At 46.2% G+C, this 72,089-nt stretch overlaps 1 protein-coding gene and 1 pseudogene across 1 annotated transcript; both read right to left on the reverse strand.

Annotated features, from left to right (window-relative positions):
* Positions 1-8,494: 8,494 nt before the first annotated feature.
* LOC117885415 (olfactory receptor 6C4-like) lies at positions 8,495-9,457 on the reverse strand. The gene has a single exon (XM_034786723.1). It carries the CDS (start codon positions 9,452-9,454, stop codon positions 8,495-8,497), a length of 960 nt encoding a protein of 319 aa, XP_034642614.1. The 5' UTR covers positions 9,455-9,457.
* Positions 9,458-15,031: 5,574 nt separating this feature from the next.
* Positions 15,032-40,548, reverse strand: LOC117885416 (annotated as a pseudogene).
* Positions 40,549-72,089: the final 31,541 nt, after the last annotated feature.

The following is a 72,089-nucleotide window of genomic DNA, read 5'->3' on the forward strand; positions in this document are numbered from 1 at the left end:
AATTTCTAATAAAGGCTGGAAGGGAGCTAGGGGAAGAGACAACTTCAGGAGGCTGAAGGGAAACTTTAGATAGTGAATGAGGGAAAACCCTGAGACCTGGGGAATTGTTCCAGCTGTGAAGAGCTGAGAGTAGCCTGCTAAGGTGGGAAGGACTCAGACCAGATGGGGGAGTTTGGGGTGTAGGCACCTGGAGGGAAGATGTCTGTGTTTAGTTTTGAAAGTTAATATATGAAACCTGTATGGGGACTGTTGTTATTGGGCTGGAAAAAAACTGTGCAGAGTTTATTTGGGGAACAAAGAAGGGAAACTGAGGTAAGGGGCTATGTTCTGACCTGCTTTAAAACCTCCAGGGAGTGCCATGAGGTGGCCACCCATCTACTCTGACTGGATACAATTATACTGATGTAAAGCTGCTGATATTAGCATAGTTGATTCCCCTACGGGAAGGGGAATAAGTTATACCAGTATAAGGGACCTCAATATTGGTAAACTGTGTGCGCACTAGAAATTGTACATCTAGAATGATTTCCATAAGAAAGTCACACCACAAACCAGTATAGTTATACTGGTGCAAAATCTGCATGGAGATCTAACTTAAGTGAGTCCCTGTGAAAATTCATCAGTGCATTTATGGCTTTGCAAAGGACATCAATAATCCAAGCAAACTGGTGTTTGCATTAAAATGGAAATCTGATAATCTATGCTGATTTGCCAAGTCAAAAGTGATGAGTGATGGATAGAGACCTGAGTGAATAATGCATAGCTAGGCACTTGAGATGCATCTACACTGCAGCTGGGGATGTGAATTTCCAGTAGAAATCGTTGCTGTAGTTCTACTCTAGCTAGCTTGATAAAAATAGAAGTGAGGAAACACGGTACTGGCTTCTGTGCCAGCTGCACAAGCAAGAATGTACCCTGGGTAACCAATGTGCTTGACAGCCAGGGATGAAATCTGCTTTGGGGGCAGCAGAAGGTAAGGGAGAGGAAAGGAGCAGCCTTATTCGATAATGGATACTCAGGATAGCAGAGGGTGAAGGCTGGGAAAGGGGTGGCTATGCTGTATAATGAACACTATGGGGAAGCCAAGGTTAATATGGCCAATGTTCTATGTATCCTTTCTAATGCTTATTAGATGGCAGGAGTTCATGGGGAATGACAAATGGACAGCAATAAATATAAAACTCAAGAGTTCAGTAAAAATTATGGTGTAAGTTATTAAGAGTCAAACTTGGAATTAAAAAAAATTAAGTCACAGTGTGAGAAGATTAAGGTCTATCTGTGTATTATAGCCAATTTTTAGATTAGAGCTGTATCTTTCAAAGAGTTAGGCAATGGGATTTCATCCCTATTTGCGATATTTTTCCCAGAAATTAATTTAAAAGAAAACAAAAAAAAAACCTGTTTTTCTTTTATGCACTTATGTAAGCCACAGATATTCAGCATTAGGCATTATGAAAACAAAGCTTTGGAAACACAAAATTATTCACACAGGTAAACTGGTCTGAGACCTTATTGCATGGTTAGGGAGCATATTATGTTAGAAGACAACTGCAAATAACAATCTTCTAGTTTGTTTTGCATTCAGAAATAAGTGGATATTTATATTCTTTCAAAAAGTCTGGAATAAATCTTTCCTTTGGGGGAAGAGTGGCAGTATGTCAAAAACATCATGCTGTGAAAGCCCAATTTTTTAATCAAATTGCAGAATATGCCATAATACACACAGATGAAATGATCCTATTCACTGTACCCAAGTAGGACCATGAACTCTCTGGTGGGAATAGACAGCCAATCCTGTAGAGGAGAGTAATCAATAATGTTCTGATCTTTATCATACACTCCCGTAAACCAACAAGAGGCCTATAGTTTTGGTACAAAATTCTCTAATTTCTATAATAGCCATGACACTGAAGATACCTGAAACTTTTTAGGGATATGTGAAGAAACCATTTGCACATTATAATCTCAGGTGACTAGCAATTCAGTGGGAGCAGGGTGTTTACTGTATATATTACCCCTCTCCCTTTGAAAATCCCAACCAAAATGTGTAAAGCACCTTGTTGCACTGGCATTTTATCTGAGCAACAATCGTGATTTGCTCTTTTCATCAATGCCTGACCAGGAAGCCTTGAACTAAGGTAACATTTTGAAAAACACTTGAGTGAATTTCAAAAGGGATTTAGGAACCCAAGACCCATTGACTTTCAGTGAGATTTGGCTGCTAAGCCTTAGTAACTAAGGGCTTGCCTACACTTACCGGAGGAGCTACACTGTGGTGATCGATGCATTGGCCGTCGATTTAGCAGGTCTCATGAAGACCCACTAAATCAAATGCCGATCACTCTCCCATCGACTCCTGTACTCCACCGGATAGACAATAGTAAAGGGAGTCGACAGAAAAGCATCTCCTGTCGACATAGTGTAGTGTAAGTACGTAAGTAAGTAAATCAAAGCTACATCGACTTGAATTACGCTATTCACATAACTCAAACTGCATAGTTTAGATTGACTTTTATTCATAGTGTAGACAAGGCCTCAGATACTGTTGGACATTCTACTTAGTTTTAGGGGCTGAGACATTGGCTCTAAGTGTTGGAGAAGTCCAAAGGTGTTCGTGATGGGTCCCCCCGGGGAACAACTGGGAACTGGGGTAAAATCTAGGTTCCCTTTTGCACTGTGATGTTGTGTCAAGCTTCAAAGCCCTCCAAGCTTGACTTACACCAACATCCACAGGCAGGAACCACACACAGCTCTGTTCATGAATGCTCTGCCAGCCACTGCATGAACCAACAATAGAGAGGCTTCAGCCAAAATACCCAGAGCTCCCCAGCCTAGGACCCCAGAGCAGTACTGTCCTGTCCTGATCAAAAACCTGACCAGTATATATGAGTTATTACCTAGTCCTCCACTCCCTCGATGTGGAGCGGAATATGCACAAAACCTTTTTTAACTGAGCTGAGATTTTTCCCAAACACTTCAAACAAACCACACTGTTTTAGGTAAAAAATATAAAATAGGTCCATTAACTACAGAAAGATAGATTTCAAGTGATTATAAGTAATAGCAAACAGATCAAAGATGGTTACCTAAGAAATAAACAAGATCACAGTCTAAGTCTTATACATTAGATAGGATTTGAATCAAGCAGTGTCGCATCCTGTTAGATAGTACAAAACAGTCCATTAAGCTTCCATATACCTTTATCCTGGGACCAGCACTTCCCCCAGTTCAGTCTTTGTTCCTCAGGTGCTTCCAGGTGTTTTCTTGTTTGAGGAGTGGGCCGTGTGGTGATGTCCCTTCCCCGTTATATAGTTTCTTCCATATGTCAGGAACCCTTTTGTTCCAAGCCAAGTTCTTAGCCCAGTTTGTGGAAAAATACTGGTACCAAAATGGAGTTCAGTATCATCTGATCTGGTCACAAGCCCTTCCATTCTTCGATGAGTCATGGCAGCCATTGTTCATAGGCTGACTGAAGCATCCACAGGTGAGGATAAGCTCTTCTATGGTCCACTGTCTTTCTTTCTGGGCTATTAGCATTGTCTGGTTTCTTCATTGTTGTACCTGAAAGGCTAGTTGTGGGTGTTTCCAACTTCACATTATCTTTCAGTAACACACACATAGCAAAACTTCATAACTTCACATACAGTGACAGCACCTAGGATCCAACAGGATATTAATGTTCAACAGATTAAGACTTTTAGAATGATACTTTACATGGCATACTTTGTAAAAAAAATCATAATTATATGACAGTGGTGAATGTGGGAGTACAAGGGAATTGCTTTGGGGCACAGAGTGTCACAGTGTTAGCTGTCCAAATCCCATTGAAATCAAAGGGTCCAATTCTTTAAGTTAGTGGGAATTTTATCACTGACCTCACTGAAAGAAGGCTAAGATTCAACACAATTATTCCCAGGTGTAAAATTAACGTTGCATAACTGTATGCGGGATCAGATCCTTACTTAACACTTAAGAAGGATGAGTAATGAATTCCAGACAGACAGGACGTGTTGGCAGACAGGACATCTACAAACAAAAAGAGAGAGAGAATCAATATTTTTAACCAAAGAAAAAGAAGAAAAGATAGAGCTGATTACTAATTTTCTACTGGGATGTTTGTTTGTTTTTTCCATCCGAAAATGCCAAATTCTCCAGATCAAAATGTTCCATAGAAATTTTCTTCAAAATTTTGTTTAGGGGGAAATAATTACTGTGTATCATTTTGTAAAATAATACAAAATGAAATATAATATACAAATAAAAAGTAGAATAGAAATTACCATTAAAAGTAACAAAAATGAAATAAAATAATCTCAAAATAAATATATTTTTGAAAAGTCAGACTAGAAATGAAAACAAAAATTTGAACTAATGGAATTTCACATGAAATGAAAATTCTGGTTCCTGAATATCTCTAATAATGAGAAAATCACCACATTTCTGACAAATATCATACAGATTTTATTCATGCAAAAGCAGGCAAATTTCCAGCTCAAATAAAATGTGCGGCTTTTCTCTGTGTGTGTGTGTGTGTGTGTGTGTGTGTGTGTGTGTGTGTGTGTGTTTTATTGACTAGATATTAGGTGGCAGCAGCTTGGAAGAAATGAGAAAGGGTTAGGAATATTGACCTATTTACCTGATTTTACAACAATATACAGTAATATGGAAAGGTCAGTGGTGTTGCAAGATGTCCTCTAGAAGGCAGCATATTCTAAGAAGGAGACATGGGCAGCTATTTTCTGAAATGCCTAGTGGATGGTAGCAGATATACGGTTATATTAGTATGAGGAGAACACTGGATAGTGTCAGCAGAGGGGCAGAGCATGTTCTAAGACAGATCACTGCAGCTGCTCGTCCATTCAGGTAATTGCAGGTCTCTTTAGTGAGAAAATCCGGTTTCTACTGAATGATGAGACCCAAGAACTTCAGTTGTGGGAACCAAGACCTGGCCACCAAACCCTGAGAAATAAGAGCTCATTGCTTGATGCTCGAGCCGTCCTATAGTCACAGGTGAGCACACACTTCCTGGCTGTGTTTCTATACGACCTTCCAAGCAGGGTGTCAAGGCTGCTTCCCCACTGTGAACTTTAGGGTTTAGACGAGGGGGCCTGCATGAAAACTTCTAAACTTAACTACCAGCATAGATCTGGTCGGCTGCCACCACTCCCAATGTGCTAATTCCCTTCCCTGGGTAGCCTTGAGAGACTCTTCACCAATTCCCTGGTGAATACAGATCTAAACCCCTTGGATCTTAAAACAAGGAGAAATTAACTATCCCCCCTCCTTCCTCCCAACAACTCCTGGTGGATCAAGATCCAAACCCCTTGGATCTAAAAACAAGGAAAATCAATCAGGTTCTTAAAAAGAAGGCTTTTAATTAAAGAAAAAGGTAAAAATCATCTCTGTAAAATCCAGATGGAAAATAACTTTACAGGGTAATCAAACTTAAAGAGTCCAGAGGAATCCCCTGTAGCCTTAGGTTCAAAGTTACAGCAAACAGAGATAAACACTCTAGCAAAAAGGAACATTTACAAGTTGAGAAAACAAAGATAAAACTAACACGCCTTGCCTGGCTGTTTACTTACAAGTTTGAAATATGAGAGACTTGTTCAGAAAGATTTGGAGAACCTGGATTGATGTCTGGTCCCTCTCAGTCCCAAGAGCGAACAACTCCCAAAACCAAGAGCATAAACAAAAGCCTTCCCCCCCCCCAAGATTTGAAAGTATCTTGTCCCCTTATTGGTCCTTTGGGTCAGGTGTCAGCCAGGTTACCTGACCTTCTTAACCCTTTACAGGTAAAAGGATTTTGGAGTCTCTGGCCAGGAGGTATTTTATAGTACTGTACACAGGAGGGCTGTTACCCTTCCTTTTATAGTTATGACAGCTCTTAAGTGTATGTTCTTTCAATTCTATTGCACAGCTTCGATTGTCCTGGCATCGGCAGCGGCAGGTGGCACAGGGGCCGGGGGAACTCCTACAGAGGCCTCCTCAGGGAGGGACTTGATAAGAAGGGCAGGATCACCTCCGTCCACTTCCATGGCTTCCATAGTCAGTGCCTCCTGCTGGGCTCCATGTGGGGGTGCGACAGAAGATTTAGCAACATCAGCCTCCTGCAGCATCTTTCGGGGTGGGAAGGGCAGGACAGAGTGGGGAAGGGAAACCTCCCCCTGGGGTGGGCCCTCTCCCTTGGCCGGCAAGTGTCTCACTGCCCTCTCCTCCACGGGCCCCGCTGAACTGCAACTGATGGAGGCGAGGCCTACCCACTCATCTGGGGATGATGGGGGGGCTGGCCCCGCAGCACAAGCGAGAGGTATGGCAGTAGGAGGAAGGGCGACGGCAGAGGAAGCACCGGGACTTCCCCGTCGTATAGTGGACCCGGTAGTGGCCCCCTGGTAGGACACCAGGAAGGACCCCTCAAAAGCCACCTCGTCATGCGCCGCCAGAAGTAGTTGGATCTGAACCTGCCGGTGGAAGGACAGGAAGTGACAGAGGGTGGGGTCCTTACAGCCCAGCGGGAGAGGGCTGATGACCGAAATGGGCTTCCCCAGGGTGGAGAGGGCAGGTAGCAGGGCACCGTTGGGAAGGAAGGGCGGGACGGAGGTCAACATCACCTGTACGCCCAGGTCTTCCATGCGTTCTAGGGGGAACTAACATGCCCCCCCCACCAGGTCCTTTTCCACCACCTCCTGAGCGGAGACCTCCGATGCCAGGAAGATTATGACTTTTCCATACATTTTGGAGGCCGCCACAATGGCCATGGGCCCCACCACCTTTCCCAACGCCCGCACATATGTTTCAACATGGGATGAGGCGGGCACCAGGAGGCAGTGTATGTCATGCCTCCTCATTCAGCAGCAGCAGTCCAGAGAGGGAACTTCAGTCAGCAGCAGCAGCCCAGGGAGGGAGAGCTCCAGCCAGCAGGGCAGCCAGAGCGGTCTGACCAGTCCCTGTAGTGAGGCGAGGGGCCTGCGTCCCCATGGGAGAGTGCAGGACCATTACACTCCCCTTGGAGGGAGGAGCCTAGATTGCCCCGCACCCTCACCGGAAGTACTGAGGCATGGCTGGAAGTATAAAAGGCAGGCCCTGCAGCACAGTTGGGGCAGAACCTGTGGAGGAGAAGGAGGCTCCGCCTGTTTCACAGTGTCCTAGAAGGGAACCTATGCCTGGCTGATCCTGAGCCCTAGACACCAATGAGGCCTGGCCTGGAATGCCTGCCGCAGTGTACCCCAAGGAGCCAGAAGAGGCCTGGAGGCCACAGGTATCAACCCCCCGGGAGGCAGGAAGTATCCCGAAGCAGCCCCAGTGCAGCCAGCTGTGGCTGGATCCCGGGTGGCCAACTCCCTACTCTTCCCTGAGAAGCTCCTGCTCTGCAGAACGAGCCTGCCTTACCAGTCACCTGTAGACTGTTTGTTTGCTGGCTGCCTGAGCTCCGCCCAGGCTAAAGCCAGCCCTGAGACTGTTTGTTGCTGTCTGCCTGAGCCTCCTCAAGCCCAGGCCCCAGCTCAGTTATAGACTCTGTTTACGGGCTGGCAGCTTGAGCTGCCCAAACCCAGGCAAAAGCCTGACTGTGACTATTGGTCAGCCAGCCCTATTGTGGGCTCTTGACTGTCCTGTGGACTCTGTTCCTGGCCAGACGGGACCTGACTGAGTGGCCTCCCTCCCGACAGGAGAGCAAGGGACTATTACAGGATCACATCCTGAAAGAAATCTTTCCTGAACCCTCACTTCTGGTTTTCAAACAACCCCCCAGCCTTTCCAAGATCATCATCAGAAGCAAATTTCCCACAGATCAGGACACACCAACTCAAAGCAGCATCAGACCCTGCCAGAACAGCAGATGCAAAACCTGCAGACATATCTCCACTGTCACAATGAGCAACACTCCCCTCAACACACCTTTCAAGACCCATGGGTCCTACATGTGCCTATCACAATGTATGGTGTACCTCATGCAGTGAATCAAATGCCCAGACAACAGCTATGTGGACAAAACCAGACAATCACTATGCTCTCAAATGAACTGACTCTGAAAAATGATAAAAGGCAAAGTGATCACTTCATATCAGTCCCTTGAAATATGTGCTAACTACTTATGCTAAACAAGCTGTTCCAACTTGTATTTAGCTGTGACACGCTGAGTAAATTTCCCAGATCTGAAGAAGAATTATTCTGTAAAAGCTTGTGTCTCTCACCAGCAGAAAGAATAAAATATGTTACCTTAAACCCCTTGTTTTTGTAATATCCTGGGACCAACACAGCCACAACAACAGTGCATGACTCTTTTTTTGACACTTTCCATCTGTAGATCTTCAGATGTCAGTTGCCAAAAATCAAAACTTTTTTCATTTTGTCAGGTTTCAGTTGTTTTGATGAAAAGTAAAAATCTTGTGCACACACACTTATCTTTTGTATGCTGTATTTCTGTATCAGGGCCCACTTAGACCCTCCTTCTTTCATAACTGAAACCAGATTGATTGATCCTTGTTTCATTCAACTAATCTGAATTCTTTATGAGGGTCATACATTTCCTGACAGCATTTCTCAGGGCCTCCTTGACCTCTCTGTTTCTCAGGCTGTAGATGAGCGGATTAGCCAGAGGAGTCAGAACAGTGTAGATGACTGAGAACACTTTGTTCAGGGCTCTCAGTGTGTTGGATTTTGGTAGCATGTAGACAATCATGATGGTCCCATAGAAAAGTGCTACAATGATGAGGTGGGAGGAGCAGGTGGAAAAGGCCTTTTGCCTCCCGGTGGTGGAAGGGATTCTCAGGATGGTGCTGATGATACAAACATAGGATGTCAAGGTTAATAGAAATGGGGAAACTGCATCTAGGAAGGAAAATATATAAAGAACCAATGTGATGAGGCTGGTATCGCTGCAGGAGAGCTTTAGCATTGGAGTGAAATCACAAAAAAAGTGGTCCATTTCATTGGGGCCACAGAAAATTAATTGTGACATAAAAAACATCATTATTGTACACGGTAGAAATCCACTTATCCAACACCCAGCTGCTAGCTGGAGGCACAGCCTGCTGTTCATATGGGTTCCATAGTGCAGTGGTTTGCATATGGCTAAATATCGATCATAAGACATTGCTGCCAGGAGATAACACTCTGTAGTTGCTAGAAAACAAAAGAAAAAAAACTGTGTCATGCAGCCCCCCACATAAATGGTTCTGTCCCCAGTCAGGAAACTGGTCAACATCCTAGGCAGGATGGTGGAGGTGTAACAGGTCTCCAAAAAGGACAAGTTCCCCAGGAAGAAGTACATGGGAGTGTGAAGGTGTTGATCAATCACAACTAGAGCAATGATGAGGAGGTTGCCAGCCATAGTCACAATGTAGATCACTAGGAAGACCAGGAAGAGAAGGGTCGGCAGTTCAGGGAGATCCCCAAACCCTAGGAGGATGAATTCCATGATGGCTGTTTGGTTTTTTCCTTCTCCTTTCTCCATGAGCTGTATTGCGTAACTGTGAAAAAGTAATGAGCATCGAAAGATTTGCCTGTACCATGAAATTAGGCAGATTTCCATAATTTGATTCCATAAGGGTTCCGACTGCAAACTGAGAGCTGGTTTTATATTCTCTTATACCAGAGAGACTTCTTCACTTTGAGACTTTTGGAATAAAATTCCCCACCCAACCAACGCTCTGTCACCCATTTAATTTGCCACTCTTCTGCCTCATACCCCAACTTTTTTCATTAATCTATTCTTAGATTTAAGATCAAAAGGGACCATTATGGGCTGGAGTTTGGCACAACTGATTAAAAGAGCTTTAAGCCAGGAACTTAGAGGAGATGGTTGGGAGATGCTCATGTAATCTCCACACCTGATTTTAACCTTGAGATGGAGGAAAATCAAGTGAGAAAGGATACAGAAATGGAGAAAGGAACAGCAGTGGGTAGGAGAATGGACTTTAAGAGGAAGGATTGTGCTGATATCAGTCAGACAGGTGATACTGGCAGTAGAATGACTGGTTTCAGAGTAGCAGCCGTGTTAGTCTGTATCCGCAAAAAGAAGAACAGGAGTACTTGTGACACCTTAGAGACTAACAAATTTATTAGAGCATAAGCTTTCGTGGACTACAGCCCACTTCTTCGGATGCATATAGAATGGAACATATATTGAGGATATATATCTCCTCAATATATGTTCCATTCTATATGCATCCGAAGAAGTGGGCTGTAGTCCACGAAAGCTTATGCTCTAATAAATTTGTTAGTCTCTAAGGTGCCACAAGTACTCCTGTTCTTCTTTTTTTAGTAGAATGACTGTATCCAATCGGGCAAAGCCAAGCAGCAATAACTACAATGTCTGTACACCAGTGCAAGGAGCCTGGGTAACAAAATGGAGGAACTAGAACTACTGGTTCATGAAGTGAAGCCAGATATTATAGGGATAGCAGAAACATGGTGGAATAGAAGTCATGATTGGAGTAGAGGTATTGAAGGGCATGTGCTGTTCAGGAAAGACAGAAATAAAGGCAAAGGTGGTGAAGTAGCATAGCATATGAATGATGAGGTAGACTGTAAAGGAATTAGAAGTGATGGAGTTGATAAGATAGAATTTGTTTGGATCAAAATCACTTTGGGGAAGACAGCTACTAGAGGTATCCCTGGGATAGTGCTTGGGGTGTGCTGCAGACCTCAAGGATATGATTTGAATATGGACAGAGCCCTCTTTAATGCTTTTAATGAAAAAATACTACTAGGAATTCTGTGGTTATGGGGAAAAATGGTTACTCACCTTCTCGTAACTGTTGTTCTTCGTGATGTGGTGCCCATTCCAACCAGGTGTGTGCGTGCCACATGCATGCCAGCCGGAAGATTTTCTCTTAGCAGCATCTGTAGGGTCAGCCTGGGCACCACCTGGAGTCACGCCTTCATGACGCCCAGTATAGTGTCTCGCCGATCCCTCACCCCCCTCAGTTCCTTCTTGCTGGCTACTCCGACAGAGAGGTTGAAGGGTGGGTATTGGAATGGACATGAACAACACATCTCAAAGAACAACAGTTACGAGAAGATGTGTAACTGATTTTCTTCTTTGAGTGCTTGTTCATGTCCATTCCAACCAGGTGACACAAGCCAAAGTTCAGGAGGTGGGGTCGGAGTCATCCACTGATTAGAGCACAGCTCGTCCAAAGGCCACATCATCTCTGACCTGTTGTGTGATTGCATAGTGCATCGTAAATGTGTGTATCGAGGACTATGTTGCTGTTCTGCAGATCTCCTGGATGGGAACCTGCACCAGGAATGCAGTTGAGGAGGCCTGAGCCCTGGTGGAGTGAGCGGTGATCGGTGGAGTCGGCACCTTCGCCAGGCCGTAACACTCCAGAATGCATGATGTGATCCACAACGAGATGTGTTGGGATAAGACGGGGAAACCCTTCATCCTGTCCGCCACCGCTACAAATAGCTGTATGGACTTTCATAATGGATTAGTTCTCTCTATATAGAAGGCCAGCGCTCTGCGGACATCCAATGAGTGAAGCCTATGCTCCCTGTTACAGGAATAAAACTCTGGGAGGAAGATGTCCTGGCTCATGTGAAACTGGGAGACAACTTTAGGGAGAAAAGCCATGTGTAGTCTGAGCTGAACCTTGTCCTTATGACATACTGTGTAATGGGGCTCAGATGTAAGTGTCCTGAGCTCCGACACTCTCCTAGCTGAGGTTATCGCCACTAGGAATGCCACCTTGTAAAAGAGAGAAAGCAGGGAGTATGTCACCAATGGCTCAAATGGAGGACCCATAAGTCTGGCGAGGGCTTAAGGTCCCAAGCTGGGACAGACTGATGAGCCTGTCAAGGTCTTTGAGGAAATGGTTAACCATAGGGTTCACAAAGACCGAGAAGCCATCTGCACCCACATGGAAGGCGGAAATGGCGGCCAAGTGGACCCTTATTGATGACAAGGACAGAGGCTGTTGTTTAAGATGGAGGAGGTAGTCCAGCTGAAAGGGACCAGGGCGAGTGTCGGCAACTGATGGTGTTGCTCCGACTAGAGAGAGAACCTCCTCCACTTGGCAAGGTACGTTGCCCTTGTAGAGGGCTTCCTACTGCCAAGGAGAACTTGTCTGACTTCATCAGAACAGGACAGTTCCATGGCATTTAACCATGGAGCATAGAAGCTGTGAGGTGGAGCGACTCTACGTTTGGGTGCTGGAGGTGGCTGTGATCCTACGTGATCAGGTCCAGGACCAGTGGTAAGGTGAGCATGGTTGCCACGGACATTTCCAGGAGCGATGTGAGCCACTGCTGGTGTGGCCATGCTAGAGCTATCAGTAAGTCCTAGTCCCGGTCCCTGTGGACCTTTAGGAGCGTCTTGTGGACCAGCGGTATTGGAGGGAACACGTAGAGCAGATCATCCCCCCACAGGAGAAGAAAGGCATCTGTGATGGAACCCGGGCTGTGATTCATGAAGGAGCAAAATAGTTGCCACTTCCTGTTGCCATGTGTGGCAAACAGGTCTATCTGGGGAAAACCCCAGAAATGGAAAATTGAGTTCACCATGTCTGGCTGGAGGGACCACTCGTGGCCGTGAAAACTTCAGCTGAGACTGTCCGCCAGCTCATTCTGTATGCCGGGGAGGTATGAAGGCTGCAGATGTATCGAGTGCTCTACACAGAAGTCCCACAGTATGATGGCTTCCCGGCACAGGAGAGAGGAGCGTGCACCACCCTGTTTGTTGATATAAAACATCGCTGTGGTGTTGTCCATGAGGACTGATACGCATCTGCCTGATATGTGGGCTCTGAAAACCTGGCACACCAGACACACCTCTCTCAGCTCTCTGACATTGATATGCTGAGCGAGATCCGCCTGAGATCAGAGACCCTGAGCCCTGAGGTCTCCCAAATGAGCCCCCCAGCACAGATCTGAGGCATCTGTAACTAATGAAAGGGATGGCTGGGGGCTCGTGAAAAGTACTCCTGCACAAACCATCTGTGGGTCAAGCCACCACAGGAGGGAGACCTGTACAGGGTGGGGAAGGGTTACGATGGTGTCCAGAGCATCCCGGGCCGGTTGATAAACTGATGCCAGCCATGACTGAAGTGGGTGAAGTCTGAGTCTGGCATGCTGTACTATTTAGGTGCATGCAGCCATGTGCCCCATCAGTTTCAGGCAATTCCTTGCTGTAGTCGTCAGGAACTGTCTGAGGCCCCATATGATGTCTCCTAGAGACTGAAACCTGGTTTTTGGGAGATATGACCTGGCCTGGGTCGAGTCCAGTACTGTGCCTATAAACTCTATCCTCTGCACTGGGGACAGAGTGGATTTGGCCTCGTTGAGAAGGAGACCTAATTGTTGAGGTATGGGAAAACCTGAATCCGGCGCTTGCATAGTAACGTAGTAAGTGTTACTACGCAAGCGCTGGATTCAGGTTTTCCCATGCATTTGGTGAAAACACAAGGTGCTGCTGACAGGCTAAAAGGGAGTACGGTAAATGGATAGTGGCTGCTGTTCACCACAAATCTGAGATAACATCTGAGAGGAGGAATTATTGCTATGTGGAAATGTGTGTCCTTCAAGTCGAGGGCGGTGTACTTGTCTCCTGTATACAATGAGGGGATAATGGAGGTCAGTGAGACCCTGAGGAACTTGAGTTTCTTTACGAACTTGTTGAGCTGCCACAGGTCCAGGATGGGTCTGAGACCACCCTTGGCTTTCGGTATGAGGAAATACCGGGAGTAGAACCCCTTGCCTCTTTGCCCCTGAGGAACATCTTCCACTGCCCCTACCGAGAAGAGGGATTGCACTTCCTGAATTAGAAGTTGCTCATGAGAGGGGTCCCTGAAGGGGGGTGTAGGGGCAGGAGGGCACAGAATTGGATGGAATATCCCCTCTCTACCGTGCAGAGCACCCAACAGTCTGAGGTGATACGGGACCAAGCACGGTAGAAAGGGGATAAATGGGATGAGAAGGTAAGAGGGGATGGATCCATAGTCTGAACTGGTGAGCTATCCTTGACTGCACCTTCAAAAGGGGGGTCTGGGAACGGCCAAAGGCCTGGGCTGACTGGAGTTCTGCCCCAAGGAGGGCTGCTGCCTCCTCCTACCACTCCCATTCCTCCTACGAGGAGCATCCTGGTGGTTCTGAGCCTGATAGAACCTCGGGGCATGCTGAGGTCTGAAATGCCTATGCTGAGTAGCTGGTGTGTGAAACCCCAGAGATCTTAGAGTGGCCTAGAGTCCTTCAGACTATGAAGTCTCTTGTCCGTTTTCTCAGAAAACAGGGTTATGTCCTTGAAGGAGAGGTCCTGCATCATTTGTTGGACCTCATGGGGTAGTCCAGAGACCTGCAACCAGGAGCCCCGCCTCATTACCACCCCCGTGGCCAGTGTGCGTGAGGCTGCGTCTGCCACATCCAAAGCCACCTGTAGGAAGGCCTGGGAGACCAGCTTCCCCTCTTCCACTAGTCTGGAGAACTGAGTGTGAAAGTCTTGCAGCAGGAGCTCTTCAAACATGGCCATCGCAGCGCAGGTGTTGTGTGCATGTCTGCTCACGATTGCCTGCTGGTTTGTGATGCGGAGCTTTAGCCCCCCCCCCCCCATCGAATAGACCTTCCTGCCAAACAGGTCGAATCTCTTTGCCTCCCTATTTTTTGGGATGGAACCTTGGAAGCCCTGACATTCCTTCTGATTGGCTTCATCAACCACCAACAGGTTGGGGGGTGGGTGGGTATATAAGTGTTCATACCCATTGGATGGTACAAAATACCCATTGGATGGTTTCAGCTCTCTTGGCCATAGGGGCCAGAGAAGCAGGGGTCTGCCACAGATTTAGTTGTATCTATTACTAACTTTATCAGTGGCTGGGCTACCCACGATGGGCCCAAGGGTGTGAGGATGTCCACAACTGGGTCTGACTCCACCACCTCCTCTGCCTATATGCCCAGACTTTGGGCAGCCCGGTGCAGGAGCTGCTGGAGAACCTGGTTATCCTCCAGAGGTGGAGCCACCAATGCCCCCGCAACCATTTTACCTGGTGAGGATGATGAGAAGAGAACTGGCAGTGGACCTTGCTCACTGCCTTCAGTACCCCTTGGGTCTCTCGGCACGTGGTATTCGATGGGATACGGTGCTGAGACCACTGGAGGTGGGAGCCTCCGTGCCACGGTCTATGTGGGAGCCTCTAGATCCGGCAGTGCTGACCTCGTCAATGCCGGTGGAGTCAGAGCTGCAGCCGTCGGCGGTGCCGTTGATGGAAAGGTCGGTGCTGGAGCAGTTGTTTATAACAGTCGGGCTGGCACTTCGGTAGGCAGTGGAACAAAGGATGCCGAAGACAGCGATGCCAACCGGGACCTTGGACCTGACCCTGGCTCTGGTGGTACGCCCAAGGTGTCCAAAAAGGCCATTGGGATGATGGCTGCCTCTGCTGTGGCCACGATGGCTGATGACTCCGGCGCGATCTGGACCTCCTGCTCCTGGACCTGCTGGAGTGATAGGAGTCCACCTCCGACTCCGAGGTCTCTGAGTAGGAGGACCACAGAGGAGCTGTGCCCTGGACTGCTGGCGAGCAGTGCCGAGAGGCCGGGGATCTGTGTGGCTCCCCTATGTGTACTGGCCATGACAGGCAGAGGTGCACGGGGATGGAGATCGGCATACCATCAGTGCTTGTTTGCCCCTGGATTGGAAGTGGGACCACGCAGTCACTGGTGACTTGTCCCTCCTCTGTGAGAGGTTGGCATCAGGTCCTTGGCCGCCTCAAATGCCTCCGGTGTCGATGGGAGCTGGAGGTGGTTGCCTTGGTGGTCTGGGGACCGTGGGGGGTTTGGACTCAACTGGACCCCAGACGGGGCAGGAATCGATCAGACCCTGGAGGGCTGTAGGGACAAGGCACTGAGGCACTCGTGGACGCCACCAACCCTTTAGGCTTCGGCGGGGGGGACTGACCCCTCTCCGGCCTCTTCTTCTTTAACGGCACTGGGGATTGAGAATGATGCCGCACTGAGGATGGCTTCTTATGGCCCGAGCCATGATGGTGCCGAGGGTCCTTAGGGTCCTTAATCGGCACCAGTTCACACACCGCCAGCGCCAGAGCATTGTGCACCGACGAACAGGTACTCGGCGCAGGTTCGGCAAATCTGGAATCAGAGTGTGGTCGTAGCACTGCCTCCATTAGCAGGATTTTAAATCTCTGCTCCTGGTCTTTAAGGGTTCTGGGTCGGAAACCCTTATAGATCCTGCACCTTTCTTTCTGGTGACTCTCTCTGAGGCACCGCAGACAGGAAAAGTGAGGGTCACTCTTGGACATCAATTTGCCACAGTCCTCACAAAGCTTAAACCCTGGAGACCCTACATAGCCCAGAGGTGGATAAACGTTGTGGGGGAGACCCCCCAAACAAAACTAAACTATTACAACTGTATCTAACTAAAGAACTATTTATATTGTATGTACAAGAAACTACAGAAGTCACTGCCAAAGCACTTGCCACAAGAGCGAGCGAAGTTCCAGCTAGCCGTCACTGGCGGTAAGAAGGAACTACGGGGGTAGGGGGTCGGCATGGGACTATATTGGGCACCATGAAGGTGTGACTCCAGGGGGTGCCCAGGCTGACCCTAGGGACGCTGCTAAGAGAAAATCTTCCAGCTGGCGTGCACACACCTGGTTGGAATGGACATGAACAAGTACTCAGAGAAGAACTTTAATTTCCCAGATATAGATCGGAGGACAAGTGCTACTAATAATAGGAGGGCCCAGATTTTCTTGGCTGTCACAAATGACAGATTTATTCATCAAATAGTTGCCTAACCAACAAGAGGTGATGCCATTTTAGATTTGGGATTAGTGAGTAATGAGGACTGTATAGAAGAACTGGTTGTTGGGGACAATCTTGGCTTGAATGATCATGAGTTAATTCATAGTTTATACTAAATGGGAGGATAAACAAAAATAGATCTGCAACTAGCGTCCTTGATTTCAAAAGGAGAAACTTTCAAAAAGTAACGGAATTAGTTAGGGAAGGGGACTAGACTGAAGAACTCAAGGATCTGAATGTGGAGGAGGCTTGGAGTTACTTTATGTCAAAGTTGAAGAACCCATCCTAAGCAAGGGGAAAAAAATTGTAGGGAGAGCTGAAGATCAGTTGGATGAGGAAGCATCTCAAACATGTGATTAAGAGAAAGCAGAAAGCCAACAAGGAATGGAAGATAGGAGGAATCAGCGAGGAAGGCTACCTCTTGTAGGTCAGAAAATGTAGGTATAAAGTGAGAACTGCCAAAAGCCAAGCAGAGTTGGACTCTGCAAAGGAAATTAAAGCCAATAGTAAAAGGTTCTGTAGCCATATAAAGAAGAAGAAAATAAGGGAAGAAGTGGGACCACTAAGCACTAAGGATGGGGTGGAGATCAAAGATAATCTAGGCATGGCCCAACACGTAAACAAATACTTTGCCTCAATCTTTAAATCCAAAGAAGAGCTTAGGGGTCATGGCAGGGTGGCTAATGGGTATGAAGATAGGGAGATAAAAATTACCACAACCAAAGTGGAAGCCAAACTCAGCCAAACTGGGGGCCCGGATAACCTCCACCCAAGAATATTAAAGGAACTGGCACATGAAATTGCAAGCCCAATAACAAGGATTTTTAATGAATCTGTAAACTTGGGGGGTCGCACCCTATGACTGGAGAATTGCTAATATAGTTCCTATTTTTAAAAAGGGGGGGGGGGGGGAGTGATCCAGGAAACTACTGGCTTCTTAGTTTGATCTCAATTGTATGCAAGGTCTTGGAACAAATTTTGAACAGAAAGTAGCTAAGGACATAGAGGTGAACAACAATTGGGATAAAATACAACATGGTTTTACAAAAGGTAGATCATACCAGACCAACATGATCTCCTTCTTTGAGAAGCTAACTGATTTTTTTAGACAAAGGAAATGCAGTAGATTTAGCATTTGATACAGTTCCACATGGGAAATTATTAGTCAAATTGGAGAAGAAGGAGATTAATATGAGAATTGAAAGGTTGATAAGGAACTGGTTAAAAGGGAGACAACGGGTTGTACTGAAAGGTGAACTGTTAGGCTGGAGGGTGGTTACTAGTGAAGTTCCTCAGGGATCAGTCTTGGGACCAATTTTATTTAACATTTTTGTTACTGATCTTGGCACAAAAAGCAGGAATGTGCTAATACAATTTATGGATGGCACAAAGTTGGGAGGGATTGCCAATATGGAGGAGGACTGGAATATCACACAAGAAGAGTGAGATTACCTTGTAAACTGGAGTAATAGAAATGGGATGAAATTTATTAGTGCAAAGTGCAAGGTCATGCATTTAGGGACTAACAACAATAATTTTTGCTATAAGCTGGGGATGTATTAGTTGGAACTGACAGAGGGAGAGAAAGACCTGGGTGTATTGGTTGATCACAGGATGACTATGAGCCACCAATGTGATGTGGCTGTGAAAAAGGCTACTACAGTCCTAGGATGCGTCAGGTGAAGTATTTCCAGTAGAGACAGGGAAGTGTTAGTGCCATTATACACGGCACTCGTGAGACCTCATCTGGAGTATTGTGTGCAGTTCTGGTCTCCCGTGCTTAAGAAAGATGAATTCAAACTGAAACAGGTGTAGAGAAAGGCTACTAGGATGATCAAATGAATGGAAAACCTATTTTATAAGAGGAGACTCAAACAGTTTTGCTTGTTTAGCCTAGCCCAAAGAAGGCTGGGGGGAGATATGATTGCTCTCTATAAATATAACAGAGGGATAAATACCAGGCAGGGAGAGAAGTTATTTAAGTACAAATGTTGACACAAAAACAAATGGAGATAAACTGTCCAACTAGGGACCGAGTGGCTAGGCAGCAGTTCTGCAGAAAAGGACCTAGGGGTTACAGTGGACAAGATGCTGAATATGGGTCAAGAGTGTGCCCTTGTTGCCAAGAAGGCTAACATTTTGGGCTGTATAAATAGGGGCATTGCCAGCAGATCGAGGAACATGATCATTCACCTCTATTCGATATGGCAAGGCCTCATCTGGAGTACTGTGTCCAGCTTTGGGCCCCACACTACAAGAAGGATGTGGAAAAATTGGAAAGAGTCCAACAGAGGGAAACAAAAATGATTAGGGGTCTGGAGCTCATGACTTATGAGGAGAGGCTGAGGGAACTGGGATTGTTTAGTCTGCAAAAGAGAAGAATGAGGGGGGATTTGATAGATGCTTTCAACTACTTGAAAGGGGGTTCCAAAGAGGATGGATTTAAATGTTCTCAGTGATACCAGATGAGAGAACAAGGAGTAATGGTCTCAAGTTGCAGTGGGGGAGGTTTAGGTTGGATATTAGGAAAAACTATTTCACTAGGAGGGTGGTGAAGCACTGGAATGGGTTACCTAGGGAGGTGGTGGAATCTCCTTCCTTAGAGGTTTTTAAGGTCAGGCTTGACAAAGCCCTGGCTGGGATGATTTAGTTGGGGATTGGTCCTGCTTTGAGCAGGAGGTTGGACTAGATGACCTCCTGAGGTTCCTTCCAATCCTGATATTCTATGATTCTATGAAGTTTAGTCTCAAAATTAGGTGAAGGTTTCTAACCATCATTGAATGAATTCTGGCACAGCCTTCCCAGGGGTACAGAGAGAGCAAAAAGCTTAACTGGCTTCAACACTGAGTTTCATAAGTTTATGGAGGGGATGGTATGATAGGACTGTCTACAATGGCATGTGGCCGATCTACGACTGCTAGCAGCAACTATCTCCAATGGCCAGTGAAATGCGACACTAGATGGGAAGAACTCTGAGTTACTGCAAAGAATTGTTCCCCAGGTGTCTGGCTGGTGGATCTTGGCCATATGCTCAGGGTCTAACTGGTCGCCATATTTGCGAATTTTCCCTTGGGTCAGATTGGCAGGGATCCTGCCAGTTTTTTGCCTTATTCTGCAGCATGGGACACAGACCGCTAGCATAAATGGTGGATTCTGTGTAACTTGAAGTATTTAAAGCACGATTTGAGGACTTCAATAGCTCAGCCAGAGTTTTGGGGTCTATTACAGAGGTTCTGTGGCCTTCAATGTGCAGGAGGTCAGACTAGATGATCATGAGGGTCCCTTCTGACCTGAAAGTCTATGAGTCATTAGATCATCCATTCTGAGCTCCTGGCTAACAATAACCATAGAATTTCCCAGTTACCTGGCATTGAGCTCAATAACTTATGTTTGGCTAAGATGTACCTTCCAGAAAGGGAGCCAGTCCTGATTTGAACATATCAAGAGATGAGAATCCACCACTTCCCTTGGTAGTTTGTGCCAAAGGATAATCACCTCTCTGGGAAAAAAAAAACAAAGCCTGTGCCTTATTTCTCATGTAATTGTGTCTGACTTTAGCTTCCAGCCATTGTTTCTAACTGTGCTTTTCTGTGTTTGATTAAAATGCCCTTTTCTAACGAGCATTTTCTCCCCATGAAGGTACTGATAGGCAGTAATTAAGTCACCTCTCAGTCTTCTCCTTGATAAACTGAACAGATCAAGCTCTTTAAGTCTTTCACTGTAAGATATTTTCTCCAGCCCTCAGACTGGTTTTGTGGCTCTTTTCTGCACCCTCTCCAATCTTTCAACATCTGTTTTAAAACATACTCCCCAGCACTGCACACGGTATTCCAGTATCAGTATCACCTGTGCTCTCTCCAGAGGTGAAACCCCCTCCCTGTTCCTGTTCTCCCCCTCACCCCTGTTTATACAGCTTAGGATGGCATCAACCCTCGCCCCATTGCAGTGTGCTGGGAGCTGATGTTGAGTTACTCCCCCACTGTAGCCACTACACATTCTGTGATTGGGGCCAGGGTCAGACACCACGAGCTGCCCTGGAGAAGGGCAGGAGGGAAGTTGCATCATATCAGTGCCTGCGATGAGGGAGTGACACTGACCAACAGCACAGACGGGAAAGTGACTCTGCCCCCAGATGTGCCCAAGACACAAATCAAACCACACACAGTTTCCTCTCGCTCATAGAGCAGTAGTGACCGATCCAGACCCATGAAAACGGCTTAGAAGAAATTACCGGCTATTAATCATTAATTGTAACTATTAATTACTGACAATCACTGATTGTTTGTGTTGTGGCAGTGCCAGGGGATCAGGTCCTTATTGTGCTGGGTGCTGTGCAAACACCAAACAATTAGTAACAATTCCAAGCTGCTAGATGGCTTGGAGGGCGCTGGGTGGAACTGCAGGTAGAGTCTGTGCCCCATCCCACCTTCCATAGGAAAGCCATAATTCAGCACTCCCAGCCGTGCTCTCACTGCAGTGGTACCAGGGCCTGGGGTGGGAGATATGGGGGAAGAATGGAATGTCTTCCTGTGCCTGCAGTGTCCGAGCTCCTCGCAATCTCTAATGTGTTGATCTTCATACTACCCTGTGACATAACATGAGGAGCCTCGGTGCTTCTGAAAATCCCATTAGGTGCCTAAATACCTTTCAAAATACAATCCAAAGTGACTTACCCCAGGTTTCCTGGAAAAGCTGTGGCTGAGCAGAGAGGAGACCCCCAAGTCTTCAAAGTTGCAGGCTGGTGCCCTAACTGCTGTAATACCCATCGTCTGCAAAAATTAAGGTAGAGCAGTCAGTGCTTCGGCAAAGGTTGTGACACAGACACAGGTCGCTGCTTTCTAATCTGTAAGGATTCCAGTCTCCATTCCAGACTACATCAACCCTGATCGAATTGGCCCTGTCAACACTGGTTCTCCACTTGTGAGATAACACCCTTCTCTTCATGTCAGTATATAATGCCTGCATCTGTAATTTTCAGTCCATGCATCTGAAGAAGTGGGTTTTTTACCCACGAAAGTTTATGCCCAAATAAATCTGTTAGTCTTTAAGGTGCCACCGGACTCCTTGTTGTTTTTGTGGATACAGACTAACACTGCTACCCCCTGATACTAGTATCCATTCAGTGAATTTCTAAAATACACCCTTTCCTCGGGGGAGCTCAGTACCACCCAAAAACGCTAGTAGCCTCTCTGCTCCCACTGAAACCCACGGAGGAGACACTCAGCAGGAGACACTCAGCATCTCAGCACTGGGCTGGGAAGGTGCATTGGAATCTGCCCCCCAGAAAAGTCTGGAGAGGCAGCTGAGAACCTGAGGGGCAAGGTCCCTGAGCAAACACTGAGTTGTCAGAGGGGGGGGGGACAGCCAGCCAGGGAGCACAATGGTGCGTGGACAACAGACACACGGTGTGTAAGGGTAGAGGTGAGAGCTGGGTCTCCTTTTTGATCCATCCGTGGCTCTAGCTGCAAACAGCAAAAAAAACAACTCTGAAGTCCTTCCTTCGGCACAACTACCAGCATGTGAGGACACCGTCCAAGAGGCTGTCTCAGAGCAAGGGCTGCATAGGAACAAGGACCTGAGGATCTGCCCTGAGACTAGTGACACGCACCTTCAATCCTCAGCATCCAGCAGCGTGCTTTCCATGGCAAGGGACTGGGGCTGGTGTCAGTCAGCCTTCCTGTCCGAGTTCCTGGGAAGACCCCTGCCTGTGACTGCTGGGACAGGCGCCTCTTGCTGCCTAGGCTGACTGCTGGCATCACACAAACCCTTAGTGCCTCCTGCTCTGGGTTCCTACAGGATTTATCAGGGAAAGCAGCTGTCCCCTGGCCCTTGCTGCTGGGATCTCTCTTAGGACTGCTGCCTGTGATGTTCTGGGTTCCCTTCAGAGGGGAGTCGATGTTGTGTTACTTGTTAAAACTGTGTAACAGCAAAGCAAGTGCAATTGGCATCCTAATCCCCAGGGAAATCTCCCTTTTTTCCATGTGCTCTATGTGTGTGAAGAGCCCAAGTGAATGGGAAATTAGTTACAATCCCTTTAATGGTCATATTGACCGCCTACATACCACTTTCCAGCCATGGAGGTCAAAGCACATCGCAAAGGATAGCAAGTGACATCATCCCCATTTCACAGCCGAGAAAACTGAGGAACAGAGAAGGGAGGTAATTCCCAAATGTAACCCAGCCTTGGCATGGCCAGGAATATGGCACTTTGACCCAGACTTCCTCGGTCAAAATGCACTGATCTGGACCAAACACTCCAAGACTCTTAGTCTATTACATATGGACATCTTTAAAGGTTGCCTCAGGGACTTATAAAGCTGCCCTTCAATGTAGTACCTAAGCTCCTGCCATGTAAAATGGATGACAATAAGGAAGCTCCTCATAGACGTCATGAAGTTTCCAGTATCAGGGGGTAGCCGTGTTAGTCTGTATCTACAAAAACAACAAGGAGTCTGGTGGCACCTTAAAGACTAACAGATTTACTTGACACCATGCAAGGCACTAAATTTAGCCGTATGGAGTGGAAATCCATCAACCTCAACAAAAAACTTGCACAGATACAGACAGACATTATCTTCCTCTCCAAATGCAAACAGATGGAAATCATACCAAAAGGACTGAAGGTTTAAATCTGTTAGTCTTTAAGGTGCCACCAGACTCCTTGTTGTTTATGAAGTTTCCAGTTCTTTTCCCTTGTCAGGGTGAAAAAACTCTGCTTTGGTACAGGGGGTTGAAACTTTTAGATTTTGTTTTCTTTTGGGGGGGGTTGGTATGTGTGATTTTTTGGGGACAGATCATCTTTAGCATTAGAATAACAATCTCACAGGGTGCACAGAGACTCCTAGAACATTGAGTGCCAGCCATATCAATCACTAGCTAGGTTCTGAAGTGCTCTGCCCCCCTGAATCAATCTCTAGTTAGGTCTTGAGGTGAAGTGCTCTGTCAAACAGATCATTCTATACCTACGGCCCGAAGTACTCTGTCCACCCAGCTCCATCTCTAGCTAGGTCTTGAGGAGCTCCAGAAACCTGAATCAATTTCTTGTTCAAGCTTCAAGTGCTCTAGTAGTTCGTATCAATCTCTAGCTAAACCCTGAAGTACTATGGCCATTGGAACCAATCTCTAGCTAGGCCCTGACGTGCTCTGGTAAGGTGACCAGATGTCCCAATAAAATCAGGACTGTCACGATATTGAGGCGTTTGTCCCGCTTCCCGACCGATGTTTGGTCAGGATGCAGTTTGTCCTAATATTTCGCACTTCTGGATTTGTTTGTTTTTTGCTCCGCCGGTGGTGGCATTCCTTTTTTTTTGCTCCACCGGCGGGACACCCCCCCATGTGTCCCAATATTTTCTTCCTCTCATCTGGTCACCCTATGCTCTGGCCACCTGGATCCATCTTTAGCTAGGCCCTGGTGTGCTCTGGTCCCACCATCTATCTCTAGCTAGGGCCTGAAGTCCTCCAGCCACAGAGAACAAACTCTACTTAGAGCCTGAAGTGTTCAGAGCACCTGAATCCATCTCTAGCTAGGTTGTGAAGTACTCTACCCACCTGGATCTGTTTCTAGCTAGGCCCTGAATTGCTCAGGCCACCTCGATCAATCTCTAGCAATGTCCTCAGTTGCCCTGACCACTGGGATCAATATCTAGCTCTGGATTACTTGATGACCTCTTGTTCTGTTCATTCCCTTTGGGGCACCTGGCATTGGCCACTGTCAGAAGACAGGATATTGGGCTAGATGAACCTTTGGTCTGACCCAGTATGTCGGTTCTTATATTCCTATGTTCCTGAAGTGCTCTAGGCACCCAGAATAAATTATAGCTAGCTCCTGATGTGCTCTCGCTGCCCAGATCCATTTCTAGTTAGAGCCTTGTCAGGGTTCCCTCCCCACTCTGAACTCTAGGGTACAGACGTGGGGACCCACATGAAGACCCCCTAAGCTTATTTCTAAGAATCAGCTCTGTAAAATCGGGATGGTAAGTACTTGCCTTCATGGTTTGTCTCCAGCAAGCACACAGAACAGACAGACAAAACCTTCCCCCCGTCCGAGATTTGAAAGTATCTTGTCCCCTTATTCGTCCCTTTGGTCAGGTGTCAGCTAGGTTACTTGAGCTTCTTAACCCTTTACAGCTAAAAGAGGAATTAACCCCTTACAGGGTAAAGAGGGATTTTATGATACCCTTAGCTGTATGTTTATGACAGGCCTAAAGTGCTCTGGTCACCCAGATCAATTGTTATCTATACCCTTTACGTGTTTCCCCACTCACTGTCCTCTCCCTGCTTTGCTCCTTCGCCTCTCCAACCCCACTGCTCCTACATATCCCCCCGGCAGAGTGCATCCCACTCCCAGCGCTGTGTGGAGAAGCAGCCCCTGGCCGCATGCGCATCTCACCAACAGCCTGGCTTGCAGGCTCCTTCCTTCCCCTACTGCCTCTGTCTGGGCCGGCACCCCAGGAAAACCCAAGACCTTCCAGCCTGGGGCACTGGCCAGGCGGAGCTGAGTCCTGCATTGCCAAAGCCCCGCACAGTGCTGGCACAGGGAAGTTTCTCTGCCCCAAAGCTAAGCCCTGAAGTGTTCTGTGGGGGGGAGGGGGAACTGAGCCACATCTCTGGCCAGGTTTGCTGAAGCCCCTAAAGTCAGGTTCCCTGGACCCTGGTGCACAATGCATTCGTTGATTTAAACGTTTGTACTGCACAGTTCTGATTGATTGCCATTGAACTTGCATGAATATGAGTCTTTTTAATAGGTGTCCTGTACTCAGCATAGGGAAATATGGTCACCTTAGCATAAACTGACAGGCACTTTTTGAGCAGCTGCCAAATGTTTCATTATAGTTTTTGCTATTTGTTCCCCCTGTAAAGCCAAACACAAGTAGCTGGTATTATCTGGTTTTGTTATCCCAATGCTTTTATGAAGTTCAGCCTTTTTTTGAATAAGGACTAGACTAGAGGACTTGGTTATGGCTGTGGCAGGGATGGCCAGAACCAGGGCCATCCAGCCAGCCCCCCCATAATTCCCCAAGATAAATCTCTGATAATTTTCATAAGAATTTACATTGTGCCTCTTCATATAACCTTGTAGTGGGTCTACCCACGTGTGACCTCTTTTCATGAAACTTTTAACTGGTCCACACTAACCCCCCACTTCGAACTAAGATACACAACTTCAGCTACGTGAATAACGTAGCTGAAGTCGAAGTATCTTAGTTCGAACTTACTGCGGGTCCACAGGCAGGCTCCCCCGTTGACTCCGCGTACTCCTCTCATGGAGGAGGAGTACTGGCGTCGACAGTGAGCACTTCCAGGATCGATCCCAGAAGATCGATTGCTTACCGCCGGACCCGGAGGTAAGTATAGACATACTCTTTGTATCGAAGCCTAATATAGAAACCTTGTACTGATGAGCCTTGGTATATGAAAACTTTGTATCAAAGCCTCATGTAGAAACTTTGCATTGCCCTTGGTATAATGTTATAGCCCCTAAGGATAGAATAAGATAGAAGAAAAATGTCTCATTGCTAAGAATAGACTAAGATTTTCCCCCACCCCTTAATCAACCCCTTAATGCCCTGTTGAATGAATGAGGAAGTCGTGAAAGGCAAGCACCTCCAGACAGCTGCAACAGTTGGAGAGGGGATGGAAGTCAGACCCAAGAACAATAAAACTTATCAAGTGGGCTCATGTACTTGTAAAATAATATAATTCTTGTGTTTTTATTTTAAGTACAAAATAAGTATGTATAACAAATTTAAAAGTATGTAATTAGTAATTTGATATGTCGGGTTTCACCTTTTTTTTTATGTGTTCGCTCCCCCTGATGTTAGAACCTGGCTATACCACTGGATTTGATAGCAGCCTTCAACTACCTGAAAGGGGGTTTCAAAGAGGATGGATCTCGGCTGTTCTCAGTGGTGGCAGATGACAGAACAAGAAACAATGGTCTCAAGTTGCAGTGGGGAGGTCTAGGTTGGATATTAGGAAAAACTATTTCACTAAGAGGGTGGTGAAGCGCTGGTATGGGTTACCTAGAGAGGTGGTGGAATCGCCATCCTTAGAGGTTTTTAGGGGCAAGCTTGACAATAAAGACTTCATAATGCAGTAAATAGTCTCAGAAAAAAACAAATATTTTAGTTTAAAACAAAACAATCTGAGGGTTAACTAAAACTCCTCATAAATCTAAATGTAATCTTGTCATTACAGTAACACAGTATTTACGATGCAAACAAAAACAATAGTATCAGACATTCAGAGTTCTGAAGTACCAAAAGGTGCACAGGCCATAGGTCCTATGCATTTCAAACTTACACTGCTGATTTGCTGTTTATATCATCAGATTAGCTGAACAAGCAGCAAGGGCCCAGTTTTTTAATAGTCTGGTATCCTTCTCCTTGGGGTTACCTTCTTGCAGAAATAAGAAAAGCAGGACTATAAGCCTCAGCCCTCAGGGCAGAGAACTTTGTCTGCCTTCTAGTATCGCTGTCTCCCTCCAGGTCTGGCTGAACTAACTGAAGGGTTTAGCACTTTTTTTAACCCTTAGAGATGCCCTACAAAGCATGCCCCGAGGTTCGTGAACATTTTTTCCCCTGCTAGTCCCAGATTAGCTGGGGTCAGTCAATACCTGCTCCACTCTTCTGGCAAAAACACCCTGACTACTTGTGTTGAAAGGAGCAATGATGGAATTCGTTACCTTAGCAGTAGGTTGTTATCCTGTCAAGGCTGCTTCCCCACTCTGAACTTTAGGGTACAAATGTGGGGGCCTGCATGAAAACTGCTAAGCTTAACTACCAGCTTAGATCTGGTCCGCTGCCACCATTCCCAAGTGGATTCCCTTCCCTGGGAAGCCTTGAGAAACCTTTCACCAATTCCCTGGTGAATACAGATCCAAACCCCTTGGATCTTAAAACAAGGAGAAATTAACCATTCCCCTCCTTCCTCCCACCAAGTCCTGGTGGATCAAGATCCAAACCCCTGGGATCTTAAAACAAGGAGAAATCAATCAGGTTCTTAAAAAGAAGGCTTTTAATTAAAGAAAAAAGGTAAAAATCATCTCTGTAAAATCAGTATGGAAAATAACTTTACAGGGTAATCAAACTTAAAGAGCTCAGAGGACTCCCCTCTAGCCTCAGGTTCAAAGTACAGCAAACAGAGATAAACACTCTAGTAAAAGGTACATTTACAAGTTGAGAAAACAAAGTAAAAACTAACACGCCTTGCCTGGCTGTTTACTTACAAGTTTGAAATATGAGAGACTTCTTTAGAAAGATGTGGAGAACCTGGATTGATGTCTGGTCCCTCTCAGTCCCAAGAGCGAACAACTTCCCAAACAAAGAACACAAACAAAAGCCTTCCCCCCCCCCAAGATTTCAAAGTACCTTATCCCCTTATTGGTCCTTTGGGTCAGGTGTCAGCCAGGTTACCTGAGCTTCTTAACCCTTTACAGGTAAAAGGATTTTGGAATCTCTGGCAAGGAGGGATTTTATAGTACTGTACACAGGAGAGCTGCTACCTTTCCCTTTATAGTTATGACACGCCTCCCAATCACAGATAGTGCTGGACGTCCAGTACCACTCTGGCTGTGATTTCTTCCTGGAGCTCTAGGAGAAAACAGAGTTAAAAAGACACATGTACCTTTAGACATACTACTGATTATATAAAAACTAACAATATGTTCCATTCCAAGAACAACTTTTAACCAGTTGACTCTGGGAAACTTTCCCGGGAGAGTGAATCAGCCACTTTGTTAGAAGCTACTGAAATGTGTTGTATTTCAAAATCAAAATCTTGGAGAGCTAAACTCCACCGAAGAAGATTTTTGTTATTCCCCTTGGCAGTATGAAGCCACTCTAGTGCAGCATGGTCTGTTTTTAGTTGGAAACGCCATCCCCAAACATATGGGCGTAGCTTTTCCAGTGCGTACACAATGGCGTAGCATTCCTTTTCGCTGATTGACCAGTGGCTTTCCCTCTCAGACAGTTTCTTGCTGAGAAAGACGACAGGATGGAATTCTTGATCCGGTCCTTCCTGCATTAAAACTGCTCCCACGCCTCGCTCGGACGAATCTGTGGTTACTAGGAACGGTTTGTCAAAGTCTGCGGCCCTTAGCACAGGGTCAGACATGAGTGTTGCCTTAAGCTGCTTAAAGGCCTTTCGACACTCATCAGTCCACCGAACTGCATTTGGCTGTTTCTTTCTGGTTAGGTCTGTCAGAGGGGCGGCGATTTGGCTGTAGTGTGGTACAAATCGCCTATAATATCCAGCCAAGCCTAAGAAGGATTGGACCTGTTTCTTAGACTTTGGAACCAGCCACTTTTGGATAGCATCCACTTTGGCCTGTAGGGGATTTACAGTTCCTTGACCCACCTGGTGCCCCAGGTAAGTCACTCTGTTTTGGACTATTTGACACTTTTTAGTCTTAACAGTTAGTCCTGCCTGCCAGATGCACTCGAAGGCTTTTTTCCAGGTGCTCCAGATGTTCTGTCCATGAATCAGAAAACAATGGCCACTTCATTGAGGTAGGCAACTGCATATTCTCCCAATCCCGCTAGGAGACCATCTACAAGTCTTTGGAAGATGGCGGGTGCATTTCGCAACCCGAAAGGGAGTACATTGAATTCATACACCCCTGCCTGGGTGACGAAGGCTGACCTTTCCTTAGCGGGTTCATCTAGTGGTACTTGCCAGTACCCCTTGGTTAAGTCTAAAGTAGAGATGAATTGGGCATGTCCNAGATGGGGAAATACGCTTTTGCGTGGACTACCGTAAGCTAAATGCTGTAACTCGTCCTGACAACTATCCAATGCCACGCACAGATGAGCTATTGGAGAAATTGGGACATGCCCAATTCATCTCTACTTTAGACTTAACCAAGGGGTACTGGCAAGTACCACTAGATGAACCTGCTAAGGAAAGCAACAGAGGGTCCTGTGGCACCTTTGAGACTAACAGAAGTATTGGGAGCATAAGCTTTCGTGGGTAAGAACCTCACTTCTTCACTTGCATCTGAAGAAGTGAGGTTCTTACCCACGAAAGCTTATGCTCCCAATACTTCTGTTAGTCTCAAAGGTGCCACAGGACCCTCTGTTGCTTTCCTTAGCAGGTTCATCTAGTGGTACTTGCCAGTACCCCTTGGTTAAGTCTAAAGTAGAGATGAATTGGGCATGTCCCAATTTCTCCAATAGCTCATCTGTGCGTGGCATTGGATAGTTGTCAGGACGAGTTACAGCATTTAGCTTATGGTAGTCCACGCAAAAGTGTATTTCCCCATCTGGTTTGGGAACTAGAACCACTGGAGATGCCCATGGACTCTTAGAGGGACGGATTATACCCATCTGTAGCATGTCCTGGATCTCCCTTTGTATAGCAGTTTGGGCATGAGGTGACTCCCGGTAGGGTGGTGTTCTAATTGGGTGAGCATTACCTGTGTCAATGGAGTGGTATGCCCGTTCGGTCTGCCCTGGAGTGGCTGAGAAAATTGGTGCAAAGCTTGTGCACAGCTCTTTGATCTGTTGTCGCTGCAGACGTCCAAGGGTCGTGAAGAGGTTCACCTCTTCCACGCCACCATTCTTTTTTCCTTTGTAGTAGAAAAGTTCAGGCCACTCCGTGTCATCTCTTTCCTGCGCTGTAAACTGGCAAAAGTTTAATTCTCTGGAATAAAAGGGCTTAAGAGAATTAACATGGTATACCTTAGTCTTTATGTTGGAGGTGGGGGAGGCTATGAGATAGTTAACAGCTCCTAGACGTTCCTGGACCGTGAATGGTCTTCCCACGACGCTTCCATTTTATGGGACTGGAGCGCCTTTAAGACCATGACTTGGTCTCCTACTTTGAAGGACTGTTCTCTGGAATGTTTATCATACCAGGCCATTTGCTCTTCCTGAGCATCCTTTAGGTTTTCTTTAGCAAGGGCTAAAGAGTGTCGGAGGGTGTTTTGAAGGTTGCTTACCAAGTCTAGAATGTTAGTTCCTGGAGAAGGCGTAATCCCCTCCCATTGCTGCTTCACCAAATGTAATGGCCCGTTAATCTCGCGGCCATACACAAGTTCAAATGGTTAAAACCCTAAACTGGGATGTGGTACAGCCCTGTAGGCAAAAAGCAACTGCTGCAACATTAGGTCCCAATCATTGGAGTGTTCATTTACTAATTTAGGTATCATGGCCCCCAAAGTTCCATTAAACCTCTTCACCAGACCATTGGTTTGATGGTGATAAGGAGTGGCAACCAAGTGATTCCCCCCATGAGCTTCCCACAGGTTTTTCATGGTCCCTGCCAGGAAATTAGTTCCCGAATCTGTAAGGATGTCGGAGGGCCAACCTACCCTGGCAAAAATGTCTTCTAATGCCTGGCACACACTTTTAGCCCAGGTGTTGCTTAAGGGTACTGCTTCTGGGCATCGGGTAGCAAAATCCATGAAAGTCAGTACGTACTGCTTTCCTGTGGGTGTCTTCATTGGGAAAGGACCCAGAATATCCACAGCTACGCGCTGAAATGGTGCTTCAATTATGTGTAGTAGCTGGAGAGGGGCTTTAACCTGGTCTTGGGGCTTTCCCACTCGTTGGCACACCTCACAAGACCAGACATAATTAGCAACATCCTTGCCCATTCCCTCCCAGTGGAAGGACTTCCCCAACCGGTCTTTGGTTCTGTTCACCCCAGAATGGCCACTGGGATGATCATGGGCTAAGATCAAGAGCTTCACCCGATACTTAGTGGGAACTACCAACTGTCTTTGAGGATGCCAATCTTCCTGGTCCCCACCAGAAAGAGTCTCCTTGTATAAAAGTCCTTGTTCTACAATAAACCGGGATCGGTTAGAAGAGCTGAGAGTTGGTGGGGTGTTCTGTGCCGCCGCCCAAGCTTTCTGAAGGCTGTCATCTACTTCCTGCTCGGCCTGGAACTGTTCCCTTGATGCTGGAGACATCAGTTCCTCCTTGGACTGTGGACTTGAGCTTGGTCCCTCTGGAAGCGATGCAGGTGCTGGGGCTGTTTCCATTGACTGTGAACCGCTGTCCGCTGGTGCACTATGTGGTATTTCAGGCTCTGGCTGAGCCTCTTGGGTAGGGTTATCTGCTGCTTACGCCAGTTCAGGCTCACTGGTGCCCTCTGGCACTGGAGTTGTAGATGGGTTTGCAAGCGCTGGACTCAGAGCTGGCAATGGTTCTGGTGCTGGTTGTGTTGCCAGTTCCGGTTCTGGGATTGGCTTTGGCTGGGTCCCTGGGATTGGATCCACTATGGCTGTTGCAGTCGTTGGCAGGGGATCCGGTTCCACCACCTTTGTCTAGGTCTCTGGTAACAAAGACGGGGCCCTGGTGGACGGCTCAGGAACAGGGATGGGGGTGAAAGCTTGCTTAGCCTGGCTGTGGGTTACTATTCCCACCCTCTTGGTTAGCTTCACATGGTTGGCCAAGTCTTCCCCCAGCAGCATGGGGATGGGATAATTGTCATAGACTGCAAAAGTCCACATTCCTAACCAGCCCTTGTACTGGACATGCAACTTGGCTGTAGGCAAGGTTACAGACTGTGACACGAAGGGTTGAATTGTCACTTGAGCATTCGGGTTGATGAGTTTGGGGTCCACTAGGGATTGGTGGATAGTTGACACTTGTGCCCCAGTGTCCCTCCATGCGATTAACCTTCTTTCCACCCACTCTCAAGATTTCCCTTCGCTCCGAGGGTACGAGAGAGGCATCTGGGTCTGGGGATCTTTGGTGTGATTGTGGAGTAATGAACTGTAATCGGTTGGGGTTCTTGGGGCAGTGAGCCTTTATATGTCCCAGTTCATTACATTTAAAACATCGCCCTACTAAGGTATCACCGGGGCGATGTTGGTTGGTGGAGATTGGTGTGGTGGGGTGAGAAGGCGTCTGGGGTTTCCCTTGGGATGTGGGTGGGGCCTTGGGTTGTCCCCGGTGGTAAGGTTTGGTTTCCGGTTGCCCCTTCTGATATTCGCTCCAACTGCTACTAGTTTTTTCCTTTTCTGCCACCTCCACCCATTTGGCTCCAATCTCCCCCACCTCAGTTACAGTTTTGGGCTTCCTATCTGTGATGTACCTTTCTATTTCCTCAGGAACACCCTCTAAAGACTGCTCCATTTTTACTAGGGAAACCAGATCTTCCAGAGATTTAACATTTGCTCCTGATACCCAGGCATCACAATTTTTGTCTATGTGGTAGGCATGCCGGTTAAATGACACGTCTGGTTTCCACCTTAGGGCTGTGAACCGCCGACAGGCATGCTCGGGTGTTAGCCCCATTCTGAGTCTGGCCTTGTTTTTAAAAAGTTCATAACTGTTCATGTGTTCCTTAGGCATTTCAGCCGCCACCTCTGGTAAGGGTCCTCAGCTCTACCATGTACTGGTCTGTAGTGATGCTGTATCCAAGGGAAGCCCTTTCAAAATTTTCTAAGAAGGCCTCAGTATCATCGCCTGCCTTGTAGGTGGGGAATTTTTTGGGATGGGAAATGGTACCTGGAGAGGGGTTAATCATAGAATCATAGAATAGAATCATAGAATATCAGAGTTGGAAGGGACCTCAAGAGGTCATCTAGTCCAACCCCATGCTCAAAGCAGGACCAATTCCCAGCTAAATCATCCCAGCCAGGGCTTTGTCAAGCCGGGCCTTAAAAACCTCCAAGGAAGGAGACTCCACCACCTCCCTAGGTAACGCATTCCAGTGTTTCACCACCCTCCTAGTGAAATAGTTTTTCCTGATATCCAACCTGGACCTCCCCCACTGCAACTTGAGACCATTGCTCCTTGTTCTGTCATCTGCCACCACTGAGAACAGCCGAGCTCCATCCTCTTTGGAACCCCCCTTCAGGTAGTTGAAGGCTGCTATCAAATCCCCCCTCATTCTTCTCTTCTGGAGACTAAACAATCCCAGTTCCCTCAGCCTCTCATCATAAGTCATGTGCTCCAGACCCCTAATCATTTTTGTTGCCCTCCGCTGGACTCTTTCCAATTTTTCCACATCCTTCTTGTAGTGTGGGGCCCAAAACTGGACACAGTATTCCAGATGAGGCCTCACCAATGTCGAATAAAGGGGAACGATCACGTTCCTCGATCTGCTGGCAATGCCCCTACTTATACAGCCCAAAATGCCATTAGCCTTCTTGGCAACAAGACCACACTGTTGACTCATATCCAGCTTCTCATCCACTGTGACCCCTAGGTCCTTTTCTGCAGAACTGCTACCTAGCCATTCAGTCCCTAGTCTGTAGCAGTGCATGGGATTCTTCTGTCCTAAGTGCAGGACTCTGCACTTGTCCTTGTTGAACCTCATCAGGTTTTTTTCGGCCCAATCCTCTAATTTGTCTAGGTCCCTCTGTATCCGATCCCTACCCTCTAGTGTATCTACCACGCCTCCTAGTTTAGTGTCATCTGCAAACTTGCTGAGACTGCAGTCCACACCATCCTCCAGATCATTAATAAAGATATTAAACAAAACCGGCCCCAGGACCAACCCTTGGGGCACTCCGCTTGAAACCGGCTGCCAACTAGACATGGAGCCATTGATCACTACCCATTGAGCCCGACGATCTAGCCAGCTTTCTATCCACCTTACAATCCATTCATCCAGCCCATACTTCTTTAACTTGGCGGCAAGAATACTGTGGGAGACTGTATCAAAAGCTTTGCTAAAGTCAAGGAATAACACATCCACTGCTTTCCCCTCATCTACAGAGCCAGTTATCTCATCATAGAAGGCAATTAGGTTAGTCGGGCACGACTTCCCCTTCATGAATCCATGCTGACTGTTCCTGATCACTTTCCTCTCCTCTAAATGTTTCATAATTGATTCCTTGAGGACCTGCTCCATGATTTTTTCATGGACTGAGGTGAGGCTGACTGGCCTGTAGTTCCCCGGATCCTCCTTCTTCCCTTTTTTAAAGATGGGCACTACATTAGCCTTTTTCCAGTCATCTGGGACCTGCTCCAATCGCCATGAGTTTTCAAAAATAATGGCCATTGGCTCTGCAATCTCACCTGCCAACTCCTTTAGCACCCTCGGATGCAGCGCATCCGGCCTTGTGCACTTGTGCACGTCCAGTTTTTCTAAATAGTCCCGAACCACTTCTTTCTCCACAGAGGGTTGGTCACCTTCTCCCCATGCTGTACTGCCCAGTACAGCAATCTGGGAGCTGACCTTGTGTGTGAAGACAGAGGCAAAAAAATCATTGAGTACATTAGCTTTTTCCACATCCTCGGTCACTAGGTTGCCTCCCTTATTCAGTAAGGGGCCCACACTTTCCTTGATTTTCTTCTTGTTGTTAACATACCTGAAGAAACCCTTCTTGTTACTCTTAACATCTCTTGCTAACTGCAACTCCAAGTGTGATTTGGCCTTCCTGATTTCACTCCTGCACGCCTGAGCAATATTTTTATACTCCTCCCTGGTCATTTGTCCAATCTTCCACTTCTTGTAAGCTTCTTTTTTGCATTTAAGATCAGCAAGGATTTCACTGTTTAGCCAAGCTGGTCGCCTTCCATATTTACTATTCTTTCTACACATCGGGATGATTTGTTCCTGCAACCTCAATAAGGATTCTTTAAAATACAGCCAGCTCTCCTGGACCCCTTTGCCCTTCATGTTATTCTCCTAGGGGATCCTGCCCATCTGTTCCCTGAGGGAGTCAAAGTCTGCTTTTCTGAAATCCAGGGTCCGTATTCTGCTGCTCTCCTTTCTTCCTTTTGTCAGGATCCTGAACTCGACCATCTCATGGTCACTGCCTCCCAGGTTCCCATCCACTTTTGCTTCCCCTACTAGTTCTTCCCTGTTTGTGAGCAGCAGGTCAAGAAAAGCTTTGCCCCTAGTTGGTTCCTCCAGCACTTGCACCAGGAAATTGTCCCCTACACTTTCCAAAAATTTCCTGGATTGCCTGTGCACCGCTGTATTGCTCTCCCAGCAGATATCAGGGTGATTAAAGTCTCCCATGAGAACCAGGGCCTGCGATCTAGCAACTTCTGCTAGATGCCAGAAGAAAGCCTCATCCACCTCATCCCCCTGGTCTGGTGGTCTATAGCAGACTCCAACCACGACATCACCCTTGTTGCTCCCACTTCTCAACTTTATCCAGAGACTCTCAGGTTTTTCTGCAGTTTCATACCGGAGCTCTGAGCAGTCATACTCCTCTCTTACATACAACGCAACTCCCCCACCTTTTCTGCCCTGCCTATCCTTCCTGAACAGTTTATATCCATCCATGACAGTACTCCAGTTGTGTGAGTTATCCCACCAAGTCTCTGTTATTCCAATCACATCATAATTCCCTGACTGTGCCAGGACTTCCAGTTCTCCCTGCTTGTTTCCCAGGCTTCTTGCATTTGTGTATAGGCACTTAAGATAACTCCTCGATCGTCCCTCTTTCTCAGCAACAGACAGGAGTCCTCTCCTCTTGCGCTCTCCTGCTTGTGCTTCCTCCCAGGATCCCATTTCCCCATTGTTACGATTGGCTGTTGTATCTGGCCTAGCCTTTGTTACTTCCAGTTCATGCTTCCTTTCTTTTTCTATCTCCTCCATCTCTTTTTCTTTCAGATCCATAGCTCTTTTGTGGGCCTCCTCTTTGGCTTTCTCCAGCTACATAGCTCTCTTGTGGGCCTCCTCTTTGGCTTTCTCTTCTTTTGTAGTCATTTTCCTGTTTTCTTTTGCTGGGTCACAGCCCTCTGCAGTTGACTGAAACTGGGATGCATTCAGCTCAGGCTGCTGCTGAGTTAACAGAGACTTTCTAACTAGCTACTCCCGAGGGTGTAAAAAGAAAAAAAACAATTCAGCTTGTAAATTCCTTTTACCAGTTGTTTGCTCATTAATTGAACCCTTCTCTTAACAAAGACCCTTGTTAAAAAAACTTAACACCTCTGACTTCAGGCAAGGAGAGATACGATATGCATCTACCTTCAGCTCTGCTTTCCAAGCAGCTAGAAGGAAAAAAAAATCTTACTGACTTTTGGGTTTAAAATGATTCCCTCCGCTATGCCACCATGTCAAGGCTGCTTCCCCACTCTGAACTTTAGGGTACAAATGTGGGGGCCTGCATGAAAACTGCTAAACTTAACTACCAGCTTAGATCTGGTCCGCTGCCACCATTCCCAAGTGGATTCCCTTTCCTGGGAAGCCTTGAGAGACTCTTCACCAATTCCCTGGTGAATATAGATCCAAACCCCTTGGATCTTAAAACAAGGAAAAATCAATCAGGTTCTTAAAAAGAAGGCTTTTAATTAAAAAAAAGGTAAAAATCATCTCTGTAAAATCAGTATGGAAAATAACTTTACAGGGTAATCAAACTTAAAGAGCTCAGAGGATTCCCCTCTAGCCTCAGGTTCAAAGTACAGCAAACAGAGATAAACACTCTAGTAAAAGGTACATTTACAAGTTGAGAAAACAAAGTAAAAACTAACACGCCTTGCCTGGCTGTTTACTTACAAGTTTGAAATATGAGATACTTGTTTAGAAAGATGTGGAGAACCTGGATCGATGTCTGGTCCCTCTCAGTCCCAAGAGCAAACAACTTATCAAACAAAGAGCACAAACAAAAGCCTTCCCCCCACCAAGATTTGAAAGTATCTTGTCCCCTTATTGGTCCTTTGGGTCAGGTGTCAGCCAGGTTACCCAAGCTTCTTAACCCTTTACAGGGTAAAAGGATTTTGGAGTCTCTGGCCAGGAGGGTTTTTATAGTACTGCACACAGGAGAGCTGTTACCCTTCCCTTTATAGTTATGACATATCCCCATGGATAAGCTGCTAGAGAGGAATATCACCCACTGAACTAGTTGGTGACATGAAGGAGTAGTCTCATATTACAGAGTATATGAGGCTGGGCAACTAATTGAAAGATGGTGATGGCAGGTGGAGAAGGCTACCACTATTGGCATTGCCCTGGCTGGAGATTCCTGGAATAATTCTCCAGGGCTTTCTCTGACCAGTGTAAGATCTCTTTGCACTGCATGAAGAGAGAGCACTTGAATAGTCACTGGGCCAGAGAGACTCAGTAGCCTGATGCCTCCAGCATTCACCTGGGAATCCCTGGTCCAGTGGGTAGTTAATTATTTAACAATGGGGAAGTGTTTAAACAGGGAACTAACATGACATTTGCAAACCCTGCCGCCCCACCAGCCAATTTATTTTTGGATAAAATGAAAATGAGGGACTCTGAGCTCAGCTGTTCACTTTGAGGGGAAGAGTAGAACTGACATTTTTTAGAGTCCTACGGCCAGATTTTTACAGCGATTTAGGAACATAAATGGATTTTTCAAAAACATCAGTTGAGCTTTAGGCACCTCGATGCTTTTGAACATCCCACTAGGTGCCTAAATACCTTAAAAATCTGGCCCTTCAGTGACTTATGCAAGATGGCACGGGGGTCTATAGCAGAGCACAGATACAAGCCCTGTTATCTAGCCACTTCATTACCCATAGTCTACTTAGATTTCAAGCTTTTTGGTGCAGAGATTTTTATCCCCCTATGTTTGTACAATCCTGGGACAAAGGGGCTCCATTCTCAGTTGACTCTTGGGAATAATCAGAACTAGAATGTGCTAATTTTATTTTTAAATTCTAATTTTATGCAACAAGCCCATCTGTACAAAAATGTAAAGAATAGGTAGGCTTGATAGAATTTTATTTGAATTGTTTTTATAATTTCAGTAGGTAACATTCATGTTTATTTTTATTTTTAGCTATTTAAATTTTCATGGTGGGGGAAAGTATTCAGGGTTAAGACTATGGGGGTCAGACAATAGTTATTTAATCATAGTTGATGGTCAGATTCAACAATTGTAATGCTTTATAACCATTAAAACACAAATGGTCAATATCACATGTCAAAATATATAAAGTAAATAGCTTTACATCAAACTGTAATAAATTCTCAAGAAGCATTTTTCTTTCTTTGCCTATCTAAATTTCAATTTTTATGGATGGAAATATCTTTGTTGGATTGTTTGTGTGCAGTGAAATCAGCATTTACTGACCTTTACTGATAAAAATCAATGCTTTCTAGCCTAAGAATAATTAAGTACAATTTCAGTACAACATATCAGAGGTCACTCCTCTGCCCGGAGGTCTCAGTGAAAGTTTTCAAGCGCTCACACCCATCACAACAACAACAAAAACATTTTAATAACTGGCACCCCTAATCTTTACCACAAACCAAGTATCAGTCCTAGAGTGGAGTGTGTGTGGCCAATCTACCTAACGTTCTGATCTGGCTCCCATCACATTCTATCTGATGAGCTCACAGTTAAAAATGTGCATGTTATTTTCAGGCTGAAATTGTCTAGCTTCAACTTTAAACCTCATCTATTTCAATGGGTGTTACGTGCTTTTAAAAACCCTACTAGGTGCCTAAATTCCTTTAAAAATTTGTCCCTAAGTGTAATTATTATCATTACCATTGATACTTGTGGTGCCCAGTTTATTTATAGAAGAAATGTACCATTTATTATTGTTATTATTGATGGCTGATTACATGTAGACTGTCTGTTTCTTAACTTTTAAACTTAAACTTCTAATGGCCTCCTCTTATTTTTAAGCAGTAGCATGCTACTCTAGCCATAGGCACCCTGCTGCATCTTTATGCACCTAAATCCTTTAAAAAATCTGGCTCAGAGAGACTAAATTCACGATCACAAGGGCTTTGAGGAAAGCAAAGAACCAAATGCAGGGTAGCACCTCAGCCACTGGACTCTTCCTCTGTAGCTGTCAGTAACCTCAGTGTGCCATCACTCTCCCTAGTGGAATTCCAGTTGCCAGCGTCAGGCTACCCAGAATGTGCTGCTCTCACTCATTCAAGCATGTCAATTTACCCCTATTTCAGTTGAACCTAATGGAATGAGATCAGATCATCTTAGCTCTCGCAAAAAGCTCTCCGTTTATTGGCAGTCTTTCTCCTCAGGGCTTTGTGTACTTCTTTGTTTCTCAGACTGTAGATGAGGGGGTTGACCAGAGGAGTCAGGACTGTGTAGAAGACAGAGAACACTTTGTTCAGGTCTCACAGTGTATTGGTGTCTGGGAGCATGTAGACAATCATGATGGTTCCATAGAAAATGGTCACCACAATGAGGTGAGAGGAGCAGGTGGAAAATGCCTTTTGCCTCCCCTTGGTGGATGGGATTTTCAGGATGGTGGTGATGATGCAAACGTAGGATGACAGGGTTAACAGAAATGGTGTCACTGTGAATATAAAGGCCATGATGAAAGTCAGAAGTTCAATGAGGGTGGTGTCACTGCAGGAGAGTTTTACAATTGGGGAGAAGTCACAAAAGAAATGGGGAATTTCATTGGAGTGGCAAAAAGTTAATTGTGATGCCAAAAATATCACTAAGCAATTGGCCAAGAAAGCACTTATCCAAGAACTAGCCATTAGCTGAAGGCAAAATTTGCTGTTCATAAGGGCTGCATAATGCAGGGGGTTACAAATTGCTAAATACCGGTCATAAGACATTATGGCAAGGAGATAGCTTTCTGTAGCTGCCAGAGAACCAAAGAAATAAAATTGTGTGATGCAACCACTAACAGAAATGGTTCTGTCTCCAGTCAGGAGACTGGCCAGCACCCTGGGCAGGATAGTGGAGGTGTAGCAGGTCTCCAAGCAGGACAAGTTCCCCAGGAAGAAGTACATGGGTGTGTGAAGGTGCTGATCAGCCACAACTAACACAACAATGAGGATGTTCCCCCCCATGGTCGCAATGTAGATCACTAGAAACAGCAGTAAGAGAAGAAAGTGCAGTTCCTGGAGGTTCCCAAATCCCAGGAGGATGAATTCTGTGATGGATGTTTGATTTCCCAAATCTGCATTTGCCATGGGTTGTATCTAGAGAAAATCCAACAAAACCTGGAGGAGAACATGGACAATATATATATTTAAAGTTTAATGGAGCCAGTTAGAGACTGGAATTCCCATTATATGGGAAATTCTGAAATTTCAAAACATTTTTTTTCCAAATTGGTATTAAATATTAAATTTCCCATGGAACAAAGATTCTGAAAATTTTGGATTTGGAAACATAAAAATGTTTTATTTTGATAATATTGATTCATTTTATTTTGATAATGTCCAAACATTTCACTGAGATAAGGTAACACTGTTGCCTTTTGATAATGTGGTATTATTTTGTTTAGACTCTCCTATTATATTAAAATATTAAATATAATATTGTATGGATAATATTAAATATAATATATAAATACAATAGAATATTAACATGACTATTTTAATATAACATAAAACTCAAAACAAAATGAATTGAAATGATAAAGCAGTCATGGTCAAACCGCAGCTCGTGAGTCACATGCGACTCTTGTACAGGTAAAGTGCAGCTCACAGATTTCCCCCCCGACCCATTCTCCGCCTACCAGACAAAGGGAAGGGAGAGCTTCTGCCCTGTGGGGGTTTACCCACAGGAGGTACTGAGGCTCAGGGCACACCTGCTGGGCTCAGGGCTTCAGAAGGAGTGGGGCCTAAGCCCCGGCAGGTGCACCCCACGGGGCACAAGCCCAGAGCCCTGACAGGCATGGTTCTCGAACTTCTGAAGATTATTATATATGACTCAAAGGGTCAGAAAGTTTGGCCACTCCTGTGATAAAATAAAAATGAAATGCTTTGACTTTTCTTCCTTAGAAAATGTTGACAAAATTGACTCCTTCTTGTAAAACCTTTTGATTTGTCCATTGAAAAATGCTCCACCAACATTTTATTTGCCTAGCTGTAAAATTTAGTACATTTGTAATGGAGTTGGAGCTGCCTTGTAAGAATTGATGGATACTGTATGTTGACCTGGTGATTGAGATGTTTTCTGTGGGTATGTCTACACAGCCCATGGCAGTGAGCCACCCAGCTTGAGTCAACAGACTTGGCTTGCTGGGCTCAAACTTCTGCACTAAAAATAGCTGGGTAGACATTCTGACATGGGTTCTGAAGCCTAGGGAGTGTGGTGGGCTCCAGAACCTGAGCCACAAGTGGAAATCACTATCTAAACAGATATTTTTAGTGTGGTAGCTCACGTCCCGCTAGCCTGAGTCTGTTGACCCAGGCTAGGATGCTCACTGCAATGGACAGTGTATGAATAAATTGGTTCAACTCAATAGGACTTTGTCTGGAATACAGGCAGGAAGGAAGAGATGACTCCAGATATCCTCCTATCAACTGACGCAAGAGCAATTAAGGGACAAGGCTGGAACCATTGGCTAGGATTGTAGCTCCATCTCCTGCTGAGGTTACAGAACTGGTTTGTCTAGTCCTGGTCTATCCCTAAAACTTAGGTCAACCTAATTTCATGCCCCATGTAATGCAGTTAAGTCAGCCTAACTCCCACTGTAGGTGCAGCTAGGTCAACGGAAAAATTCCTGTGTCAAGTAGCTACTCCCTCTTGAGGGGGTGAATTGATTACAGCAATGGAAAATCCTTTTTAGTAGCTTTAGCAAGTGTCTATACTATAGTGATGCTGCTGTACTACTTGCATTGTAAACATACCCTTAAAAACAACCCAGGACAGGCCAAGCACAGAAACAACAAGAACGACACACATCTGGCAAGATTTCAAGGGACACTCAAGAAAGAAGCAGTAGTTGCTTGGGGGAACCAGAGTGAGACACAGGAACCTGCTGGGGGTATCTGAAGAAGCTAGGCCAGACTAGGTTGTCATCATGGCAAGGTATGGCTTGAAGGGAGAGAGACAATTTCATAGAGTTTAAGGCCAGAAGGGACCATCAGGTCATTTAGTCTGATCTCTTGTATATCACAGGCCACCACATTTCACCCAGCTACCTCTCATTGAATCCAAAGTATTTCAGCCTTCAGGAGACTAAACCATTGTGTGCCACAGGCAGAGAACAGGGGGGACCAAGGTGCCACCAATGCCTGAGGCCCCTGTGACTGCAGGGAATTGTTTAGATGAGATATGCTCAGCCCAGCCTATGCAGAGGAAGGCAGAAAAAACCCATGGTCCCAGCCAATCTTAGTATAGAGGCAAGATCCCTTCCCTACTTCTACTTAACATTCTCCTGTTTATATATCCAGGGCTGGCTCTAGGCACCAGTGCTCCAAGCATGTGCTTGGGGCAGAACTTTCCAAAGGGCGGCACTCCAGCCCCCCCTTTTTTTCCCCTTGGGGCGCAAAAAGCCAGGAGCCAGCCCTGAACCAAGATGTTCCCTGTCAGCTGAGGCTTTCAGGCTGAGCTGGAAGTGATGCTGCAGTTGCTAGATGGCGTTCATGGCAGCCTGAGTCGCACAGGCTGGACTGCAGTTCTGGCTGCCCGGCCACTGGAGAGCCGGAGCATCATCCCCCGGAGCTGAGCCCGGGCTGCGGTGGCGAGAGGGGCTCAGCTCCGGGGGATGATGCTCTGGCTCTCCAGGGGCCAGGCAGCCTGAACTGCAGCCCAGCCTGGGTGTGAGGAGCCAGGGAGGGAGGGAAGTGGGGCCTGGGATGCAGGGAGGGGGGAGGGGTCCTGCTGCCGCTGCTGCTCTGATTCTCCCCAGGGCGGTGTGGCGTTTCCCCACCCGAGTGGGGCTGTGCAGGGCGCTGCCGGGCTAGGCAGGGAGCGTGGATCCCAGCTTGCGTGCAGAGAGGGTGAGTGACTGGGCAGCCCGAGCTGCCAAGGAGCTGCCGCCACCCCCTCCTGCCCTGGACCCAGCCCGCCGCACACCTCCCCTGCCTCAGCCCCGCGCTGCCTGCCCTGGGTGGGGAGAGGCAGAGCCCGGCTCCAAGCAGGGCAGCGGGGGATACTGCCCTGCCGGGGGACCCCCGCGGCTCAGGCACCTGGGGGTCAGTCTCCGTCCTCTCGGCTCTGCCTGCATGGGTCTGGGGAAGCAGCTGTAAGCACCTGCCTCTCTCAACCCTTGCACCCCCATCCCGCTCGCAGCCCCTCCACTTGTACCTCCCCCATCGCTCCTTCGCCGCACCCCTTCCCCTTGTACTCTCCCTTCACCCGCATCTCTCCCCTTGTACCCTCCCCCAGCCCTCTCCTCCCACACCTCCACCCTTCCCCTACACCTCTACACCCGCTCCTCTGCCTGAACCCTCTTTACTAGCTCCCCATCCCTTTCTGGGTACAAGGTTTGAGGGTTACTCCCTATGCCTTCCATGTGCATTTGGAGTACTAAAGATGAGGTTGCGGGGGCAAGATTTATACTAAAGTTAAATAAAAATAGGAAAAACGGTTTGATCCCCACTGCAAGTGTAAATGGGGATTGCTGTGGTGAACAAGGAGGTCATGTTTGGGGGGGGGAGCTCAGGGCTGGGGCAGCAGGGGGTGCGGGTGGGGGGGAAGAGAGAGCCCAGGGCTGAAGCGTCAGGGGGTGGGGAGGGGGAAGAGCCCAGGGCTGGGGTGGTGGGCAGCCAAATTTTTTTTTTTGCTTGGGGCGGCAAAAAATCTAGAGCTGGCCCTGTATATATCCCAGGGTCATGTTAGCCCTTTTTGCCACTGCATCACCATGAGAGCTCATGTTGAGGTGATTTATCTACAATAATAATTAGTCCTTCTCTGATTCACTGCTTTCAAAGACTGTCTCCCATCCCTAGGTATAGCATGCATTCTTGCTTCATAAATGTATGACCTGGCATTTGGATGTATTAGAACATCTTTTGTTGGATTGTGACTTTTTAACCAGGCAAAGCAGTCCACTTATTACCCCAGTGATCTTTGTGTCTTTTGCAAGCCTCCCAGCCAAGATTTTATATCACCATCAATTGGGTGGATACAAATACTGAATACCATTGGACCAAGAACCATTCCTTGGGGGACCCCATTGGAAAAAGCTCTGTTCATTGATATCTCCCCAGTAACAACTACTTTCTGAGATCTGTCAGTGAATCTGTTTTTAATCCATCTAATATGTGTCCTCTTAGTTCCCTATAATGCTAGTTCTTTAATCAAAATGTCATGTGGTACTAGGTCAAATGTCTTGGAGAAATCCAAATAAACAATATCAGCACAGCTACCTTTATTGATCAGACCTGCAATCCTGTTGAAAAAGGTGACAGGTTTGTTTGACAAGACCTACTTTCCATGAAACCATGCTGCTTTCGATAGGAGGAGGGAAAGCTCAGTGGTTTGAGCATTGGCCTCCTAAACCCAGGGTTGTAAGTTCAATCCTTGAAGGGACCACTTAGGGATTTGGGGCAAAATCAGTACTTGGTCCTGCTAGTGAAGGCAGGGGGCTGGACTCAATGATCTTTCAAGGTCCCTTCTGGTTCTTGGAGATAGGATGTCTCCATTAATTTATTTATTTTATGACTGACATGCATGCAGGCTGTTTGTTGGCTTAAAATCCTTTTTCTCTAAACATTTTGTTCCATCTGCTAAGTGATCAGTACATTGGTTTTAAGAATGCTGTTTGGTAATTATATGCCACTGGTCGCAGCCTCCCAAAGGTGCGGAACACTTTCAGACCAGTGGAGTAAACACGGTGGCTACCTGGTGTACTGAAGCCTAGGACCTTGTAACAGTGTGAGAAATTTGCAAAATTTCAAGCTAAGAGAGGTAACTGCACAACACCTGCGACTTGAGGGTGTGCACTCAGACAAACCAGAACATGAATGGCAGCTAGCCTTGTGGCTGTGACAGCAAAGTCAGACATTCATGTTATACATGCCTTCTTTTTTTTTTTAAATTCTCCACCTGGTGGTTACTAGATAAACGGTTGGGTGGGGAATGTAACCCAAAGGGTTAGTTGGCAGAAATCTCAATTCCTGAAAGAGACTTTTGATCTCCTCTAATTGCAGATTTTAAAAAAAATCATTCTACATGGAAACCAGATTCATGGTATGACAAATCAGGCTAGGGACTCAGATGCTGTAATGAGCCAGGCTATGTAAGTGTTACATGTTTCATGGAAACAGTTGCAAAGTGGAAGTCATTTGCAATGTACAATAACAACATTGTCCTGGTCTTGACAATGCTGCATATTCTTGAACACCATCTACTGGCCCCTTATATATTAACTAACTATGCACTACATAGCTGAGATGCAGACCTTTCTGTTTCATAGACCATACTTCTAATAATAGGTATCTAGACAGACAAATTCAGTGAAATCACTAATAGATAAAAATTGCATCACAGTAAGGGTTGTTCATTTAAAAAAATGTAATAAATTGGTCATCTTTTTCACCTGCATGAAATTTTCATACCTTAGAAAGATATTTGAAATTATCATTACATGTATAGTGTGTTGTTTTTTTTGCTTGTTTGTTATGGTTTCCACAACTCTATCTATCTATCTATCTATCTATTACAACATTTCTCAATACGCCAGTGAGGCAGAACCCACCCTGAAGGATAAAATCTAGCACTGAGCAGGGAGGATGGAAGATCAGCTGTCAGGTCTTGTCCACCTGCAATTCTGATGTAAGTGAAAAGTGTAACGAACATAGATTTACCTCTATGATGGGTCTATTTCTAGCTGGAATCATGTAACGTGACCCCTTCGCTCTGCATTTCAGGACGAGGATACAGGTTCTCCAGTCAATCTTCTAACACCGTCTCTTCATATACTCCGTTTCCTTCACTAAAGGGACTGTCAGTTGCCAGTCAGGATGCCCTGATTCTGGTGCCCTTCTTGGTGCTGTACATTGTGCCTTGTTTAAAAGTGACAGCCTCTGTGGGCTCATTATTTATCCTTCATGCAGAATCGTGAAATCTCCTGGCCATTTCTGCAGATGGGAATTTTCAATTAATGTCAAGGGAATGTTTAGAGAGATAATGTGGGGGAGGTGATATATTTTATTGGACAATATTTCATTGGTGAGAGAGACAAGCTTTTAAAAAAGTTTAGACACTGTTAAGAGAGTCAAACTTTTAACCTCAACAGGAAATAAATGGGGAGAGGAGAATGTCTAACCTCAAGGAAATCTCTTCCTCTCTGTCTATGTCTTTCTTTCTCTCACTCGTCATGAGAGATACCCCATCCGTTCAAAACAGGCTGTCTTTCTGACAGAACTGCTCATAAGGAAGTTATGGGCTTGAGGGAGGCTCAGTGGGTAAAGTTTTTTGCCCTGTGTTATGAAAAGGGTCCAACTCAATGGTCACAATGAACCCTTCTAGCCTTAAAGTCAATTAATCCTTTAAACCAACATGTGTGTATGTCTGTTTGCCCCATAATTACCCAAAGGATAATTACCCAAGCTTTTTGGAAGAATGAGAATATGTATGTGTTTTTAACTGCAAAATAAACTGTGATAGTTATTCCCTCTTCACTTTAAACTGTTCTATTAGGTAAAACAGGGCCAGAGTCACAAAGGGAGTTAGGAACCTAGCTGACTCTTCAGGGTGCCCAACTCCCAGAATCAGGCACCAAAATTCAAGATTCACAAAAACCTCGATTGTGCTGCCAAACCCTCCAGGCACTTAAACTCACCTGGCACCTAAATTTTCACTGCCAAAGTTCCCTGCTCACCTGTCCTTCTGCCTCTGTGCACGTGTGTTGGTGCTGCATGCCAGGTGTCTGGCTGCCTAAGCCCCAGCGTGATCCACAAAGCAGGGCAATATAGGTATTCCTCTGCCTAATTTGCCTGTGGGACCACAGGCACTAACTTTTCTTTTTGCCAGTGTGTGCTTCTCTCTGCCCACTTCCTCCCCTGTGCGAGCACTAAGAGCGGCATTGGAGGGAAGAGGCAGAACGGGGGTGGGGCCTTGGGGTGGAGTGCAGGTGGGACCTCTGGGGTGAAGAGGCTGAGTGGGGGTGGAGAGGGACTTTTTCCTAATATCCAACCTAAACCTCCCTCACTACAACTGGAGACCATTACTCCTTGTTCTGTCATCTGCTACCACTGAGAACAGTCTAGATCCATCCTCTTTGAAACCCCCTTTCAGGCCACTGAAAGCATCTATCAAATCTCCCCTCATTCTTCTCTTCTGCAGTCTAAACAATCCCAGTTCCTGCAGCCTCTCCTCATAAGTCATGTGCTCCAGCCCCTAATCATTTTTGTTCCCCTCCGCTGGACTCTTTCCAATTTTTCCACATCCTTCTTGTAGTGTGGGGCCCAAAACTGGACACAGTACTCCAGATGAGTCCTCACCAATGTCGAAAAGAGGGGAATGATCATGTCCCTCGATCTGCTGGCAATGCCCCTACTTATAGAGCCCAAAATGTCGTTAGTCTTTTTGGCAACAAGGGCTCACTGTGGACTCATATACAGCTTCTCGTCCACTGTAACCCCTAGGTCCTTTTCTACAGAACTGAATCCTAGCCATTCGGTCCCTAGTCTGTAACAGTGAATGGGATTTTTCCGTCCTCAGTGCAGGACTCTGCACTTGTCCTCGTTGAACCTCATCAGGTTTCTTTTGACCCAATCCTCTAATTTGTCTAGGTCCCTCTGTATCCTATCTCTACCCTCCAGCGTATCTACCACTCCTCCAAGTTTAGTGTCATCTGCAAACTTGCTGAGAGTGCAGTCCACGCCATCCTCCAGATCATTAATGAAGTTATTGAGCAAAACTGGCCCTAGGACGAACCCTTGGAGCACTCCGCTTGAAACCAGCTGCTAACTAGACATGGAGCCACTGATCACTACCCGTTGAGCCCGACGATCTAGCCAGCTTTCTATCCACCTTATAGTCCATTCATACAACCCATACTTCTTTAACTTGCTGGCAAGAATACTGTGGGAGACTGTATTACAAACTTTGCTAAAGTCAAGGAATAACACATCCACTGCATCCACAGACCCAGTTATCTCCTCATAGAAGGCAATTATGTTAGTCAGGCATGACTTGCCCTTGGTGAATCCATGCTGACTGTTCCTGATCACTTTCCTCTCCTCTAAGTGTTTCATAATTAATTCCTTGAGGACCTGCTCCATGATTTTTTCAGGGACTGAGGTGAGGCTGACTGGCCTGTAATTCCCCGGATCCTCCTTCTTCCCTTTTTTAAAGATGGGCACTACATTAGCCTTTTTCCAGTCATCCAGGACCTCCCCCAATCGCCATGAGTTTTCAAAGATAATGGCCAATGGCTCTGCAATCACATCCGCCAACTCCTTTAGCACCCTCAGATGCAGCGCATCCAGCCCCATGGACCTATGCTCGTCCAGTTTTTCTAAATAGTCCCAAACCACTTCTTTCTCCACAGAGGGCTGGTCACCTTCTCCCCATACTGTGCTGCCCAGTGAAGCAGCCTGGGAGCTGACCTTGTTTGTGAAGACAGAGGCAAAAAATGCATTGAGTATATTAGCTTTTTCCACATCCTCTGTCACTAGGTTGCCTCCCTCATTCAGTAAGGGGTCCACACTTTCCTTGACTTTCTTCTTGTTGCTAACATACCTGAAGAAACCCTTCTTGTTACTTTTAACATCTCTTGCTAACTGCAACTCCAAGTGTGATTTGGCCTTCCTGATTTCACTCCTGCATGCCTGAGCAATATTTTATACTCCTCCCTGGTCATTTGTCCAATCTTCCACTTCTTGTAAGCTTCTTTTTTGTGCTTAAGATCAGCAAGGATTTCACTGTTAAGCCAAGCTGCCTGCCATATTTACTGTTCTTTCTACACATCAGAATGTTTTTTTTTCCTGCAACCTCAATAAGGATTTTTTAAAATACAGCCAGCTCTCCTGGACTCCTTTCCCCCTCATATTATTCTCCCAGATTCCTTTGTTTTTTTTTCCCCTGACAGCTGGAAATGTGTCCTTCGGCATGTCATCAACACCTGAAAGCAGACTTTCAGTGATTAGAAGGAGGAGAAAGAGAACGCGGGAGGACATGTTCACTGAGATAATGAGCCCCCCAGACATCGCCAACACACACTTATTAACCTCCTGGCTCCAGTCTGTACCCGCTGCATTCCACTCCTGCCCCATCACAGTCCAGCCCTGCGGACTCCCAGTACCCACTGCATTCAACACCCATCCCTCTACACTTTAGCCCTGCTGAAGTACAGTACCCGCTGCACTATACTCCAAAGGACAAGGTTGCATATGATACCTGGACATACACCAATCTGTATCCTTCATGGGACCCCACCTCCTCCAGGGACCCTCCCTTCCCACATCCCCCATAATGCTGATGTGGTTTTTTTGTTTGGCCTGGTCCACACTAACTCCCAACTTCGGACTAAGGTACGCAAATTCAGCTACGTTAATAACGTAGCTGAATTTGAAGTACCTTAGTCCGAACTTACCGTGGGTCCAGACGCGGCAGGCAGGCTCCCATGTCGATGCCACATACTCCTCTCGCTGAGCTGGAGTACCGGCATCGACGGCAAGCATTTCCAGGATCGATCGCAGAAGATCGATCACTTACATCCGGACCAGGAAGTAAGCATAGACATACCCTTTGTCTCTCTTCTTCTCTTGTTGTTTTTAAATTTAAAAAAATGGTTTTAGTTTGAGAGCAATCTTTATTCCATTAATTGAAATCAAATATAGCCCTGCAAAGCAACAGGCAATTTTCTTAAACCTTCACAGTGCATCGTCTATACCAATCACAATCACCTCCTAGCATTACAAGTACTGCATTCCTGAGCATAGCAACAAATTGCTGCCTCAATGCATCCCTGATCTTTATGGCCCCACACTGTACCCCTCTAAAAGCCCTGGTCTCTGGATGTTCAAATTCAGCCTCCAGGTCCTGAGACTCAGCAGTCCAGCCCTTAGTGAAGCTTTCAACCTCCCTTTCACAAATATTATGGAGAGTAGAGCACGCAGCTATAAGCATAGGAATATTATCATCAGCCAGGACCAGCCTCCTGTATAGGCAGCGCCAGCAGGACTTTAAACGGCCAGAAGCACACTCAACAGTCATACTGCACTTGCTCAGCCTGTTGTTGAACTGCTCCTTGCTGCTGTCATGGTTCCCCGTGTATGCCTTCTGTCAAGGTTCCTTCCCCACTCTGAACTTTAGGGTACAGATGTGGGGGACCTGCATGAGAAGCTCTAAGCTGAATTAACAGCTTAGATCTGGTCTGGCTGCCACCACTCCCAAGCACTAATTCCCTTCCCTGGGTAGCCTTGAGAGACTCTTCACCAATTCCCTAGTGAACACTGATCCAAAACCCCTTGGATCTTAAAACAAGGAGAAATTAACCATCCCCCCTCCTTCCTCCCACCAACTGCTGGTGGATCCAGATCCAACCCCCTTGGATCTAAAAAAACAAGGAAAAATTAATCAGGTATTAAGAAAAAGGCTTTTAATTAAAGAAAAGAAAAGAAAAGAAAAGAAAAGAAAAGAAAAGAAAAGAAAAGAAAAGAAAAGAAAAGAAAACCCTCTGGGAGAGATTAGCATACCAGCTATTCTCACAGACAACAGATTCTAAACACAGAGGATGTTCCCCTGGGCAAAAACTTAGTCAAAAATACCCAAATACCCAATTTGATTATTCCTCTAATTGCACAAGACAGGTTACAAAGAAATAAACATAAACCTATTTATTTCCTCCACTAATACTCACTACTTAATAACGGGCTGAATTCTGGAGCTTTCCCACTCCAGTCAAAAGTGAAACTCAACCAGACAAAGGGAACTTCCCTCCTTCCCTTTGAACCATCTTGTCCTCCCATTGGTGCCTCTGGTCAGGTGTCAGCTAGGCTAGGTGAACTTCTTAACCCTTTACAGGTAAAAGAGGCATTACCCCTTAACTATCTGTTTATGACACCTTCATAAGCCATGACATCACAATGGGCATTTCGACTTCCCCTATGGTGATCTTCTGGTTTGGGAAGCAAGTCCCTGCTTGCAGCTTCCTGAACAGTCCAGTGTTCCGAAAGATGCATGCATCATGCACCTTTTTGGACCAGCCTGCATTAATGGCCATGGAACGCCCATGGTGATCCACAAGCACCTGGAGAACCATAGAGAAATACCCTTTCCGTTTAATGTACTAGGTGGCTAGGAGGTCTGGTGCCAGAATTGGAATATGTGTGCCATCTGTCACCCCTCCACAGTTAGGTAAGCCCATTTGTGCAAAGCCATCCACAACATCATGCTCGTTGCCCAGAGTCATGGTCTTTCACAGCAGGATGCAAGTAATGGCCCTGCACACTTCTGCCCAACAGTCGACTTTGCCACTCCGAACTGGTTAGCAACAGATCGGTAGCAGTCTGGAGTAGCCAGCTTCCACAGTGCAATCACCATGCACTTCTCCAATGGCAGGGCAGCTCTCATTCTTGTGTCCTTGAGCCGCAGGGCTGGGGTGAGCTCATCACACAGTACCATGAATGTGGCTTTCCTAATCAGAAAGTTCTGCAGTAACTGCTTGTCATCCCAGATGCGCATGACAATGTGATCCCACCACTCAGTGCGTGTTTCCCAAGCCCAAAAGCAGCATTCCACTGTGGTCATAGCTAATATGTGTGGTGAGATCAATGTCACACTCCTCTTGCCTTTGTAGTTTAAGGAATAACTCCATGGCCACTCATGGCATATTAGTGAGAGTAAGCAACATATTGGTCAACAGTGTGGGATCCATTCCTGCAGACTGAAGAGGTAAAGTATGCACTGCACAAACCGTTGAAATATGGTGCCAAATGCAGACAGAAGCACAGGGATTGCTGTAATGCAAAGCACTGCATCATGTGGCATTGGGACAGGACCCAGGATGCCCTGCGACCCCCTCCGCCTTCCCACAACTCTTAGCGGCAGAAAAGGAAGAGATGCTCTGTGGGATAGCTGCCCAGAGTGCACCACTCTGAATACTGATGCAAGCGCCACTAGTGTGAACACGCTATTGAGCAGGAAGCTGACAGTGTGAACACACAACACCTGTTTCCTGTCAGTGCTCTTTGAGCGGTGATGTAACTGCCGACAATGTAACTCTGCCAGTGTAGACATACTCTCAGTTGCACAAGACCACACCAGGGGAATTGCTCAGCCTAGTGACTCAGCAAAGCCCACCATGTCTGGGTAAGTGTCTTCTAGGCACATGGCCTAAGGATATAAAATAGGAGACTGTGGCAGCATACTTTTGCCTTTCTCATCCCCCACCTATGCTGGAAGCAACTGGAATGCCAAGAAGACAAAGTCATCCGAGGAGACTGGTCCAGGATTAAGGGAAAGCCTGTGTATTAAGAACTGTAACATCCAGTGGAGGAGAAAATTGCTGATGTAAATACTGCCTAGTGTAATAAGGTTTAAGATTTAGATTGTATGTTTATCTTTTATTTTCTTTGGTAACTTACTTTTATCTTTTATGCCTACCACTTATAATAACTTAAAACCTATCTTTCTGTAGCTAATGAATCTGTTTTATACTTTTCTTAAAACAGTGTATTTTGCTTGAAGTGCTTGGGAAATCTCAGCTCAGTTTACATGGTTGGTTCATGTCCTCTCCACACTGAGGAAGGGATGGACTGGGTAATAAACTTACACTGGTCAGGCTTCTGACCAGGACAAGATGGTATAGAATCATAGAAGATTAGGGTTGGAAGAGACCTCAGGATGTCATCTAGTCCAACCCCCTGCTCAACGCTGGCCCAACCCAACTAGTCCAGGGATGCAAGGCTGGGGAGCTGGAGGGAACTGGCTGGAGCCTCTCTATTGTTAGTTCATGAGTGTGCTGGGAGAAACATTCATATAACTCAGTTGGGTATGTCCCTGCCTGTGGATGTCTGTGTAAGTGGAGCACCTGCCAGAGGTTTTATTCCTGGGAGATTCACACCAAAAAAATAAAAATTCTGCACACAATATTTTAAAAATCTGCAAAATTCTGCGTATTTTAGTTGTCAAAATAACACAACATAAACACACCAGTTTCAATTATTTTGGTGATTTATTTCAACATACCTGTCAGCAAGTATGTCTGTAACAATACAGACAAAAAAACAAAACAAAACAGGAATATTTTTTTGACAAATAGAGTCCTTATTAGGCATTTTAGTACAGAACTCTGAGTAATTCATTTAAACTATAGAAACCTATATCCCGCACCCCTCAGAAGCAATGCAAAGGCTTGTGGTAGTTAGAGGTAATGGAGGAGCTAAGGGAGCGGGAAGGAGTCTGGGAGTGAATCTGGAGGGTTGATGTCTGTGTGTGGGAGAAGTATGGAACAGTTTCTTTTTGGGGGGATCTTTAGAGAGTTGGAGAGCCTCTCCCATGCAGGCCTTGGTAGACCCAAGCCTCTCCCTTTCAGTCAGGCACATCTGCCATTGTACCCATGTGGCCCAGAGCCTCCTACCACCTGCACCCATGTGGCTTACAGCCCTCCCTCCCATTCAGCCCCTAGCTCAATGCTGTCCCCCCACTAGCTCCTACACCCATGCCCCAGTCTGTCCCCCACACTAGCCCTTCTGAACACCAGTCTGTGACCCTCTCAGCAGCCCCCTTGTACTCCACTGTGCCTTAACCTGGTTCCACCTGCAGGCTTCTGTAAGGAATGCAGCTGGCTGCTAGCTGTTACAGCTGGTCAGCCAGCTGTTCTAGTGCCACAGCGGCCGCCTCTGGTGGGCACAAGAGGGAACTACAGCACTTCTTGGGCAGAATGTATTTTCTGTGGGAAGGCACAATCTCCCTGGCATGTATGCTGAAGGGAACGAAGAGGCATGGAAAAGTTAATATTTGGTTTATTTTTAGATAATGTTAGTAAAGTCAAACATCTAATCTCAAAGGGAAAGTCCTGGAAAGGGAAGAACCTTCTAATCCTGAAACAGATCTCTCCGTTTGTTGGGTGAATGCCATGTTAACAGTGAAGATATAACTCACTAATGCTAGAGATAAAGTTTATGGCTGAGATTGTCAGGACTGCCTAAGTGTTTAAAACTCAGAGTTCCCATCCAATTCACTTAGGCATCTTTGAAAATCTCAGCAGAGTTAGTTGATGCTATATTTTTCTCCAACCAAATCTCCTGATGCCTTCAATAGGAACCACATATGTACCTAGTCCCCATCCAATAACATTAGATAATCAGTTTAAGTAATATTTAAAAACATGTCTAAGTGATTTAGAAGCCTAAATCCATTTTTTTCAGAAGTGTCTTAGTTCCTATGGCTTAGCAGCCTGAATCCCACAGAATGTCAGTGGGACCTATGCTCCTAAGTCACTTTTGAAATTCACTTAAGTGCTTTTGAAAATGTTACTCTTAGCTCAGTGGTGGGCAAACTTTTTGGCCCAAGAGCTACATCTGGGTGGGGAAATTGCATGAATGTAGGGCTGGGGCAGGGGGTTGGCATGCGGGAGGGAGTGTGGGGCAGGGGAGGGGGTGTGGTATGCAGAAAGGGGCTCAGGGCAAGGGGTTGGGGGCTCCGGGCAGAGGGTTGGGGTGCAGGAGGGGTACAGGGTGCAGCAGGGGGCTCAGGGCAGGGGGTGGGGGCTCAGGGCAGGGGGCTGGGGTGCAGAAGGGGGCTCAGGGCAGGGGCTTGGGGTGCAGAAGGGGGTGTGGCATGCGGGAGGGGTGCGGGGTGTGGGCTCCGGCCTGGCATCGCTTACCTTGAGCAGCTCCGGGGTGGCAGCGGTGCGCAGCGGGTCTAAGGCCAGCTCCCTGCCTGCCCTGGCTCTGCACCGCTCCCGGAAGCGGCCGGCACCACGTCCCTGCAGCCCCTGGGGGGGCAGAGGGCTCCCCTTTCCCGGCCAATGGGAGCTGCAGGGAGCAGTGCCTGCAGGCAAGGGCTGTGCGCGGAGCCCTCTGCCCCCCCGCCCCTTCTCCCAGGGGCCACAGGGACGTGGTGCCAGCCACTTCCGGGAGCGGCGCAGGGCCAGGCCAGGGAGCCTGCCTTATCCCCGCTATGCCATGGGGGCAATCCCGCGGGCTGGATCCAAAGCCCCGACAGGCCATAGTTTGCCCACCCCTGCCTTAGCTGAAGGCCTCTTGGTCAGTCATTTCTGAAAAAAGCAAATGCAGGTTGTTGCTCAGCCAAAATGCAGGTGCAACAAGATGCTTTACATATTTAGGCAGGGATTTTAAAAGGGTATAATGCACACAATAAGCACCCAACTCCCACTAAATTGCTGTGAGAATTTGGCACCTAATTCCTGTAGGCTTCTTGGAAAAGCCCAGAGCAATCAAGAGTTGAGGCCAGAGACCTGAGATTATAAAAGTGCAAGTGGTTTCTTCCCAAATTCCTAAAAAGGTTTCAGGCTCACATGGATCTTCAGTGCCACTGAAATTATACAAGTGAGATAATCTTGTACCAGAACTACATGCCCCTTATTGGTCTACCGGAGTGTATGATAGCCAATAGGACAGTATTGATTCTATTCTACAGAGGACAGTGTTATACATTCATGCTAGCCAGTTCATTTTCACACTTGGGTACTGTCAATATAATCTTTTCATTTGTGTCTCAAAGTCCATGACAGGAGCTGGCTCCTACAGCTTGAGGAGAAAAGAGCCCGTAGGAAGCAAGCAGCTCCCAACCAAGGTACATACATTTGCAATAACTGCCAAAGATCATGCAAATATTGGATTGGCCTTGTCAAGGCTGTATCCCCACTTTGAACTTTAGGGTACAAATGTAGGGGCCTGCATGAAAACTTCTAAGCTTAACTACCAGCTTAGCTCTGGTTCCGCTGCCACCATTTCAATGGATTCCCTTCCTGGGAAGCCTTGAAAAACCTTCACCAATTCCCTGGTGAATACAGATCCAAACCCCTTGGATCTTAAAACAAGGAGAAATTAACCATTCCCCCTCCTTCCTCCCACCAACTCCTGGTGAATACAGTTCCAACCCCCCTGGGATCTAAAACAAGGAGAAATTAACCATCCCCCCTCCTTCCTCCCACCAACTCCTGGTGAATCAAGATCCAAACCCCTTGGATCTTAAAACAAGGAAAAATCAATCAGGTTCTTAAAAAGAAGGCTTTTAATTAAAGAAAAAGGTAAAAATCATCTCTGTAAAATCAGTATGGAAATTAACCTTACAGGGTAATCAAACTTAAAGAGCTCAGAGGACTCCCCTCTAGTCTTAGGTTCAAAGTACAGCAAACAAAGATAAACACTCTAGTAAAAGGTACATTTACAAGTTGAGAAAACAAAGGAAAACTAACACGCCTTGCCTGGCTATTTACTTACAAGTTAGAAATAGGAGAGACTTGTTTAGAAAGATGTGGAGAACCTGGATTGATGTCTGGTCCCTCTCAGTCCCGAGAGCGAACACACTCCCAAACAAAGAACACAAACAAAAGCCTTCCCCCCCCCAAGATTTGAAAGTATCTTGTCCCCTTATTGGTCCTTTAGGTCAGATGCCAGCCAGGTTACCTGAGCTTCTTAACCCTTTACAGGGAAAAGGATTTTGGAGTCTCTGGCCAGGAAGGATTTTATAGTACTGTACACAGGACAGCTGTTACCCTTCCCTTTATAGTTATGACAGGCCTATTTAGTCATGAGACATTGCAAGCCATCAACATCATAGGCTTCAATTCCCATCATCTCTAGCAGACGAAAGGATGCCAACTTCCAGTATTATATATTCTGCAACTTGATTCCAAAACCTGTGCTTTTTCAGCATGAAGTTTTTTTTAATATTCCGCCTCTTCTTCACCTGAAGGAAATGTTTGTTCCAGCCTTTACGAAAGAATAAAACTATCCATTTATTTCTGAATGCAAAACAAACTAGAAGATTGTTATTCCCCAGCCTCTTCTAGCATAATTAGTTCCCTAAATGTTTAATAAGGTCTCATTCCAATTTATCACCAACTGAATAATTCTGTGTCTCCGCAGCTTTGTTCTTCATAATGTCAAATATTTGTCTCACATAATTGCATTATTAAAAATATATTTCTTTTTTGTTCTGTTGTGTTTGTAATTAATCTCTGGGGGAAATATTGTAGATAGGGATGAAATCCCATTGCTTAACTCTTTGAAGGACACTTGTCTAAATTGAAGACTGAGTCTGATATAGGGATAGACATTAATCTTTACACAGCTTGGCTTAAATTGTTAATTCCAAGTTTATCGATTTTTATGTGCTTAAACAGTATTTTTTTAACTGAAATCACTTGTTTAATAATTATTACTGTCCATTTGCCATTTCCTATGATCAACTGCCACATAGAGATCATTAGAAAGGATACATCAGATATTGGCCATATTAATCTTGGCTGCTTGCTACTAACCATTATACATGTAACCCTTCTGCCCCTCTGAGTTGTTAGCAACAAGGGCCGGGTTCAGTGTCTAGGGGTTCCGTTTCCATAACACAATGCAAAACCGGCTCGAGCCCCCACCCAGTGACCTGGGACAATTGCATACCACCCTCTGGGCACCTCTAGGAGGCAATACTTCCCCTCTCGCAGGAATGGACTCTGAGTATAGCAAAAGTCTTTTAATAAAGGAGGGAAACAATGCAGCATTATGTTGGGGAAACACCACAAACAGGATTCATAACACAAACCATGAGCAAAAGACCCACCTCCAAGTAAGTTTGGCAGTGTCCTTTTCCCCTCAGGTCTTAAGTCCAATCACCCCAAAGTCCAACCACCCAAAAGTCTCTGTCCCTGGTCAGTGCCACCCAGAGTTCAAAAGTTTATCTGCAGAGTTTTAGCCCCCCAGCCTGGGTGGAAATGGGGGGGCACATGGGGTGTTAAGAGGCACCTTACGTGGTCCAAGGCTGACTGCCCCTTTTTTTATTTGTCCCACTGCCCCTTGTGTGGTACAATGCCCTGCACCTTCTCTTGTATGGGCATACTATACCTATTACAATTAGTGTTCCAGACTTCCCATTATAGTGGGCACGAGAAGGTTGGGTCCAGGTTGTTTAGTACACTGCGTTGTGGGGAGGGCTTACTACATTACTTATAGGTTATAATTAGTGGCTGTTGTCTAGGAGGTTGTGCCCCCCTTAATCGTTTCCATATGCAATGTAATACACAAATACAATTAACAATACACCAGCTGCTATGATAATCCACAGCAACACCAAGAGTTCTGACCACTGTAGTATGGTTCAACATCCAAGCCACCACCAAACCACTGCCTTTCCTTTTACATAAGTATCCAAAGTACCCTCTATTAAAACTTTAGAAAAACAAAAGTGTGGAAAGGCGGGGGAAGGGAGAGCGAAGAGGTAGAAAGAAACTAATTAAACCTGTCAGGTCAGTTTAAAGTACAGGTTACCAGCAGCAAATTAAGTAAACTGAGAAAAAGAAGAAGGAAAAGGATATAGTTAGCTCTCAGCCAAAAGTAGGCTCCCTGGGTTGAAACAGTTGGGAACCCCTACCCCAAGGTTTTCATCCTGGCTCTGGGAGAAGAGTGGGGGTCATTAGCTGCTCCTGCAAACCCTGCCATTTTTCACTTTGAAAAAACTTTTTTTCTCCACTCCCCCAGGACCAAGTCCCAGCTCCTGTCTCTAAAGGTGGTCTGTTAACTCTGCTTTTGATTTTAATCACTGTTGTGCCAAATCATCTTTAACCACCCCTAATTTACAACCCTTTAGCAGCCTTGCTGAAGCAGCACCAAACTTGAAAGATTACCGGCAGCTTCCCATAATGCTGCCTTTACTTCAAACCTCCCACAAGTGGACTGAAGTGCCTCCTTTCCCTGGAAGGCATCCAGTCCCCATGGGCAGGGACCTTCTTCCACTACCCATATACCAAAGAGGGTGGCCTCCTCACCCATCCCTCATCCCTCTGGTTCCCCTAACACTGCCTCCATTTCCTTTGTAATCTCATCCCAGGTTGACCCTTGCACCTGGTATGGACCCTGGTTCTTCCTTATCCATTTATCCAAAAGATCCGTTATCCTGGCTTGCCAGAACCCACAACTACCATCACGAGAGTTCGCTATAGTCCCTCCAAGTAGCTCCATGGACTGTTGGGGAGGGGGACTTACACTGCCACTCACCTATCTGATGTGATGCATCTGAGTCATGGCACCAAGATGTTAGAGGGCTTATTCCTTCACCTGCTTACTTCCCTGGTCCTTCTCGCATAAACAGAGAGCAACAATACCCGAAGTCCAAAGGTGCAAACAATTCAATGTTTACTGGGGTGAACTTCCAGCAAGCATGATTCCAGTTTCCTTCCTCGGTGTCCCCCTTCCCAGCTCTCATACCACAGAGCCTTGCCTGTGTCCTGTTCCCATTCCCCCACCCTTAGTAAAACATAATTCCAATTTTCCCACCCCCATTCCCTGTTTCCATTCCCCCCCTTACTTCCTGATTGACTGCAAACTATATAGTAAAACTAGAGTTCTGCTTAGCTATATCATAACCTATTATCTCACTGAAATTTAACTATCTGATCCTTACATATTGTAACATAATTATCTAAACAATTATATCCCACCACCTTAATTACTTTACACTCAACAAAATTAATTATACAGCAAACAAAAACAATCACAGAACCACACAGAAACCATGCAAATAAACAATAGCAAAGTGGGAACTACAGTAATAGAACAACAAAGAAATGAGAATTTTACTTCCCAGCTATTAATAAGTAAGTTTGTGCCAGACAGAATGCTATCCAACTAAGTTTTCTTTAAATCTTCTAGGGTCTTCCTTTCCTCTGGAGGTGATAGGCATTATCAGGACAGGATTGTATTCCTAATGGCCCAATAGCACCTTATTTCAATGTGAATAGTTTGGAATGTAAAAATGTGACCTTTCGCTTCCCAGCTTATGGCTGCCTCTGCTGCTTAGCCAAAGGCCTTAGCTTAAGAACAGGGCCCCAGACTGTCACAGTAAAAGAAGGCCCTTTCATAGGCAAACAGTGATTTTGATTCTTGTTTTGTACCTCTATAACTAGCTAAGTAATCAGAATACACCTAATTTCTTAAAGTATAGGCCTTTGCAGACAGGCCTAAATATCTAAATCCTAACAACCTGTGGCTCAGGTTCTGAGAAGGAACTGTGTAGCTGACCTCCTAGAGGGGAGCAGTCATACAGCTCACCTTTCTGGGATAGAGAGAGGGGTGACGGAGGGTACACCAATCCAGGTCCCAGTTTCTCGGGACTTTGTTCCTGAAATGCTTTTGGAAATTAATGTTGTCTCTTTAAGACAGGATGCAGATCCTACTAAAGAAATGGTTGTCTGTGAAAATGTTAATAACCCATTTGATAGAGGGAAGGAGGAAATAATTCCTGGGGCTGGTAAGACACAGAAAGCTCCTGTGAAAGACATGCTGGAAGAAGACACACCTCTTAGGGTATGTCTTCACTACGGGATTAATCCGAATTTATATAATTCGAATTTTGGAAAACAGATTGTATAAAGTCGAATGTTTGCAGCCACACTAAGCACATTAATTTGGTGGTGTGCATCCATGTACCAGGACTAACGTCGTTTTCCGGAGTGTTGCACTGTGGGTAGCTATCCCATAGTTCCCACAGTCTCCTCCACCCATTGGAATTCTGGGTTGAGATCCCAATGCCTGATGGGGCCAAAAACATTGTCGCAGGTGGTTCTGGGTACATCCTCCCCCCTCTCCAGGGAAGCAATGGCAGACAACCGTTTTGCGCCTTTTTCCTGGGTGAACAGTGCAGATGCCATACCATGGCAAGCATGGAGCCCGCTCAGCTCAAGACAACAGTCATGAACATTGTAAACACCTCACGTGTTATTGTGCAGTTTATGCTGAACCAGAACCTGCAAAACCAGGTGGGGAGGAGTAGGCTACGGCAGCGTGGTGGAGAAAGTGATGAGGACATGGACATGGAATTTTGTCAAACCGCGGGCCCCGGTGTTTTGGAGATCATGCTGTTAATGGGGCAGGTTATAGCCTGGAATGCAGATTCTGGGCCCGGGAAACAAGCACAGACTGGTGGGACCGCATAGTGTTGCAGGGATGGGATGATTCCCAGTGGCTGCAAAACTTTCGCATGTGTAAGGGCACTTTCATGGAACTTTGCGACTTGCTTTCCCCTGCCCTGAAGGGCCAGACTACCAAGATGGGAGCAGCCCTCACAGTTGAGAAGCGAATGACGATAGCCCTGTGGGAGCTTGCAATGCCAGACAGCTACCGGTCAGTCAGGAATCAATTTGGAGTGGGCAAATCTACTGTGGGGGCTGCTGTGATGCAAGTAGCCAAAGCAATCACTGAGGTGCTGCTATGAAAGGTAGTGACTCTGGGAAATATGCAGGTCATAGTGGATGGCTTTGCTGCAATGGGATTCCCTAACTGTGGTGGGGCGATAGATGGAACCCATATCCCGATCTTGGTACTGGAGCACCAGGGTACACAGTACATAAACCGCAAGGGCTACTTTTCAATGGTGCTGCAAGCACTTGTGGATCACAAGGGACGTTTCACCAACATCAACGTGGGCTGGCCGGGAAGGGTTCATGACGCTCGGGTCTTCAGGAACACTAATCTATTTAAACGGCTGCAGCAAGGGACTTATTTCCTGGACCAGAAAATAACCGTTGGGGATGTTGAAATACCTATAGTTATCCTTGGGGACCCAGCCTACCCCTTAATGCCATGGCTCATGAAGCCATACACAGGCAGCCTGGACAGGAATCAGGAGCTGTTCAACTACAGGCTGAGCGAGTGCAGAATGGTGGTAGAATGTGCATTTGGCCATTTAAAAGGTCGCTGGTGCTCGTTACTGACTTGCTCAGACCTCAGCCAAACCAATATCCCCATTATTATTGCTTCTTGCTGTGTGCTCCACAATCTCTGTGAGAGTAAGGGGGAGACCTTTATGGCGGGGTGGGAGGCTGAGGCAAATTTCCTGCCTGCTGATTATGCGCAGCCAGACACCAGGGCGATTAGAAGATCACACCAGGAAGCGCTGCGCATCAGAGAAGCTTTGAAAACCAGTTTCATGACTGGCCAGACTATGGTGTGAAAGTTCTGTTTGTTGAAAACCCGCCCCCTTGATTGACTCATTCCCTGTAAGCAAACCACCCTCCCCCCTTAAATCACAGCTTGATTTTAAAGGAAATAAAGTCACTATCATTTAAAAATCATGTATTCTTTATTAATTGATTATAAACATAGGGACAGAACCAACAAGGTAACCTGGGTGAGGTTTGGGAGGAGGATAGGAGGGAAGTAAAAGGCCACTGAAAAAATTCAATATAATGACAGGCTTTTCTTTGGGCAGTCCACTGGGGTGGAGTGGGAGGGTGCACGGAGCCTCCTCCCCTGCGTTCTTACACATCTGGGTGAGGACGATATGGAACATTGTGAGGAGGGAGGGAGGTTATACAGCGGCTGCAGCGGCAGTCTGTTATCCTGCTGCCGTTCCTGAAGCTCCACCAGACCCCGGAGCATGTCCGTTTGATCACGCAGCAGCCCCAGCGTTGCAGCCTGCCACCTCTCATCTCGAGCGTCCCTCATGACCTCACGTTCACTGGCATCTTTTCTGTATTTAGATACCGTGTCCTTCCACTCATTCAAATGAGCTCTTTCATTGTGAGTGCATTCCATTATTTCCACGAACATCTTGTCTCGCGTCCTCTTTCTCTGCCGCCTTATCTGAGATAGCCTTCGGGACGGAGGAGGGAGGCTTGAAAAATTTGCAGCTCCTGGAGTGAGGGTTGAAAAAAAAGAGAGAAGTTTTTAAAATGATACACTTTACAGAACAATACTTATACATTTCATGGTGAACAACACTATTCACATTACATAGCACATGTGATTTCAGTACAAGGTCGCATTTTCCATCTTAATATTGATTGCCTGTGGCTTTGGTGTTAGAGATCACAGACGCAGGTCCAGGCAATAGAATTCAGCGTGCATGCGGCCATGGTAAGCTATTGTCTTTAGGCTTCTGCGCCCTCCTTTCCCACATACCAAGCAAAGCCCATTGATTGCTGTCGTTTTCCTGTTAACCTTCAGCAGCAGAAAACAAATTAACCCCCCCCCCATCCAATTCTCTGGGATGATCGCTTTATCCCTCCCTCCACCGCGTGGCTGATATCAGGGAAGATCCCTGCAGAAACCAAACTAACCCCCCACCCCCCACTCCCGCATGAATTATCTGGGATGATTACTGTACCCCTCCCCCCACCGCGTGGCTGGTATCAGGGAAAATCCCTGCTAGCCAAACATGAAAAACTCAGGGCCAATTTCCCCCGCCCTTGCGCTTGGCTAACTGCAGGGAAGAATTTCTTTTCAGCCACTGGCAAACAGCCCAGTAGGAACACCCACCTCTGTCCCCTTAATTAAAGTCCCGTATTTCAACCAGGTTACCATGAGTGATATTACTCTCCTGAAGATTACACAGAGAGATAAAGAAAGGATGTTGCTTGAATGCCTGCAAACACTGGGACCATACGCTGCCAGGCTTTGTCATGCAATGATACCAGATTATTTGCTGCAAGCATGGCGTGGTCAAGTGTCCTACCATGGAGGACAGAATAAGGCTGCACTGCCCAGAAACCTTGTGGCAAGGCTTTTGGAGTACCTCCAGGAGAGCTTCATGGAGATGTCCCTGGAGGATTTCCTCTCCATCTCCAGACATGTTAACAGACATTTCCAGTAGCTGTACTGGCCGCGAATGCATCCCAAGTCCTCAGGGCAAAGTAATCATTAAAAAACGCTTGCTTTTAAAACAAGTTTTATATTTTAAAAGGTAAACTCACCTGAGGTCACTTCCATGGGGTCATGGTCTTGGATACTGGCTTGGGAGGGTTGGGAGGGTACTTCAGTCAGGCTGAGAAAAAGATCCTGGCTATTGGGGAGAACGGAGTGCTGTGTGCTCTCCACAAGCTCGTCATCCTCCTCCTTCTCCTCCTCCTCCTCTTCCCCGTCTGCAGAATCTTCAGATGTAGCTGATGAGATTACCCCTGCCTCGGAATCCACGGTCAGAGATGGAGTAGTGGTGGCGGCACCCGCTAGAATTGCATGCAGCTCAGCGTAGAAGCGGCATGTCCATGGCCCGGAGCGACCATTTGCCTCCTTTGTTTTTTGATAGGCTTGTCTGAGCTCCTTGACTTTCACGCGGCACTCATCTGAGTCCCTACTGTGGCCTCTCTCCATCATGCCCTTGGAGATTTTTTCAAAAGTTTTGGCATTTCGTCTTTTAGAACGAAGTTCTGCTAGCACTGAATCCTCTCCCCATATAGCGATCAGATCCAGTACCTCCCGTACGGTCCATGCTGCTGCTCTTTTTTGATTATCAGCCTGCATGGTTACCTGTGCTGATGAGCTCTCTGTGGTCACCTGTGCTCTGCTGTGCTGGTCAAACAGGAAATGAAATTCAAATGTTCGCGGGGCTTTTCCTGTCTACCTGGCCAGTGCATCTGAGTTCAGATTGCTGTCCAGAGCGGTCACAATGGTGCACTGTGGGATAGCTCCCAGAGGCCAATACCATCGAATTCCGGCCACACTAACCCTAATTCGAAATGATAATATTGATTTTGGCACTACTCCGCTCATCAGGGTGGAGTACAGAAATCGATTTTAAGAGCCCTTTATTTCGAAATAAATGGCTTTGTTGTGTGGACGGGTGCAGGGTTAATTCAATTTAACACTGCTAAATCCGAATTGAAGTCATAGTGTAGACCAGGCCTTAGTCCAAAAAGCACAGATCACAACCCTCTAGGAAAAGGGGGTGCAGACGGTCCCAAGGCTGGCAGTGGGGATCACAGGGTAACTCCAAGAGGGTGGTGTATTTTCTGAATGGGCATAATCTTGGGGTTGGGATACAGCTCCACAAAGAGCTAGCCAACATGCAAAGCTACCTTACATCCTTACCTCATCAGACCATGAAGTATAAAAACCCCAATAACATAATTGGACTAAGATCCCATACTGATGTGGACACTGAAGGGAAATTAAAACCAGTAACTAAACACATACTAAGGTTCAGGAAGGAATTAAAAGACACAATGGGTATTGAACAAACCAGACAGTCTAAACAGAAGGCATGGTATAATAAAGATACTTGGAAACGCCTACCTGAGATGAAAGATTTGGTGTTACTGTTAAATCTCAAGATAAGAAGTTTGATGTTAATGGTAAAACCTTATTACAAAGAATTTGGTATTGATGGTAAATCATATGAAAAGGTGTAACATGCATGATTTGGGGGGAAAGCTTTTCAACATGCTAGGGGTAGTAAATAAGAATACACCTGGTGTTAAGAAACCCTACAATAATACTACTTCTCAGCTAATATCTGTAAATAGACTCAAAGCTTGTCACAGCATAATAAACCTGGTCTGCTGTGTGAAAGAGGAAACTGAACCACCCCAACTCATGTCATTGATGGCCAAATGCCAAGATACCTACACTCTAGAAAACATTAATATATGCATTAGTTTATCACAAGTTGGAAAAACACAATGGTTAACAATGTTAAGAATGCACATTTACTAACTTTTGAGAACACTACATTGATCCACAAAGTGTTAAAAGGTACACAGAACTTTACAAGAGTACCTGTGAGTAATTAGCCACACTTGGAAGTTGTATGGTCAAGACCTAAAGAGAAACTTAGGCCCATTGCTTCCGCATTAGTCAGTGACTAACACTCCTGCAACAAATTAAAGAAGGAGGTGTCACACTCTGTACCTCAAAGCAGCACCCTGGCACTGCCATATTCACCATGGTGATATGATTATGAGATGTTTTGTACAAGTGTGCTTTGTAAGTATCATTTTAAAAGCCTTGATCTGCTGAATATTAACATCCTGTGAGATTGTATGTGTTACCATAGTATGTGAAGTTATGAAGTTTTGCTATGTGTGTCACTGAAATATGTTTTGAACAATGGGGCAGCCAGAAACTGCAGACTGGGTAATAATCGTACCCTGGTCAGGTTCCTGCCAGGGCAGGATCGTACAGCACTGGGGTCCTAGGATGGGGAGTTGGCTAGAGCATCTTGTTAGTCTTTTAGTAGAGGCCTGGGGAGCCAGCATTGCACAGCTCTTCGAAATCAGGGCTCTGGATCGATGTCTGACTCCAAATTTCAGCACAGTATGGGGAGGAGGTGACTATCCCATTGTGGAGAAAGAAGTGGTTCAGGACTATTTAGAAAAGCTGGATAAGCACAAGTCCATGGGGCCGGATGAACTGCATCCAAGGGTGCAAAAAGAGTTGGCAGATGTGATTGCAGAGCCATTGGCCATTATCTTTGAAAATCTATGGCAATCAAGGGAGGTCCCGGATGACTGGAAAAAGGCTTACGTAGTGCCCATCTTTAAAAGAGGGAAGAAGGATGATCCAGGGAACTACAGGCCAGTCAGCCTCACCTCGGTCCCTGGAAAAAATCATGGAATAGGTCCTCAAGGAATCAATTTTGAAGCTCTTAGAGGAGAGGAAAGTGATCAGGAACAGTCAGCATGGATTCACCAAGGGCAAGTCATGCCTGACTAACCTAATTGTCTTCTATGATGAGATAACTGGCTCTTTCGATGAGGGGAAAGCAGTGGATGTGTTATTCCTTGACTTTAGCAAAGCTTTTGATATGGTCTCCCACAGTATTCTTGCCAGCAAGTTAAAGAAGTATGGGCTGGATGAATGGCCTATAAGGTGGATAGAAAGCTGGCTAGATCATCGGGCTCAAAGGGTAGTGATCAATGGCTGCATGTCTAGTTGGCAGCCGGTATCAAGCGGAGTGCCCCAAGAGTCGGTCCTGGGGCTGGTTTTGTTCAATATCTTCATTAATGATCTGGAGGATGGCGTGGACTGCACCCTCAGCAAGTTTGCAGACAACACTAAACTGGGTGGAGTGGTCGATACGCTGAAGGGTAGGGATCGGATACAGAGGGACCTAGACAAATTAGAGGATTGGGCCAAAAGAAATCTGATGAGGTTCAACAAGGACAAGTGCAGAGTCCTGCACTTAGGACAGAAGAATCCCATGCAGTGCTACAGACTAGGGACCGAGTGTCTAGGCACCAGTTCTGCAGAAAAGGACCTAGAGGTTGTAGTGGATGAGAAGCTGGATATGAGTCAAGAGTGTGCTCTTGTTGCCAAGAAGGCTAACAGCATTTTGGGCTGTATAAGTATGAGCATTGCCAGCAAGTTACGGGGGAAGGGATATGTCAGTGGTTTGAGCATTGGCCTGCTAAACCCAGTGTTGTGAGTTCAATCCTTGAGAGGGCCATTTAGGAGTCTGGGGCAAGAATTGGGGATTGGTCCTCCTTTGAGCAGGAGGTTAGATTAAGTGACCTCCTGAGGTCCCTTCCAACCCTCATATTCTATAATATGTCAGATAACCATTTGTAGACCAGTCTGTTGCATCATCAGCTCTTTGTCTCTGTTCACAAAGCCTTTCACCCACAACTCCAGGAAAACACTCCTAGGCAGGCTTCCAGAATCCAAGGTATTCCATTTCCCCCATTTTTTGTCCACAGATGTAACGGATAAATTGTCATAAAAACACAGCCAGCGTTATACCCTTTTCTGCTGATTCTTCATATTTCCCATGGACACAACAAGTTGTTTTGCATGAACGGTTCTTGACTGCTTAAAGACTTAAATCCTTGCCTAGGTTGCCAGCACACTAGTCACTTACTCATGTCAGGCATATTCCATTTGCACTAGGCCTCGATGGCCTATAGCATGTTATAACATATACTGCTGCTTGTCCCCAAACTCTCTATTGTTGGTTCATGAGTGGCTGGTAAAAGCATTCATGTAACTCATCTGGTGAGTCCCTGCCTGTGAATGTCTGTGTGAGTGCAGGACTTGGAGGGTTTGAGGCTTGTCACAGCATCACAGAGTGAGAGTGACCCCAGGTTGGTGGCACAGAGGGCTGATCGGCTTCCAAGTTGTACCCTGGGGAACCTGTCACACTGCCCCTTGCCATTTTGCTACGGAGTAGCCATTTTGACCTGAGTATGCATACTGTATCAAGTTCTGCAGCTGAGATAGGCAGGAAAATGCCTAGTTTGAGGATCCTGGCATGGTGAGATAGATAACTGGATGCCACGTCTGAGACGACTGTGCACATGTTCACAGGCAGACACTTAGGCTCCTATGGTATGTCATAGGTTTCACCCCCACTCTGAACTTTAGGGTACAGATGTGGGGAGCTGCATGAAAACCCTTATGATTAATTACCAGCTTAGATCAGTATGCTGCCACCACCCAAATTGTTTAAAACAATTGTTTGACAACTACATCTATAAAGACATAAGGGTTTCCCAGCTGTGTCTATTGATAAGTGAGTTCTTACCAGACAGAAAATTATCAAACTAAATTTCCTTTTACATCTTCTAGGCTCTTCCCTTTCTCTGGAGGTGATAGATCGGATCACCTTCCTAACAGCCCCAGATTGCCTTATTTCAGTATGACTAGTTTGGACTGTGAGGATGTGACCGTTCGCTTCCCAGCTTATGGCTGCCCCTGCTGCTTAGCCAAAGGCATTGGCCTAAGAACAGGGCCTCAGACTGTCACAGTAAGAGAAGGTCCTTACACCGGCAGACAGTGATTTTGATTCTTTCTTTTATACCTCTATAACTAGCTAAGTGATAAGAATACACCTAAATTCTTAGAGTATAGGCCTTTACAGACAGCCCTGAATATCTATAACCTAACATGACCCTTGGGCTTAAGCAGTGACAGCAAATCCAGGATCTGAGCACCAGCTTCACGCTGATATTTTCAGCCACCACAGGATGGACAGAACGGGTGTACCACTCCATTGACCCAGGTCATCCTCGTCCAACTAGAACCCAACCCTACCTGATAACTCCTCAAGACAAAACTGCAATAGAAAGGGAGATCAAGGACATGTTACAGGTGGGTGTAATCCACCCCTCTGAGAATGCATGGGCCTCTCCAGATGTTCTGGTTCCCAAACCAGATGGGGAAATCCACTTTTGTGTGGACTACCATAAGCTAAATGTTGTAACTCGCCCAGAGAAATATCCAATGCCATGCACAGATGAACTATTGGAGAAACTGAGACGTGCCCAGTTCAGCTCCACCTTAGACTTAACTAAGGGGTACTGGCAAGTGCCACTTGATGACCCAGCCAAGGAAAGGTCAGCCTTCATCACCCATGTAGGCCTGTATGTATTTAACGTGCTCCCTTTCGGACTGCAAAATGCACCCGCCACCTCCCAGAGACTGGTAGATAACCTTCTGGCTGGATTTGGGGAATTTTCCACCTGGATATATTTTGTGATGATTATTACAACCATAGCACTAGGACCCTGTCATGGACCGGCACCCCGGACCTCCCTCCCTCCCTCAAAGAGAGCAGTAATGCTGAAGGTGAGCCAAGCTGGTGCTTTCAAAGGAGTCAGTACATCACTGGTAGATCCCCAGTAGCTGGTTGGGAACAGCGGTGTGTGCTGATGTGTGGAAAATACCGGGAGGGGGCTGCAGGGCTAGGTTCAATTCTTCTGCACCCACAGGCCTTACCTGGTCAGGCAGGTGCCTGCCTTGTTCTAACACTCTGGATTGGGCATCTCCACTGATTTCCCCTCAGCTCTAGGGCCTGTTTATAGCAAATCCCCTTTGCACACTTAGATTCTCTCCTTGCCTCATCTATTTTGTTGAGGTTGGAGGATCTCACTGTCCTCTGCCCTGGCTTCATCTCTTTCCTCATCTGAGGGCTCAGGCTTAGCTGGGTAAACTCCCATCACCTCTGCTCTCTTTTCCCAGGAGCACAAGAGAGACATGCTCACACTTTCTCCTTTTAACCCATACCCCCAACTTAACACTGCTCCTTTGCCCAGTGGGGTGACATGATCCAGTCCAGCACTGCTCAGCCCAGCCCAGCTGCCTCTCCCAAGTGCCTATGGATAGGCTGTGGCTGGGAGTGACTTGAGACAGCCCCCTGACCCAGCCCAGCTCAGCTGTCTCTCCCAAGTGCCCATAGAGATGGCTCTGGCTGGGGTGATGTGACACTGGCCCAGCCCAGTGCCAAGCTGGCTGAAGTGGCTCATGAATGTGGGTACCATCCTCAGGGCAGACAGACTGTTACAAACCAGGGCACAAACACCAAATGGTTGTATGTTCTAGAATTAGATTTCACCAAACAAGTGTAAGGTGTGAACTTCTCAAAAACTATAAGAGCCTTAGCATGGAGTCACAGACAGTCCCCTTGGGCACTGCTGTCTCTCTTGCCACACAGGCCAGCTTGTCTTTGTGATAGATGGTCCCTTACATCAAAATCAGAACAATATTCAGGCTACTACCAGTCCCAAAGGACCAATCACTTACCCCAGGTCAATCACATCTTAGACCTCACACCAAAGACAACACTTCTAGCCAATGCTGTAATAAACTAAGTAAAGATTTATTAAGTATGAAAAAGAAATCAGAGAGTTGTTTATAAGGTTAAAGCATGTAACCATACACATATACATACACCATACAGCTGAAGAAAAGCTCTGTGTAAGCTCAAAAGCTTGTCTCTCTCACCAACAGCAGTTGGTCCATTAAAAGATATTCCCTCACCCACCTTGTCTCTCTAATATCCTGGGACTGACATGGCTATAATACTATAGGACCAGCACTTTACATTCATCCATTTTTCTTTCCTGATTGGTGTGTTACACAGTTATAGAGGTTTACCGTGCTGTCAAGGCTGAATCCCCACTCTGGCACTTGGAGTGCAGAAGGTGGGGGCCCACAAGGATTCTAAAAATTAATTCTTGCCAGTCCAGGCTTGTATTAAATTCCCAAGGTTACAGCTTTTCTCTGGCTTTGGCTTGGTTACCTGCCACCATCCAAATGCAAAAACCCCCTTGTACCCAGGAAGGAGCATTCCTCCCTGTGCGGTACCCTCAAGCCCTTTCACACACACACCCCTCTGGGGAAGAGCTGAGAAAGAAAACAAAGGAAATTATCTGTTGCCACTAGCTAATCGAACAGCATATGCACAAACCTCTTAGGACACAAAAATCCAAATCCTGTTCTTAAAAAAGGTAAACTTTATTACAAACAAAAGGAAAGAAAATACATCTGGAACTTAGGCTTTTGCTAGAATTTAAAAGAGCAATTCAAAAAATTAAGCAGCCAAAATAGCTTTCTTGGGGGTTCAGCTTAAAGGTTACAAGCAAACAAAAGCATCTGGGGTTAGCACAGAGGAAATCCAAAGGCAAAAATAAAGAAATAACCCTGATCACATATACCTAAACATTCCCAATCCTGTTAGGTATGGAAAATATTTTTTTCACACCTGGTTCAAACCTTACACAGCATTCCTGCTTATATCATTGCTGCTCCGTGTCCCTGCAGCCCCGAGGAACAACAGACAATAAAGGCAAGTTTTTTCCCAATTTATTAAAAGTTCTAGCCCTGTTACTAGATTTGCCCATTACTTTGGGGTAAGCTCATTTATTAGAGTTACTCTTCTGGGGAGGGTGGAGTTCTGTAATTCTATCAATGTATTGCTTGTGTCACTTGTGTTTTCCTATGGAGCTCTACTTCTCCCTACTGCAAGTCCACTCCGAGTGGAGCTATCCTGCAGGACTTAGGTTCCCCAGGGCTGGGTTCCTCCAGCCCCAGAATCAGATGAACACACATGCATTAACAGAGCAAGTCTGAGTGGACAGGATCAATCAGCACTCTCAAGCTGACCCCTTATATGTCCCTGGACTCAGTGGGCTGAGTCAAGCAGGATTTCC

Source organism: Trachemys scripta, chromosome 12, assembly GCF_013100865.1.
Source record: "Trachemys scripta elegans isolate TJP31775 chromosome 12, CAS_Tse_1.0, whole genome shotgun sequence".
Lineage (NCBI taxonomy): Eukaryota > Metazoa > Chordata > Testudines > Emydidae > Trachemys > Trachemys scripta.

Coding starts and splice junctions, on each gene's coding strand:
- LOC117885415 (XM_034786723.1), bottom strand. CDS start 9,454: ATGGAGAAAGGAGAAGGAAAAAACCAAACAGCCATCATGGAATTCATC.